General features: G+C 46.4%; 1 protein-coding gene and 1 non-coding gene across 2 annotated transcripts; both read right to left on the bottom strand.

The window, feature by feature from the left end:
* Positions 1-12,249: 12,249 nt before the first annotated feature.
* On the bottom strand, positions 12,250-13,504 carry GSX1 (GS homeobox 1). The gene is made up of 2 exons (XM_046028218.1): positions 13,093-13,504; positions 12,250-12,626 (listed from the first exon to the last, which is right to left on the bottom strand). Exons 1-2 carry the CDS (start codon positions 13,502-13,504, stop codon positions 12,250-12,252), a joined length of 789 nt encoding a protein of 262 aa, XP_045884174.1.
* A 26,723-nt stretch (positions 13,505-40,227) lies between these two features.
* Positions 40,228-40,436, bottom strand: LOC123925417. The gene has a single exon (XR_006815003.1). It is a non-coding gene; the product is annotated as a small nucleolar RNA U3 (small nucleolar RNA).
* Positions 40,437-71,527: the final 31,091 nt, after the last annotated feature.

Genomic DNA, 71,527 nt, shown 5'->3' with positions numbered 1-71,527 from the left:
TGCCCAGCAGGGTTAGCAGAGCTGGGCAGGCAGGACCTGCTCGCAGGATGAAGAGGGTAGATGGAACACGTGTTAAGAAAAACAATTTCAGGGGGCACCTGGGTGGCTCAGTGGGTTAAGCCTCTGCCTCAGCTCAGGTCATGATCCCAGGGTCCTGGGATCGAGCCCCGCATCGGGCTCTCATCTTGGTGGGGAACCTGCTTCCTACTCTCTCTCTCTCTCTGCCTGCCTCTCTGCCTGCTTGTGATCTCTGTCTGTCAAATAAATAAAAATTTTTTGAAAAAATCTTTAAAAAAAAGAAAAGCAATTTCAGGATTCTGTACTTTTATTTTGTTCACCTTCCTCTAGGCAAGGAGAAGGTGAATCTGTGCACACCCACCGTGCTCACTGAGCACCTGCCTCTGGGGGCACAGAATGGAGGTAAGGCCCAGTCTCTTGCCTGGGGGAGCATCTCCTAGCTGGGGAGAGGCCTGCGTACACGGAGTGCGACTCACTGTGGTCAGAGCCCAGCCTAGCACCCAGCATGGAATGATCCAGATAGCGCTGCAGGGAGGCAAGGACAGAGGGGCCCGCACCCCGTGAGATGGACAGGGCTGAGCCCACCTGCAGTGGTATGGAGGGCTTCTCGGAGGAGGCTGAGTTGGGGTTTGCTAGGTTGGGACCGGGAGGGACAGAACATTGCAGGCAAACAAAAGAGCACTGGCAAAGGCAGGCGGCTGGCAGTGGTGTGGGGTCTGGACCCACACGCTCTTAGAGTGTGGGGTCGTGGGCACATCTGCACTCTGGCCACTTTCCGATTCAGCCTTCTACTTGTGCTTCAGGCCTCCTGCATTCCAAACCTAATTGGGCATGCGTGCTTGTCCGGTCCTTTTATGGTGTGCACAACCCTGTCAGGCATCCAAAGATGGTGAGTGGGAACTTGGTATTAAGCTGTATTATTGAGTTCACAAACTCAACTTTCAGCAATCTAACCCAACAAGGGATTTGCAGAACAATTTCAAACAGAGCAGAGCCGACTACATTTCCCATGACAATCAGCTTGTTTACCCCTAGAAGGTACACTCTAATGGCTGTTGACATGCTCATTTGCATGCCAATACCCAGAATGCTTTTCTAGCCCCACTGAGCTTGGATTCTGCCAGGGAGCTGAAAGGTTTATTTACACGTACAATACATGACAACTTCATTTTCCGAAGCATCTTTCATACAAACCGTATCCCCAAAATGCCCTAAGTTGGTGAAAGCATTTCAAAACCCTTTTAGAGTTTAAACCCTTCTTTCTGGGCGGAAGTGGAGTTGAGATAACTGGTGCAGGCTCAGAATCACATTTTAATTAAGATACTGGGAGGAAATGGGATTTCAGTTATTCAGCAATGTGTCATAATGTGCTTGCTAGCTGCGGCCAAGGTTACGGAGAGAAATCATGGGGCCAAAGATAGATTAGTGGTTGTCAGAGCAGTACAGGAGAGCTCCTCTGCAGACCAAACTAGGGATCACAGAGGGGTTTTCAACTGACTCCCTTATGGCCGGAACCCCTTTGCACTGTGGCCTGCAAGATGGCATGAATACAGGGGCTTTGGCCATAATGGCGCAGGTAACAGAAACGTACATAGCTCCCTGCGATTGTCCTATTTCAAGAGTGTAACAGAAAAGAAAATGATGTGAATTAGTGAACTTGCAAACTTTCAGGAGCAGGTAGGCTGGGTTTTGATAGCTGTTCCCTAGTGAAAAAGGGAGACTTCCCTGCCTTTTTCTCCCCAGAGGAAGGCAGTAGAAGAGTCCTCTAGGGAAGCCACATTTGAAGGTACTGTGCAGGAAATTAGCAGATTTTGTGGCAAATACAACTTTTAAAACGGTCTGGTGTCTTATTTTTTGTATCACTTCTGTAAACAATAGGCTTGGATATTGAGTAGGGAAAGAGGAAATGATGAGAGAGATCTCCTGGTTATTTGAGATGGTTATGGGTACCCGGACGGTTGCCTTGGATGGACAGCAAATAACAGCTTCCAAAGCTAGCTCATAGAGCTCATAGAGCTTAACCTTTTTGAAAACGTAAAGAACAGGGACCCTGAAGTCAGACTCCCAGATCTGGATTCCAGCTTTTCTGCAGGCTAGCAGTATGATGTTGGGGAGCCACTGAATCTCTCTGTGCCTCAGTTTTTCCTACTATGGGATGCGGATCACCGTAATTCCTACCTTGTGGAGTTGGTGTGAAGAGAGCCAATGCATGTCTGTCAGTTGGTGAACATCAGTAAACTAACTTATCCAGTAAGTCCTGGCTGCTATTATTGTTTTTTTAAGATTTTATTTATTTATTTGACAGAGAGGGACACAGTGAGAGAAGGATCACAAGCAGGGGGCGTGGGAGAGGGAGAAGCAGGCTTCCCACCGCGCAGGGAGCCCGATGCGGGGCTCGATCTCAGGACCCTGGGACCATGACCCGAGCCAAAGGCAGAGGCTCAACTACTGAGCCACCAGGTGCTTGGGCTGCTATTATTTTTAATACCCTACAAGAGTCCTTCTTAAATGCTCTGGTCTTGGGACCCCTTAACATTTTCAAAAAGCATTGAGGACTCCAAAGAGCTTGGTTTATGTGGGATGTATCTCTTAAGATTTACTGTATTAGGGGGTGCCTGGGTGGCTCAGTGGGTTTAAGCCTCTGCCTTTGGCTCAGGTCATGATCCCAGGGTCCTGGGATCGAGCCCTGCATCAGGCTTTCTGCTCAGCAGGGAGCCTGTTTCCTCCTCTCTCTGCCTGCCTCTCTGCCTACTTGTGATCTGTGTCTGTCAAATAAATAAATAAAATATTAAAAAAAAAAGATTTACTGTATTGGATATTAAACCAGAAAATTTAAAAATATTTATTAATTTATTTTAAACAATAAACCCGTTCCTAAATGTTTTAATAAGACACAGTGCTGAAATGTTTTATGTAATATTTATGTGAAAATAACTATAATTTCCAAAACAAAATATTCAGTTGGAAGAAAAACATTGTCTTGTATCTTTGCAAATCTCTTTAATGTCTGGCTTCATAGGAGACAGATGAATTCTCATATCTCCTTCTGCATTCAGTATTTTGTGATACGTTGTTTTCCTTGGCATCGATCAGGAAAATCAGCCTCAGACAGATAATGTAGTTGAAAATGGAGGGGTATTTTGATAATCTTTTCATTTAATTACAGGCAGTTTTCTTGACACTGTACCAAAACACGAAAAGGGGTAATTTGTTGAATGCTAGTTACAATGTGGAGTCTGAAATTATATCAATAAAATTTATGTGCTGTTACATTTCAGTCTGCTGGTCTGCCTTATACTTTGAGTGGCTTTTATACTCATGCCTGATTTGTAGCCCCCACATACACATAGATCATCTGGAAAATGTTGGTTCACTGAGTTAATGCATCATGCAATGCTGATACATTTCATTATATAATATTTAAAAATTTGTTTGTCAATGTCATCATCTCATTAGAAAAATCCAAGTATTGAGAAGATGTTAAGTTGCAGTGATGGGTACATGTATGTATTCCAACATTCCAATTTTTTGTAAAACCTCAATTTTATCACCAGCAGCAAATATCGTCAGTTCTATTTCTTAAGATATTAGGGTTACTTTGTTTTCAAGAAATTGTCTACCAAATACCCCAGTCTGTAAAATGAGTTTGCCTGTCAATTCTTCTTTCGTGTAAAATGGTTTTCCATGAAACCACAACAAACCAGCTAGTTCAGCTTTCTACTCAACCAGTCACTTGAGTGTGGTTTTTCATACCTTTGTTTGCAGTAGGTAAAAATTTACCATTTCATCTCAGAGAATATTAAAAAAAACATATCTTCAGAGTTGAAAGTCACGTCTTCAAAGTTGAGCTTTAGTCAAATTATCATTTCAACCACTTTATCAAGAACTTTCTTAGGTGCAAATAGATACTGTTTGTCGTTGTCCTGGGAATGGAGGGGTTAAGAATACAGTGACTACTGCCCCGATTTGTCTAAGGTGCAGGCAGTTTTGCCCACCTATGTTTCCGTACCACCAATGCAGATGCCGCGCAGTGAAAAAGACAACTGAGATCTCAGTGTCATGATGGCCCCCCTGCCGGACTCTCAGAGAAGCCATACTCTGAGCGGGTCATACTCTGTGAACCACTGCCTATACCATGGGGTCGTAATTGATATCCGGTGGACATCTGGAGTTTTGTCTGCTCCATATTCCTTCTTTCCTTCCAGAAACCCTACCCCCGTTTATGGTGTTCAACTGGAGCCTCCAATCCCAGGACCCACCTGAGTGCCACCACTGCCTGCAGTCATGGGATTGGCATGTGCCCCAGGCAGAGGCGATCCATGGCTCGAATGGCCACCACCGTGGACAACCTCTGGCACCCTTCTAGGACTGCCACCACGCACCACTTTCCATCACTGCGGGGCTCTGGGCAAGAGAGAGATAGTCTTGCTCTTCTGTCAGGGCATTTAGCTGGGATGAAGTCAGCCAGAAGCTGAGGGTTGCCGTGTCCTCTTTTGCCCGCCTCCTAGCCCCACGCTACTCCCACCCTGCAAGGAGAAAGCCTGTCCACAGCAGAAAGAATAAGGCCAGCACACAGAGAGGAGGAAAGTCAAAGAATAGGGAGGGAGGGCGAAGCATCCCACCACATTGTCCCGTCCGTGGACCTCCTGAGGACAAGTCCATTGGGATCTTAATGGGTTCCTTGAGCTGGTGGACACCTTTTAGCTTGCAGCAGTTCGAATTCAGTGTCTAACCCTCAATAGAGAGCTGTGATTAGAAGAGTTAGCAAGCACCATGAGGGCTTTCTTAACTACTCGGAGAGTCTTCGGGGGTGAAGGAGGATTTCGGAGAATATTTCCTTCCTGGTGGGTCAGAGCAAAGTATTGCAGACTGCAGTTCTGTGAGTGTGTGTAGGACCACCTCAAAGAGGCATGGCGAGGCAGTCAGTGGGGACAGAGATGCTGTACCCTGAGTCTCCAAGCAGGCTTCCTAGCATGAGCATGGCTTCCCGGCAGGTGCGGAAGCACCATTCCTGCTGTCCCCGGGAGCCCAGGGCTGCACCAGGATGAGCTCATGCTCCAGTTGTGACTCGCGCTGTTGCAACGCGTGATGAATTAAGAAACATCCGCCCGTGTCTAAATGCTCCGATGTGGCCAAAGGGAATGCGTGGGCAACAACAGTGGTCCAGAAGAGCAGTGGTCCAGGGAATCTTATTTAAGTGGTGCAGGTCACCTGGTCAGAACTGATACTTGGTTTCAGTCATAACTGTCGCAGGTCTGTTCACAATCCCATGCAGGTTCTGAATGCTCCTGTATGGCATAGATTACTGCACCACTCCAGGTCCTTCGTCGCAGACAACCAAATGAATTCTAGCTATTCAAGCAGAATAGGCATTGAACGGAAGGTCGTCTGATCGTTCCCAGAATCAAGGGAAAGTCCTGGTGAAATGGATGGAAACCAGGCAGGAAAGAAGAGGAGATATAGCTAAGATTTCTTTATTTTATTTTATTTTTGAAAGATTTTTTTTTATTTATTTGACAGAGATCACAAGTGGGCAGAGAGGCAGGCAGAGAGAGAGGGGGAAGCAGGCTCCCCGCTGAGCAGAGAGCGGATGTGGGCCTCAATCCCGGGACCCTGAGATCATGTCCTGAGCTGAAGGCAGAGGCCTTAACCCACTGAGCCACCCAGGCACCCCTGTAGCTAAGATTTCACAGCAGTTTAGTTCGATGCCACCTATGGCTCCCATACTGACTGGCCCTCCCACCATTGTCACAGGTCATCTGCCATCATACAGGAGCTCTTAACTTTATGGACCTAGGCAATAATGTCTGGCATGCATCTCTGTGTTACTCCCCTCTAGAGTCAGACCTGTGAGGGAAGTGTGGGGCCCAGGTCCTGTGCACCTGCCTGATCTGTTGGGGAAGGGGGCAGAAGTAAGTATCTATTCCCTGCTAGATCTGCTAATAGAAAGTGGGACCCTGCCTGGGAGGGCTCCCACAATATTCAAGCATCTACCTCAGCAGAACCCTGCTTTCTTCCAGAGCTGACTTATATTTGACAAAATATGATATAGATGATGATCAGAAAGAGGGGGAATGCTGGTCAGAAAGAGAAAAAAAAAACCAAAAACCCAAACAAACACTGATGTCAGTTACATCCCCTGACTTTAGAGAAGAGGAAACCAAGATCCAGGAATATCATGATTTTGCAGAGTTATAGAATTAGTTAGGGGCATCATTGGGGCTGGATACCCAGTTCTTGACTCCTGCTCCAGGGCTCTGTCCTCTGCGATCTTATATTCTTACGTAAGCATGGTAGGGCCCAGAGAACTTTCATCCAGGTCAGAATTTGTATTCGTTTGCTAAGGTTGCCATACAAAATACCACTTACAGGGTGGTTCAAATAACAGAAATACATTTTCCCTGTCGTGAGGGCCAAAGGTCAGATCAATGTGTTGGCAGGCTTAGTTTCTTCTGAGACCTCTCTCCTTGGCTTGCAGATGGCCCTCTTCTCCCTGTGTCTTCACAAGGTTGTCCCTTTGTATGTGCATACATCTGAAGTCTCCCTTACAGACCAGTCATCCTGGATGGGGGCTCACCAACAGGACCTCATTCAATTCCCTCTTCAAAGACCCTATTTCCAAATACAGTTACAGTATAAGATACTAGGTGTTTGGGCTTCATCATGTAAATTTGGGGGCAGGGAGACACCATTCGGTCTGTAATAGAGCCACTCGAGAAATTCACAACATCATGGAATCAGGGAGACAGACAACTACTTCTTTTGGTGAGCAATGAGCCAATGGACAGGTAGCCTTTGCCTCCCAGGGTCGCAACAGCCTTAAGCTCGGTGGGACCAGCAAAGGAAGCTCCTCACTGCAGGACTGCCTGAATGACTCCTACTTGCCCAACTCATACGCAGTCTCATCAGTTGCCCCCTGAATGTGGTGGAACAGGACAAGACTCCTGAGTGAGCACCTTCCTTACCCACTGCTGCCTGAGTGAATGACAAACCAAATGGTTCCCTAACATGCTTCCGTGGGCGTTTCCCCCCTCGAGCTGGGAGGCCCCGCCCAAAGACAGCAGCTTGGACGCCAGTCCAAGAGGCATCAGGATTAACACCTTGGATTTCTTTGGTGATTTCAAAGAAGCCTCCTAGAACCAGGGCTTGGATTCATAGTGATGGGATAATCTAAAGCAGAGCATTCGACTTTAGGATAATCTGTCTCTTCTTCTAGAATCACCAACTTTTTTTTTTTAACTTTCCTTTTATTTCAGCATTTCCAACACACACACACACACATTTCTGTTAATATATTGGTATTAGAAACTCATCTATGGATTGCCATAAGGCTGGATTCACGAGGTTCTTGCCTCACTGGAATCAGCTTATTCCTTACTCGGTGGGTGAGCTCCTTTCTGAAGTAGTCTGGTAAGGTAGTTACTCACCCTCCTAGTTCTGAGTTAGGGACAGAGGGTCCATGCTGGTGGGACTTCCGGTACCCTGTACCCTCTGCCTTACTCATGCCCCTTTTCTTGCCCTTGTACCTCTTCCATATCCCTTACTTCTCAGGGGCCTTCCGCTCCTTTGCTCTTCCAGAGTCTTCTCTCAGAAAAAAATCAGTGATGTATTCAATGGCTACTACTCTCAGGGGTACTTGTGTTGAACCAAATATGAAGGGCTTTCACAAAGAAGAATTGATTTCTAGTATCAGACTTACAGGTCTTGTCAAAACAGACAAGGAGTATGCTTCAGGAAGAACCATAGTAGTGGTGAAGAGTGTGTGTGTGTGTGTGTGTGTGTGTGTGACTGGGGGGATGCCACCTCGGGCTCCCATTGGGCACCCATGGACATGACCCAAGAGAGATCCCAATTGTCTACAGGCCATGAGACAAATGGATAGAATATTCTTGCAAAGGTTTCAGTGGTTTTGTAAACTCTGCTCACCCAATAAGACTGTGACCGATTCACCCTTTCAATCCACATGCCCCATGCTGTATAGACTAGCTGCCATGTTCCCACTCTGCGGGCATTTTTAGTATCTCCCTTAGCAGCCTTCCCCCGCCCGCCCCATACACATGAAGGTGCACATGTTCAATGAAGGATGACTGAAAGAAAGGTAGAAAGGTGTGCTGAGAGCTAGGCTACCAAATCCTGGCCCCTGTGGACTGGCAGAGAAGATTCAGCAGAAAACACGTGGGTCTCCATCAGTGGTTCTTACTTCAGTGCTTTTGCCCCCAGAGGACATTTGACAATATCTGGAAGCATTGTTAGTTGTCACCCTAGGGGATCAGGGGCCCCTTGACCTCTAGTGTGTGAAGGCTAGGGGTGCTCCAGAACCTCCTGCAAGGCACAGGACAGGCTTCCACAAGGAAGACTTATTTGGCTCAAAAATGTCAATAGTGTAGAGGTCGAGGAACTGGTCTAAATGAAGGTGGAAAGAAGATTCCAGCTTGGACTTCCGTGACTCCCAGCACCGGGACAGTGCTTGCAGAGGGGAGCCGTTCCTTACCCTCTGAATGACTAACTCCTGGGAGTCCTGGAAATGTTGGCACTTGGGTGCACCCTCCAGCCCCTCCGTGAGGTTCAGGTCTGAGCCCATTTATAAGCGGTCACTTGCAACATGCAGGACCAGCTGTGTCCTAGGCACAGCTGTAGGCATGACAGTTAACAACACCTACAACAACATTAGTTACCATTTATTGACACTTGCAGACCTAGTGCTTAGCATTTTATGTGATTTCTGTCCTTTAATATTGCACAACAACCCTGTAAAGGAACTGTTAACGTAATCCCCGTTTACAGAAGAAATTGCGGCTGAGGAAGAACCAGGGACTTACCCAAGATTGTAAGGAAGTGGGGGAAACCCGCTGCTAAGTCATGCACTTGGATTCTAGGGTCCAAACTCCTAGCCACTCAACTGCACAGAGGAAAGAAAGAGGCTGCCCCTGAAATAGAATCAGGCGTCCGCATCTGGGTTAGCCACACTAAATGGTCATTTCCGGGAAATGGTCCAAGTTTGTTTTTAATTTCATAATTTGACTGGAAGCCCCAAATTCCAGCTCAAAACAGTGTGGGTTCAAAGACTGGATTCTCTGTCCGTAGATGAGATGCTCTGGTTTCCGGTAACTCCCGGACCATAGACGCACCCTGCCCTCTTTCCAGACCAAACAGTGGCGGAAGGACTTCAGTCCCAACGGAGGCCGGGTGAGAAGCGTCTGAACCGAAGATCGTCTCTCCAAAGCCTGTGGGCACTCCTCCAGGCCGCAGCGGGATGCTTCCACACTCCCAGGCACTGCGCTCTCCCACTGCCTTGGTAACCACTGCAGCCCCCCCACAAGGAGGCTGCATTTTCTCCAATGCTCTCCAGGACAGCCCATCAGAAAGCACCAAGGATGCTCTTCTGGGAGCGGGACAAGGAAATAAAGCCTTGGGTAGGGAAAGCTGAGAGGGAGAAAGGCATGCTCCTACTCCTACGAGAACTGGACCCACTTGGACCCGGCCAGCAGCAGCGGCTCTGCGAGCTTCTACGAGCAGCTGGGAACCGGAGGGACTTCGGCAGAGGGTGACAGATCAGAAGCATTCAGGCTGAGGAGCATGCTTGAGGCTGGGGAGAAGGGCAGTGTCCAGCCTCATCACATTCCTCCAAGCTCCATTCCCTTCTTCCTCTATGGCCACCACCCCGTCCCCAAGCCAGGATCCTAGCAGGCCCATCTCCAAAAATGCCTTCTGGTCGAGAGGTCCATCACTGAAAGCTGGAGAAAGCCTGTCCCGGGGCACCTGACTACTCCCTCCCGTATCCGGGGAAGGAGCTGGTTCAAAGCGTGCCCTCTGCACTTCCTATTTACCATGGACCTGTTTCCTGTGGGCAGTGCTACCCGGGGGCCCCAAACCTCAAAGACAGGCGGGTGGTTTGCCTGTAGCTAAAGGACACAAGACTTCACTCACCCAAGTGTTCTTAGAGCAGCAGTTCAGCCGAAAAACTGAGAAAGCATCAGAATCACTGATAATAAAACATTAGTTGGGATTCGATTCACGGTATGCCTCAAAGCACCCTAGCTTCCTTTATATTAGTACAATGCCCCTCTCCTGGGAGTTGGAGGTGAAACTGGGGAGCCAGCGAGGGTGCAGAGAGGCGGGTTAGACCTACTTTCCTCTGTTTCCCGCACAAGCCAGGAGTCTTGCTTCAGGAAGAACCAGTAACGGCCCATGGTGGGAAGTCAGATGTACCCGCCTTTCTTCTAGGAGAGCTGGAGAGAGCACTTACAGCTCAGCTTGACTGAAGGAAAAGACCATTTTAGAAATAAACCCCGTCAGTGCAGAGCAGCCCCACTGGAGCGCCTTTCATGAAGGAGGCATATGTTTGCTTCGCCTGGACATTGGAAGTCTGGGGCTACACTGGCTGTGTGTGTGTGGGGGGGGGGCGGTTGGCAGAGAGGTCTGGCAGGAAAAGAAGTGGCCCAGGTTCCCAGGAGCAGTAATGGGAGGTTTCTGGAGGTCGTGAGAACCCAGAACCTCTGTCTCTCGGATCCGATTTCCTGAGCAGCAGAAATACCCCCACTTTCCCGGCTGTGCGCTCTCCACCCAGACGGAGGCCCCATTACTCCCGTCTCCTCCTCTGTAGATCGAGTGAAAACCCCGCATGTCTCACCCAAGGAGAGCTGGGGTGTGCATTCTCAGTCGTAGTGGGCTGTGGGGGGTGTTACCAGAATGAGTGAGAACACAGGTCCCGGAGGCACGGGCGCCTGTTACACAGGGCCCCTGGCGGGGACCGCGGCGCCGGATGGCTCCGGGTCCTCAGAATCCCTGCCGCAGTCTGATAGAATTTGCCTCCGAGCAAGCCGAGGGGGCCGGTCCATAGAAGGCCTCACACTCTTGCTGGGAAGTTATCCCTAGCAAATACGGTAGATTTAAACAAACAAACACACGAAGTCAGAGCGCAACAAAGGCCTTAGTAGTCTGGCTCTCTCGAGGGAGTTAGCCGCTGCCCTTAGGGATGGCGGTGGGACAACCAAACCCGCCCGCCGGGCTGCTGCTGAGGCGAGATCCCGGGCGGGAAGGGGGCGCCGCAGGGGCCTGGACCAGGGCCGCCGCGTGAGGAGCTTTCCTTCCTTTCCTTCCGACTCGGCTCTCTGTACCTGGCCGGAGCTCGGCCGGAGACTAGGGAGCGCACGGGGCCAGTCGGGCACTGAAGGCAGAGTGCTCGCGGGGCGGAGGGTGCAGACAGGGGCTGGCGGAGCAGCAAGGTGGGGAGCGGAGTGTGGAGCTCAGACTTGCCATCCCATCCCCGCCCTGCCCCAGCAGGAAGCCGAAACCCAGGTGGGCGCCTGCCCAGTCCTGAACCGAGGCCTGGGGTCCAGAGCCACGTGGATTTCTAAGAAACAAAAAAAGTTTATTTAAAATTTTGTACATAAATAAATAAATAAATATCTTCTGGTATTACAGGGACCGTACACTGACAAGCTAGACCAGGGCGGGGTCGGGGTCTGGGGTCCGGGGAAGAGAGGGATCGCCAGGGGCGGAGAGCCGGGGTCTCATTTAGGGAAATGCAAAGCGTCTCCGAAACAAAGTGAGTCGGTTTCCCCGACACGGATATCGCAGGCGACGATTTCTCTCGTGGGAGAGGAGTTGCAGGGGCAGCAAGGCCTGACTGACGGACAAATGGGCTCAGTGGATCTCGAGGAGAGGACGGAAAGGAAAAGAAAATAACAAGACTTCGTAAATGTGTGTGTATGTGGTGGGGGGGGGCGATAAACGACCGCAGTGAAGAAGTAGGGACGGAGAGAAAGAAGTTAAAAAAAAAGGGGGGGTAGCGGTAGGGGTAGCGAGCGAGCGTCCGAGAGGTAAGAGTCCAGCTTCACCCATGGTGGAGGGGAGTAGAGGACGCGAGAAAGCCTGAGCCAGTCCAGAGAGGTCGGGCGAGGAGGCGCCAGCGGCCAGCAAGGCGCGGGGTTGGCGGGCGCGCCCTCCAGGGCCGCTGTGCTGCAGGGCTGAGAAGGACTCCAGCGCTTGCAGGATTCACAGCTTGGAGTTCGCGTTGGACGGCTGCGGGCCCCGGAGTGGGAATACCAGCGTCAGGTCTCTGCCAAGCCCTTGGCGCTGCCCAGGGCCGGGGACCTCCGCATACCCTTGCCAAACCCGTAAGTGGCCGCGGTTTGGGCAGCGGGTGCCTGGGAACCTGTGCTTCGTCCCGCGACCAGTCTTTGAGACGGCAGGGAGGGTCTGGGGTGGGCGACCTGGGGAGGCGTGCGCCTAGGGAGTGACCGTGAGATCCCGGTCGTCTTTCCCCGAAGAAGACGGAGACATGGGCAATTCGTCGTCATCCTCGGAGCACTTGGCTGAGGAGAGCGACGCGCATTTGCAGCTTTGCGGTGCGCCACTGCCGGCGCCCGCGCTCCCGCCGCCGCGGTGGTTGCTGCCTTTGCCCTCCTTCTTGTGCTTCACCCGGCGGTTCTGGAACCAGATCTTCACCTGCTTCTCGGACAGATTCAGGTAGGTGGCGATCTCAATGCGGCGTAGGCGGGACAGGTACATGTTAGAGGCGAACTCGCGCTCCAGCTCTAGCAGCTGCGTGCTGGTGAACGCGGTGCGCATCCTCTTGCTGCTGGGCAGTTGGTTGGAGCTGCTGTCTGGAGGGGGTGGGGTGCAGAGAGGGAAGCGATCAGACTCCTGCGCTGTGGGCCCTATCCTCTGGTACGTGGCCAGTAGAACCCCGGGACTTCGGTATTTCACGCACCTCTTTGCCCCAAACGAGACGCACAGCAGCTTTACCGCGGGCTCTTCCTTGCTCAGGCGCGGGACCCAGATACTCCCAGAGCCACGCAACCCTGGCACTACTTTATGGAGTGTCCTGAACCTCAGCCCTCGCTCGCGTCTGCGCGCCCCCTCCGAGACCTGGACACTCTCCCCTCACCCTCCCTTCGGCGTCCTGTCCCCAGCCCTCCCTGGCCACACCACCCTGACTGTTCCCCTCAGGGTCCCAGCATGACTTTCATCGTCCCCTAGACCGCCAAGGACCCTCACCCCCCACCCCCATCCCTGGCTCTCGAACTCTCATCTCATTACCCCGTCCCACTGCGCAGCGATTCGGCTTACCCACGGAGATGCAGTGGAACTGCCTGGGGTCGGGCAGAGGATAGGAAGTCTGGTAGAGCGCTGCGGCGGCAGCGGCGGCAGCGGGGCCGTGAGCAACCCCGGGCGACACGGCCGAGTGCTGGCGGCCTAGGGGCGCGTGGCAGTACTGCGAGCCGAAGGGCGGGAAGGATGCCTTGAGCAGAGGAAGCGCGGGCGGCCCGGGAGGCCCGTGCAGCTGCGAGGCGGTGACGCAAAGCGGGCACACGCACAGCAGCCCGGCCTTGCGCGCGTGGCAGGCGCCGGGCGAAAGGCCGTGCAGTGCGTGCGGCGGGGGCACGGCGTAGGGAAAGAGCGGCGGCGGGCTGCCCTCCGGGGCCTTCTTCTCGCCTGCCTCGCGCAGCACTAGTGAGTCCACCAGGAAGGAGCGCGGCATGGCCCCGGTGCGCGGTCGCCCCGCCGCCAGCCGTCTCCCTGCGCCCCGGGAACTTCGGGGCTCTCCACGCCCTTCACCCGGCCGCGGCCGCGCGCTGTTCCCTGTTCGCGGGAGGTTAAAGGCGCCGCGGAGGTTGAGGCTGCCGCTGCTGCCGCGGGAGCCGCGGGAGCCGCGGGAGGAGCTCGGGGTGCTGGCCAGCGCTAGTGGTGCTGAAAGGCGCCGGCGGCGCCGCTTAAATAGGACCATTGCCATGTGATGGGCTACGCCAGGAGCGGCCGGGGCCTCTCAATAGGGTTTTTGTGCCTTTTCTCTTGGCATTCACTCTGCACGCTTCCTCATTATTTCACTTGTTAACTAAATGAACTGCATAATGTACTCTATTCTTGTCAACCCCACCCACGCCGTAACAGGCGCCCTCGCCCCCTCCTCTTCCTTTTGCGGGTTTATTTTCTCATTCTCCTGCGATTTAATATTCTTTTCTTTCTCTTTATTCCTTACTCCCCTTTGGCTTTGCATTGGCGATCGGCTGGTTTATCTTATTGATTTTGTACCCCCGCTGCCTCCCTTCCACGGATTCCCATGGCCGCACACCTCTTCTCTGTGTGCGCACTCGGTCCCCGTCCCCTTCCTTCTCTCATCTACCCCTGCTCCCCAAGATCATGCTTCCTCCACTCAGTTTGCTCAATTCTGCGTTGTGCACCCCGTAGGTGTCCTTACAGCCGGTCTCGGATTTCCACCTGTGGAATCCCTTCCCCTCTTTCTGCATGGGAGGACCGGGCTCCTGCAGCGGGGAGGCGCTGCTAGGGAGAGGGGAAAAGAATTCAGTATTCCTTATCCACCACTAGCCCCAACGCGGTCTTTCTGTTGTAAGTTTCTCCAAAAGTCTTAACTTTGATGCTGCCCTGAGCGCCCAGTCTTTGTTCGGTACATGCTAGTCAGCCAGACTTTTCCTTTAAACGTCAGGGCTGCGCATGTAGAGCGGAGACCAGCCTCTGAGAGTCATGGACAGAGACAAGGAATGGGGAATGAAAGCCTACACCGCGACGAGAGCACCTCACTAGAAGAGGCGAGTGTAGGTGCTCAGCGCACAGATCTTTTCGGCGGGACTCGCCGCTGCGCTTGGAAACCATTGCCTTTCAAGAAGTCTGCCCCACGGGAGCAGGGCGAAGGGCAGTTCGATTCCCAGCTTCTGGTGCCTTCTCCCAACCCGGCTGACCTCCCCTGTCCCCAAGACCTTCTCCTGCCGCGTCGCTCTCTTCTTTCTGGTCACACAATGGTTAAACAACTTCAAACGCCTGGCTCTGTGTACACAGCTTCGGCCTTTTAAATAGTCCCCGGGCTCAAAGCTGCTTCGGCCAGGAACTTTTTCCATACAATGGGAAATTAGCATAAATATTTCGAATTTACAGCCCCGGACTTTTCACCGAAGACGTTTACTTTCGATTTTATTGGAACTGGATCGCTGCAGTCACCTGCTCTGAGCCCTGAATGGAATTGTGAGAAATGAAGAGGGAAGCTTTTCGGAGGGGGGGACTCTGAAACTCTTACTCCGGAGCTCCCGAGAAAGACTGCCCCAAATTGAAGCATTTACATGGTTTTTCATCATGGGTGACATCTTTACAATAACAATAGCAACAAATTATAACTGATTAAAAAGGAAGGAGAATTTGTTGGAGAGAAAACAACTGATTCCGTAAGGAGGGGCAATGGAGAAAATAACCTGGATGAAGGGCATGTCATTTAGCAGGAGGAGTAGGGCTTAATGCTTCCTTAATTGTTTGGCATGGGGGTGGGGGGTGGCGGCAGGAGAACGGTGCTGTCCCCAGGCCAGAGTCTCCTCTCCAAGGCTCCCCGCCTAAGGGTGATGCTTCCAAACTAGCCGAGTGAGGCAGTGCAGCCTAAAGACCGTTCTAATTGCTCTCTGGGTAATTTGGGCTGGCCAGGACCGCTGAGAGTGAGCCGAGACCAGGGCCGTAGAGTCACCACCCCTCCTCCGGAGGAGTGGCGGGTGGGGGAGGAGGGCGGGCGGGGCTCTGCGGGGTGAAACTGCACCCCGGAGCCTGGAGCCAGCGAAGGGTGGGTGCGGAACTCTCTTGGGAGCCGTAACCCGCACCCGGGGAGGAAGGAGTTAAGAGCCCCTTGGCGAGCAAGGCCAAAGCTACTGGGAAAGAATATCTAGGGGGAAAAAATAACCAGTTTTTTTTTCCCCCTCCAGCCTCTGGACCTTATTGAATGTCATTGAAGAAAGTTTTGAATGCCAGATAAAGAGAGGCGAATTAAAGTGTGTGACAGCGGAGGGTAAGCAAACACAAAGAGAACTCTGTCACACTTTGGGGCAAAATCCGTGGGCTTTTTACCAAGTCTCTTCGCTATGATTGAATTAAGTAATAGGAAAACATTTTCTTTCAGTTTAGAGCCATTAGACAAAAACTTCAAAGCGAATAACACTTTTTAATGTGCGGCCCACAATGGATCGGGTTTTGTGCTGAAATGTTTAAATGGTTTGTTGTGCAACTCGGCGCGGGAGAGACCCGGGCCCAAGCAAAATAGCATCCCTGAGAGGGTTTTCGGGAGGCCTGGAAAGGACGCACACTTAATCCGCCGTCGCTAAACCCGGAGGGCGGCGGGCGGAACGGGGCTCCTGCCTGGCGGTCCCGGGCAGCGCGGCGCGCCCCCGGGAGTTGGGGAATTTCGGGGAAGTCCTGTGCCCACGGAGAAGGCCGGGCCGCGGCGGAGGCGCACCGGGCGGCGGGGGAACGTGCGGCCCCGCGAGGGGAGCGAGCTCGTCCGGGCGCTCAGGGCCTCTCAGCTCCGCCGCCCAGCCCGGCGGCCTCGGCTGACCGCCTGGCTTCCGGCCTCTGCCCTCGCACCCCGGGGGACCCGTTCCCGGGGACGCCCTGGCTGCTGCTTTGCTTTCCCTGTCGAAGCCCCTTCCGGGCCTGGCTTCTGCTGGGTTTGAACTTCACTCACCAGAGCAAACGCCCCTCTTGGGCTGGCAGGGTGGGAGGAGGCGGCGGGATTAGCCTGACAGCCTGAGAGAGGGGCCCCGGGAAGCCCCTCGGCCTGGTGGGCCCTGCTCTGCCCCCGGAGCTGGTTTTCAAGTGTCCATCAGGGACAGTTCGACATGGAATGATTTCTGTTGTCCCGCTCTTTTCTTCTCTTTCACACCGCCTCCTTTCCTGTTGGCAGAGAGAGCACGCCATTTTTTCTCCTGGAAATGTATCTCTAAAATAGTTGCAGCGAATAGATCTCTGCAAAAACTGCAGAAATTGGGAGGGGGGTGGGGAATCCTTGTTCCTTTCCATCTTCAAATGTCACTGCTCTTTCTCAGGGAGGTCACACGCCCTATTAAAAATATCACTCCTTTCCCACCGCGCTCCCCACTCCGGTTCCTTGCTTTCCAAATACCTTCTTTCTGTGTCTTTTACTTGTTTTTCTGTCCCCGCCTCCCTCTCACCCCACTGAAACATATGCTTCATCGAGGATCCCCCTATTTGTCTGTCTTGTGCATGACTGTATCCACCTCAGAAAAGTTCCTGGCGCATAGTAGGTGCTCAGCGTATATTTTCTGGATAAATAAATGAATCCCATGCATGACCCGGGAGGTAGCATGGGTAAGAGGACTTTCTCGTTTGCCTGCTTAATACACCTAGGCACTTAAGGGCAAGGTGTGGAGCAACTTACCTGCAGGAATTGTCTGACTCTCTTGTAGCCTCCACACCTTCCCCAGTGCCTGAATCATCACAGGAGCTCAGTGTGTTGGAGTGAATGGCAGATCTGTAGGTACCCAGCCCTCCTCAGGAGTTTCTCACGTTTCTTCATAGGGTCTAGATGGTCCCATTCAAGGCAGTTGCAGTGTCCTGGTCTACAGGACTTGGATGAACCTCTTGGTAGCTCAAGGCTAGGGTTTATCATCCAGGGCTTTTCATGGTATACAGGAGATGGGATTGATTAGAAAAACAAACAATGTTGTACCTGCCCCGGAATTATCAATGACCACTTCTGCTTTTTCTGGGTCGAGCCAATGGAGTGGAAATTCTTATTTTAAGAGAGGGACTGCTCAAGTAACCAGGCCTGTAGTGGCTCAGACAACTCCCCCCAGGAGAGAGCAGCCTGTTCACTTGATCAGAGGAGAAGGAGAACACCTGGTCTGATCATGGTGAGGGCCCCTGGGAGCCAGAGTGGAGTGTGCCTGGTGGGTGTGGGGGATGGGAAGAAGTGCCTAAACATGGGTGTGAGTGGAAGTGGAGGCTAAGCCACAAAGGGCCATGCTAAAGGTTTATACTTCATCCTATCCAGAGATTTTTAAGCAAGGGGACTTAGGAAATATAACTGGGAGCAGTAGGAGGGCCTATAGATGGGGACAGAGAGAGACTAGAGCAGGATCCAGCAGAGGTGGTTTGCAAATGAACAATTCGTAAAATTCTTGAATGAACAACTAGGGAAACAAGCAAAGAAAAGACTAATTCAACTGATGGATAATGACCACCTGAGATCTGGAGAGGAGATAGGAGGATCAGAAAGTGGAAATATTTGAGAGAATTTGAAAGAGGCAATGAGTAAGACCAATTGGGGGAGGGGTGTGTGTGTGCCCAGGCATGCTGCAGGGGAAGGGCATGAAAGAGAGGGAGGACATCAAACACATGGATGCCTGCTTGGTTGCTTGTTTGAGGGAAGGAGTGGTAGTCATATCAAAGCAGAGTCAGGGAACTCAAAAGCAGGACCAACTTTTGCTTGCAGAGGTGCAGTTTATGTTATATTTGGATGTGTTGCGTTTTATTTTTCATTATTTATTTATTTATATTTTTTTAAGTAGTAAGTAATGTGGAGCTTCCACTCACGACCCAGAGACCAAGGCCTGATGTAGCCCCAAGAGTCAGACTCTTAGCTGACTAAGCTACCCAGGTCTCCCACATTTTCTTTTAAAGTAAACTCTACCCCCAATGTGGACTTGAACTCAGGACCCTGAGATCAAGGGTCATGTGCTCTACCAACGGAGCCAGCCAGACAACCTTGATGTACTGTATTTTAATCCTTAACTTCAAAGCATTCTGCTGATGTCCTGTGAGGAAAATGTGATTCTAAAGTTGAGTAGACAGATGAGTAGTGACAAGAGAGAACTTATGCATGCAACATGGTGACATTAGTCTTAGGATGGATAAGCTTGGGGCTGTGGAGTGTAAAGAAAAACCAGGATTATAGATATATCCCTGGAATCACATATAGTTAAAGTTGCAAGTGGAGGGAAAGCTCCTCAAGAAAGAGAAGCATTTTCAGCATCTTGGACCATTAGAGGATATTTAAGATAGAAGCTTCATGTTGGACATAGTGGAGCAGAAAGATGGGAGGAGGCAGAAGGTCAAGGAGCTCCCTACCTAATTTATGTGAGTAGAAGATAAATATTTATCATTTTTGTTATCAAAATTTTCTATCATGCAGCCATACGTCATTACGACTAGCATGGTCCCCAGTGCTAATCCATCCAGATAACAGGAATCAAGTCAAATGAAGGACTCAACGGTAATCATGTCATACATAGCCTCTGGGACATCCTCTTGTTCTTTCCCAACTATAAGCCCTGAAGGGCAAGGATAAAGGCTTCTTTATATTGGTGTCACCAACCTCTCTTGGAGCTTTGGGCACAATTGTGTATGTTTAATAAATGTTTAATGTTAGTACTAATGGTAACAAATGAGCTGTCTTCTTTGTATTGTAGCTGCCTTTTGATGAGTATCACAAGATTTCATAAGCTCTCAGCATTTTTGCTTTCTATAGTAAGAGTGGAATGATTACTCATCTCCCTTGAAAGGAGTAAAGATGCTGTTGTACATGTAATCTAAATGTTATGGTGTTCTGGTCAGTGGGTGCAGTGAAGGCAAGTAATATCAGTAACCTAGAGCTTCTATTTGAACCTTGCAGCACCTCTGACCTCACTTTTAAGATGCCCCCTGTCTCTCTCTGGTTTTCTGGAAGTGGTTTCTTGGCCAGTCTGTCAGTTGGTACCTACCTTGACACCCATTATGTGCTTCCTCTCCAGAGAGTTTTCTCCTTGCTCCGTAGGCTTTCAGTCTGGGATAGATCCACTGTCTCCTTCTACATCTTGTTCCAGGGACCACTGTTTATTGCTTATGTACTCGTAAAGCCCTAAGCATGTGTTTAAGGCAGAGCATGCCTTTAGTAAATGTGAGCTGTGTGTATTCGCTCCTGGGTGATGGGATGCAGGAATGTTGGTGAGACCTTCTTTTAGCACGGCTTGTCCAGCCTTAGTCATTTACCACAAACCTTTTCCTTTTTTCTTTGACCTTGGCATCCTTGGAAGCAAAGGTGATTTTTGCAGGCATGAAGGGATTCTCTTACTCAGGGACCATGAAGGTGAATATGAACATCTTACTGAGGATTCCGGTAGGAAGTGTTCATAGACCTAAAAGAGAAAACATGGTGGGTTTGAAACAGAACCAGTCTTATCTACAGTTTTCCACTGATGAGAGAACATCTGACCTTTAAGCCTGGCCTTCAGAATTAGTATCTGTTTCCCCCCTTATGGATGACAGCAACTCTTGAGACACGAGGCTGGACTGGATTGTCCGTGGCCTTGGGCAAGGTTCCTATCAGGAAATTTGGTTTCAAGACCTTCCAGTATAAATGTTCGGTCTTGTCTTTCTTTCTCTGCAGGAGGAGCCTGCCGCTCAATGATCAGCCAGGTGGCAGCATAAAGCAATAAAACCCAAAGACAGGGGAGCCCTCTGTGGCTGCTCAGTTCTCCCTGCACTCACTCCTCTTTCCCCATTGTTACCAGAACAAACCCAGGACACATCCCTGCTCCCAGCTTCCCATTCTCTGAAAGCCTTTGGCTCGAAAACCTACCCCCCCCCCCAAAAAAGCAAAAACAAGCCACTAGAAGAGAAATAGCAGAGGATTTGTTTAGGGCTGAAAATCTATGGTAGGTCATAGAGCTCAGAGCAGATTGGTTTAAAAAACCCTGTGGATTCCTGTGACCGTCACTGCCAGTTCCACCTCCCCTAACACGGCCCAGATGTACTCCGTATTTGGGGTAGCAATTTCACAGAGACACAGTGAGCAGGTGACCGATGATGGCTGTGTCCTCGTTATACTTGGAATGGTAGGAAGGAGCAAGAGGAAGGGAGGGGTTCTCAGAGAAAGGCTACCATCAAGACCCCTCAGTTCTTGCAGGAACTGCTCTGGGATTGTTTTAGTGGTGCCCTGAACCCTGGAGGGGGCTGAGTATTTCTACCTTGGCATTGAGAAGGGTAGAGGCACAGAGAAGCTAAGGGACCACCATGTCTTGAGGTCATGTATGATTCCAAAGGTTAGTGTCCTCACCATTTGGTTAGTGCTCCTCATCCTCAAGAACCCTGGCTCTTTTTCCCCCCTTTTTTTGAAGATTTTATTTATTTGACACAGAGAGAAGGAGCGAGCAAGAGAGAGACAGAGAACAAGCACAAGCAAGGGAAGCTGCAGGCAGGGGAGAAGCAAGCTCCTCAATGAGCAGGGAGCCTGAAGCGGGGCTTGATCCCAGGACCCTGAGATCATGACCTGAACTGAAGGCAGATGGTTAACCGACTGAACCACCCAGTCCCCCAAGAACCCTGGTTCTTAATTCCCACAAAGAACATTTGCATATGTCATCAATTACTTGAGTAATTATAACTGTACAGATCTCTGAGCAAAGTACCAGGTGAATGTCTCCAGTGTAGCAGGCCCTGTAAAAAGGAAAGAAAATTGAACAGTTAGAATCCACAGGAACTGTTTCCTTTTCAAATTTCTTAAAGGAAATTTTATTTATTTATTTGAGAGAGAGGAAGAGAGCACGAGCAGGGGGCAGAGGAGGGGCAGAGGGAGAAGCAGACTCCCCACTGAGCAGGGACCCTGATGCAGGGCTCGGATCTCAGGACCCTGGGATGGGATCACGACCTGAGCGGAAGGCAGTCGCTTAACCAACTGAGCCCCGCAGGTGTCCCCTCACAGGGAATTGTTTAATAGTGGATTTTCCCTGAGTAGACCTTATGTTTCAGAGAGAAATCCTATTTCCTTCTAACAATGCAGAATTAGTGAATAAACTGAATCCCTAAGAAAATTCACTTTCTTTTGCTTCTCCAGCTATTAAGTAAAGGCTAATACCATGCGGCAGTTCATATCAGCTAACGCCTTGGAGTGAATCTTAGCTGGCTCTAATCGAGGACAGCAAGAAGACACCACTTCTGCCTTGTCTAGTTTGTATCCCAGACACAAAACCTCCCTCTGCTTTCGTTACTGATTAAAGATCAAAGCACAAACTGGGAACACGCTGAGAATCTCTCCAACTTATCATCTTGTCTTTGGACCTCTTGATAAGCCTCCTGACCCTGCAGAAACTTCACTCCTCATGACTATCCTCTGGCAGGGCCTCCCATTCATTTGCAAGTGCCCCCCCCACCCCGTGCGGGGTGCTGACAGTGCCTTACTCATTCCCACCTCAACCTAAGACATCGTCAAAGGGGTAGGTTCTAAGATTATCCATCTCAACTTCCTGGTTTCTTTTTCTTTATTTCCTGATCCTGTGATGGGCGCAAAATATGTGTACTACCCTTAGCCCTGAGAGGGCTGAGTTGTGGAAACGTAGAAGGTTCATCAAGCTGGCCTGCTGATTGGTTCCTGCCGATTGCACTTTAGGAAGACAATGGTGGAAAGAGATATTTCCCCTATGAGGATACCTTTAGGGGTCAACTGCTTTATGAGAAGATAATTTCTTTTTTTTTTTTTTAAGATTTTATTTATTTATTTATTTGACTGAGAGAGAGAGACAGAGATCACAAGTAGGTAGAGAGGCAGGCAGAGGAAGAGGGGGAAGCCGGCTCCCTGCTGAGCAGAGAGCCTGATGCGGGGCTCCATCCCTAGACTTTGAGATCATGACCCAAGCTGAAGGCAGAAGCCTAACCCTCTAAGCCACCCAGGTACCCCGAGAAGATAATTTCTAAAATATTTTTATTTTTTAAATTTTTAAATTTTAAAAATTTATTTATTTGACAGAGATCATAAATAGGCAGAGAGAGGGAGGAAGCAGGCTCCCTGCTGAGCAGAGAGCCGGACTTGGGCCTTGATCTCAGACCCTGAGATCATGACCTGAGCCGAAGGTAGAGGCTTAACCCACTGAGCCACCCAGGCGCCCCTCTAAAATATTTTTAAATATTTTAATTAATTCTTTAATCAATATTTTAATATTTAAAAATATAAATATTTTAAAAACCAAGTCAAGTACATTACTAGTCAGAATTGTCTCAAACTACAATATGTGACTAAGAAAATACGGATTTTATATTCCTAACAAGTGGCTCATTTTATTGTTAAAATAGATTACAATTCTTTTTTATGACAGAGTCTAAAGGGTTGAAACTTTTCTGGAGTTCCTTAATTCTTTGTTGGGACAGACTCACCAAATAGTATTCAGTTTAATGAAATTGATGGATCAGAATTTAATACTAATATGCTAAGGACAGGTACTAACTTAAGTCTCACAGTCATTAAAATGAATTATAAGTTAGAAATTTAAAATATGTATTTTACTGGTCAGATATGATAGTTGGGGACAGTTTCTGGTTAGTAATCTTCATGACTGAGAGATCATATACTTGACATAGGTAACTATTATTATTTCTAATTCACAAATGTGGAAACTGAGGCACGGAGAAGTAACTGGCCAACTAGACAGGGGCTCAGCTAAAAGCTTGGATGGTAGTGGTGGTAATTTCTAAGCTAAAAGGAAGAGAGGGTAATGGGGGAAAATCAGCAATTTCTGCAATTCTTGTTCTAATCTATTGAACAAATGTTCCCTGAGTTCCTGCGTTCAGCAGGGTAACAGAGTTGTTAGGAGAGGGCCTCGGAAGACATCCGGCTATGATCTGGTGGTGCATGTTGCTTTATTTTCTTAGTTCTTAATTTTCTGAGTCCCAGTTGCCATATCTGTGAATTAGGGCTCATAACAGTGCCTGCTTTGTAGAACTGTAGAAGGTACTGAAATGAATTAACCCCTCCCCCCGATCAGGTGGTACTGTGCCTGTCACATAGTAAGTACCCGATAAATGTTAGCAGCTGTTAACATAAACGTGTATCATACAGGCAATTTCTGGAAATCCCAGAGCTCAGCCACCTGTATTGCGTAGGAAAGACAAATGCCTGTGCCAGACCCTGAGTAGAGCTCTGGGATGGCAGAGGGCAGCCCAGAGGGTGGACAAGTCAGAAGGCAGTTCAGAGAGATGCCCTTCCAGAAGTAACTTCACAGGACCAGGGAGGAGCATTCTGGGTCACAATTAGAAGGCAGAACACAGTGGAGGGCCCCAGACGCTGAACAAAACCTTGTTGTGTGTGTGTCATTCAGCCAGAACTCCCATTCCAGGGAGAATCCCTAGACCATGATTTAGGCCCCAAACACAGACTTTTCCTTCGTTTGCCATCCCCTGTGAGATGCTGGGGCAGGTATGAGAACAGCTTGGTGACTGAGGAACGTTCCGCTGAGATCTGGCTTCTCTCTGATACAACCGAGGTTATGAACGGCCCCTGTGAGAGCAGCTGAGAAAGTCCCCTGTGGCACAGAACAGTAAGAGGAAGATGTACATTTATTTTTTTATTTTATTTATTTTTTAACATTAAAAAAAGATTTTATTTATTTATTTGGCAGTGAGAGACACAGCGAGAGAGGGAACACAAGCAGGGGGAACAGCAAGCAGAGGGAGAGGGAGAAGCAGGCTCCCCGCTGAGCCAGGAGCCTGATGCAGCCTCGATCCCAAAACCCTGGGATGATGACCTGAGCCGAAGGCAGACACTTAACGACTGAGCCACCCAGGTGCCCTAAATTTATTTTTCTAAAGATTTTACTTACTTATTAAAGAGAGAGAGTGAGAGAGAACATGAGCAGGGGGCAGAGGGAGAAGCAGACTCCCCACTGAGCAGGGAGCCTGATGTGGGCCTTGATCCCGGGACCCCAAAACCATAACCTGAGCCAAAGGCAGACGCTTAACTGATTAACAGCCAGGGGGCCCAACGATGTACATTTAAAAAACCACACCAAACAAGAGCTCTAATTGGTGACACCAGGGTTGCAGTAATGAGTATGTATGCTTCTTTTAATATTTTTGGTAGATAGAGACTCAAAGAGCTAGCTTTCTCTTTGGACAATGTGTGTATTTTGGTGGGGAAAGAGGGAGAAAAATAATATAGATTATTCCCCCCTTCTTAATTCTCTTTTTTCCTGCTTTATTCCTCTTTTCCTCAACCTCCTCCTTCTCATTCCCTTCTAATTGTCATCATCATCCCATCAGCGTGATCATCACCATCTTCACCATCCTCAGAAGTTTCTAGTGGAAAGGCATTGACGTTTTGGAGAACAATGAGGTTTAGTCCAGGCCTATGTTAGTCAGTGCAGGAAGCAGAACCCACCCCAGCTCTTTCATGCAGTCAGGGAAGAATTTAACACATGTTTACAGGAGGGATGGGAAGTAAACTCCGGGCTAGGCCTTCAACAGATTCAGAATTGTCTAACCAGCCTGCCACAATCAAGAAGAGAGCCAGGATGCTGCCACAGGAACAGTGGGACGCTAAAGTATGTCACAGTCATAGCTATGGTCTGGTGTTAGGGACTTGCTGTTTCTATCATTTCCTTCTGATGCTACAAAGCTAGTGATCAGACACTGGAAAGCCAGTGTAGGGACCCCCCAAATCTCCATGACCATCCTTGCTCAGAGCAGCAGCTGGCAGCAGGAAGATAGGCTTGTGGAGAGACAATTTTCCATGGGTCTCTTGTGTCTGCACACCATGGAGATGTACTCGACTGTCTTTTCAAGGCTGCTTGCATAGAAAATAACTATGGGGATAGAGGTAGCATTCCCTTCCAGTCCCTGGGGGAGCTGGGGGCTTGAGGAACCAGCACGAGAAAATGCTGACATTCTGGCTACTGCTGTGCTGTTGGTAATAAGTCCTTGTCTCAGACCCAGGGGTCTCGTGTCTTCTCCCAGCATCTCCGTACTGTGGTGGACTAACTTGTTAGCTTGCACGTAGAGTAAAACCTCAGACCCTTCATAGTTCTTGGCCAGTCTCCCCTCACTTCTGGCTTCCAAATATTGAAAAAACTTATATATAACCTGAACCTTGGCTGCAAGGGAGTCTGAATTATGTGGGTTTAACTTTCCATACTCTGCAGTGCAGAAAAGCACCATGTGGACCACACTTCCCTCCAGGGGCTTGTCATCTAGTTGGGATTTATAGTAACAGCTCCCACTTAACTGGGCTGCCCCTTCAGCTGGGAACTGTGATAGGTGGGTTACATAAGTTGCAATGAATCTTCACAACAGCTCTCTAAGATAGCTAATATTTCACTCTTTTTCTTTATGGAGATACTTGCACAGGGATTCAGAGATGTGCAGGGCCATACAGCTCTTTGCCTGAGTCAGATTCAGACTCAGGTCTGCCTGACTCCCCTTCCCCGGCTAGCATCTTGGTGAAAGTTCTATTCCAGAAACATCCAGAGAAGAGCTCTCACTACCCTGGGGCAGGAAAAGGGAGGGGAGGCTCATGGGTCTTCCAGGAAGAGTAGGACTAGTTAACAGGGTGCAAATGGGTGGCTGAGATGGGGAAGAGAGAGAAGCTGGGAAGGGCGGCATGATAGGATGCACAAAAGTATGTTGTTGGGGAGATTCTGAATCTTGAGGGCATTAGAGGGATAGTGTAAAGGTCTGGTATAAAGGCTGGCGAATTTCAGAATAAGACTTGATCCTACAGATAGTGGTGGGAGTAGGAAATTGCCACTACCTATCTCCCATTACCTTCTTTTTGCCACCGTTTTGTCTGTCTTGTCTTTCGATCCAGATGATTCCCGGGAAAGAGAGTTCATCATTTCCCTAAACCAGGCAATTCCGGGAGGGGAAAATGGCTGCCGGTTCAGCCAGCACTGCAGCCTGTCTGTAAAGGCCAGGGAGGCAGCCTCTTCCCCAAATTCTCCAGTGCAGGACCGGCAGAAGGAAGGCGTTAGCATAAAATGGAGAGAGAGCATGGAATATAGCTCACATTAGCAGACAATATTGCTTTGATTGCAGACAACACACATGAATTGAATTGATAAAGGAATCTTCCCATCAAAGCCAGAAATGAGTGGAAATTAACTTTAACAAAGTAAGCAACCGTGCTCAAGAGACAGATAGAAGAAACCTACCGCAGACTTTGTACGTGTCAGAGACATAGAGGAACAAAGTGTTCAGGCCCATCAGCGAGCGCAAGAGTGATTAATAAACACTTACACGGACATTCATCTGACAGGCGACTGACAAAGCCCCACAATGATGGGGAGAAGGGGCATTTCTTCTTGATAGATGTATCTGAAATGCTCATTTACTCCTTTTTGATGGATTTAAATGTCCAGGTATTCTCTCTCCATAGAAATTGATTCTGAAATGGTGCTGGGTTAAAAATAAGGGCTAGAAATTTAACTACATCCGTGTGGCAGAAAATGTATTCGTCCTCGTCATCAATGCATAGATTGAAATGTGCTGTAGTTTAATGGAGGTTTGCGGGGGTGGGGTGGGGGGAGGGCTACTTCTCCTCGTTCTTTTTTAAAGTCTCAAGTGAGAGACAGGTATGAAATCACTTTGCCTGAAATTCTGTGAACGGCGTCAGAGAAGAAATACTAACCTTTTTCTCGCCGGTCTGAAACAGTTCAAAAGTCATCTATTGGAAATCAGTTCTCAAAGAATAGGCTTAAATTTGGACTTAACTAAGATTTGCATTGGGTCTACATTTTCCAATGGATGAGGCATGAATGTGACCACAGCGGACTGATTAACATGGTCCCCGGAAGGCAGAGAAGCTCGTGTATTCAGGCCCCCGTCCACTTTTCTCTTCCCAGATAACAAGGGAGGGCTGGCTCTGTCAGATTGCATCATTCACCATTGGTCCCCACGTCCCCTTTCTCTTGCCTGTGACACCCAACCCTAAGCAGCCTCCTGGCATTTCCCTTGGAATTCTCCTTTGCCTGCTCAGGCAGACCTTACGGAAGTGTGTGTCTGACAGAAGGAGTCCCGTTTGTGTAGAAATTATGCAGTTTCTGCCTATACCAATGGTGTGATGACTCCAAAGGTACTCTCAGGTACATACATGTCTCCCTGGAAGACAGTGTGTGTCTCCATCAGTCTCTCCAGACTCCCTAGGGTAAGAGAAGTCTGGCTTTGCGGCTCTATATAGGGCAACTGTAGTTGATTTCTTCATTCCCATTCCCAAAGACTCAGACACCATAAGTGGTCTCATGAATCTTAAAGTAAAATAGAGGAAGCATCCTTAAAGTTCCCAAGACTCTTTTTTGGGGGGGAATAATTATCTGGACACCAAAGCACAATTCATGGTCCACTGGCCATGGCCAGCCCCACTCTGTCCCTGGAGGGGTTAAACAGACCGTAGTGAGCAAGACTGTCTTCCTTTGGGCTTTCATCCCTGAAAGACTCAAAAGAATTTGATAAATTAAGGAATGTCGTCCAGTGCTCTAGGGGGTGGCACTCTATCTGTTAGAAATGCTTCTAGCTGCAAATGACAGAAAATTTGACTAACATTCTTTCAACACACAGCACATGATTTTTTGCCCCCCAAAATACCAAAAAAAAACCAACAAAACAAACAAAAAACCCAGCTACGCTTCTCTTATCTTTCCTCTCTGACATCCCTGGTCTGTTGTCTTTTGTCTTTGTCTTTATGTTTGTCCCTGCATGGTAGGCAGAAGGCTGCTAAATTTCCCATGTTCCAGGCAGAGAGTGGTAGAAGAGAGATGGACAAAGGGTGGGCCACTGCCTTTTCTTCAGGAACCACAGCTTCCTGGGAGCAACAACCCGATCAGTTTCGGCTACATGCTACCCTTACTGGAAGGGAACCAGGGGAAAAGGGAGTGGGGTGAGGATTAGGTCAGCCAACCAACGGGATCAATGGTGTCTACAAGTACCAATAGCCATGACCACACAAAAGAGAACGAGGGGGCACCTCTGGGATGAAACTGTGATCAGGGATGTCTTGATCAGCTTGGGCTGCTGTAACAAACACCATAGGCTGGGGGGCTTAAACAACACAAATTTATTTTCTCATTGTCCTGGAGGCTAGAAGCCCAAGATCGGGGTGCCAGCATGGTTGGGTTCTTAGTAAGTGTTCCCTTCCTGGACATCTCAGGTCCTCACACGGTGTGTCTCTCCCTTGAACAGAGAGAGAGAAAGCAAGTGCTCTCCAGTCTTTTCTTATAAGGACACTAATCTGACCATGAGGATTCCACCCTCTTGACTTAATGACCTCTCAAAGCCCCACCTTCTATTACCATCACCTTAGAGGTTAGGATTCCAACATATGAATTTGGGACGTGGTGACAAAAACATCCAGTCCAGAGAGGGACCATGGGAATTGCAGGGTAGGTTTTTGTTGTTGTTGTTGTTGTTGTTGTTTTTAAAGATTTATTTGTTTGTTTTGGGGGGTCAGGGAAGTGGGAAAGAGAGAGAGAGAATCTCAAGCAGACTCCCTCCTGAGCAGGGAGCCCGACACAGGACTCAATCTCACAATCCTGAGAGCGTGACCTTAGCTGAAATCAAGAGTCGGCCACTTAACGGAGTAAGCCACCCAGGTGCCCCATGTACGTAGGATTTTAAGTGAGGTTGACTCAAGATTTGCCACCTCAGAGTCCTGACACTATACAGCCTGCCAGGCTTACATTTTCTTTCTATGTTTAATTGTAATAGCTTATCTGCCTGCTCCATCCCAGGAACCATGGGAAGTCCAGTACCTCCCAAAGTCTCTGGGGACCCCGGCATCCTGCTTCCACTGAAGCCCTCCCCTCCTCCCTGCAGAATGACCTTTCATGCTGACTCCATCCTTCCTCCGTTATTCTCCGATGGCACCGTTAACACAGGGGTCTGGCATGCTGATGATGTTCTGTTTTCAACTCATCAGAAACCAGGGGTATGTGAATATCTCTCATTCATTTCAGTCGGCTGGTGTTTACTTTATTCAACTTCTTGCCTAAAGAATTAAACAAAATTAAAATTTTGTCCTAAATACAAAATTCTTTCTCAGAATGGTGAGTCTACATTTTAGAAGAATGTTTTCAGAAGGATTATTTACCTTTTTTTTTTCATTTTTAATCTGATTTTCAAGGTCTTTTCAGAACAGTATTCTTTTCCACCTTGTGATAAATTTTTCTTTTCTTTTTTTTCTTTCCTTTCCTTTTCTCTTCTTTTCTTTTTCAAAGAAGGGGGTTTTGCAGAGGGAGAGAAAGAATCTTAAGTCAGCTCGACACCTAGCATGAAGTCCCACAGGAGGCTTGATCTCATGACCGTGAGAATATGACCTTGAGCCGAAATGAAGAGTTGGACACTTAGCCACTGACCGAGCCACCCAGGTGCCCCCAAATTTCCTTTTTTTCCTCAAGTTTTTTTTGGGCTGCTTTAAAAAAATTTTTTTTTAAATTAACATATGATGTATTATTAGCCCCAGGGGGGCTGTTGTTTTTTTATTGTGAACTAAATACATAACTGAGCACTAGTCTCACCTATGTTAATGGACATTATGGTCATTCATTTCCTAAGACCCCACAGTCATATTTTTTTTAAAGAGAGTGAGGGGGGAAAAAAGCTGAAGGTGTTTTTTGTGTGTTTTTTAAAGTTTTTGCTACCCATCACAAATTTGAAAGTGAACCTTTTCTATTTTCTTTGGTAATAGCGAAGGGCAAAGACCACAGATTAACCTCTCTCCATTAGGCACAATCAATAGAGATTGAGTTTTTTCCCCCTAGTCTAGACTCCTGTTTGAGAATGAATGTTAGAATGAGGCACATTTCCTGCAAAGGCCTAAGGACGAAAGTACCTGCTGATCATCATCCATGAGACTCCGGGAAGTGCCAGTCCTGGAGCTCAGGTTTGAGGAGGCAGTGACGGATGGAGTTCTAGTTTGAAGGTCTGAGCTGCTGTGAATGAGCCACTCCTGCTGTGCCTGCTGGGGGCCGAGTTTTCTCAACAATCACAGTTGGCTGTCAAACCCTGTGCTATTTCTGTGACAGGCCGAACCTGTGCTTTTGACACAGTGTGTTGGGGGAGCACGGGCCCCCACATCTGAGCACGCTGAATTGGGGGAGAGCCAGGCAGTTGCAAGACATTCAGAATCAGGCCATCAGGGATTTAGTAGAGCTTTGGAATGAATGAAGAGGGACATAAAGCTGCTTCTTTTTGGGGGCTTTCCCCAAGACAGCTGGGAGCTCATCTAGGGCAGTAGAAAGTACAACCCCGAATGTTGCTTCCATGTCCTGCAGGACAGCCCCTGCTTCAGCTGAGCCCTTCCAAAGAGGGAACTTGAAGTTGAAAGCACGAGGCTGCCCTTGGAAGAGGACTCACCTCTTGAAGAGGTGAGACTAATTACTTTAGTCGTGGATGATGTGGGTATAGGTGAGGCTAAATCACCTATACCCACATCATCCACGACTAAAGTAATTTGGAGAGGAGCCAAGGGGGAGACGCCCTTCAGCCCCAGGAGCCATAACGAGGCAGGGGCCTCTTCCAAAGGATGTGGGTGCAGGTGCTTGAGAACCATTGGAAGGAGGGGGAACTCTGGAGTTTGGGGAACCGGGATGGCAGCTGGGGCTGGAGGCTGAGATCCATACGCCTTTGTGTTGGTCATTCATTCACCCACTTAAGAGCCAGTCACTGGCACCCTGCTAGAAGCTGAGGTCCCATAGCCATGTTTCAGACACCGTCTGGGCTGCCGTGGACACTTTACACTTGTAAGAAAAAAGGGTGGGACATCCCCACATAGAACAGCAGGGGCCAGGGGAGGAATGGGGCGTTTGTCAGGGTGGGTGATTCTTGAGATGAGGTTTGAGCAATGGGAAGGTATTGTTCGGGTAGACTGTAGGGAAAGGTGTCTCGGGCAGAGAAATCACGTGAGCGAAGGCATGGAGTGGAAATAGCCTGGCCTCTGGGGGAGATGCAGGCAGTTCTATAGGACTGGAGGACGGGGCTGAGGCTGGAGGAAAGGCGAGGCCAGAGAGGTAAATGGAGTTTAGAAGAGTTCTGCTCAATTAAAACAGTATGTGGGCCACATATGTGATTTTAAGTTTCATAGTAGCCGTATTTAAAACATAAAGAAAAAATAAGTGAAAATCATTTTAATAATATACATTTGACAATCTAAAATATTATCATTTCAACATATGATCAGTATAAAATTATCAGTGAAATGTTTTATATTATTTTTTTAAGTCATCAGAATCTGCTGGGTATTTTGCACTCACCTGCATCGGAAGGGTTTCGTAGCCACGCGGGGGTGGTACCGGGTGTCTGGATGAAGGGACTGTTGGGCGGGCTGGGGAGTCGATGTTGTCCTGGGAACGAAGAGGGTCCCTTTGGGATTCTAAGAAAAATCTCGGGCTAGAGTGGGAAGAAGAACCGATTGGGGCAGAATGGCACTAGACCGGGCGAAAGGAAATGCCCAGAAATAGAACACGGCGCAGAAGTATGTGTATGCGAGTGTGTGTGTGTGAGAGAGAGAGAGAGAGGAGAAGATGCATATTCCCTGGGAAATGCACCTCATAGCAGAATCTGCAAAATTTCTCATAACAAATGTGGCTGATTTAGCCACGTGTGTTTTTTGGTGTTCCATGCAGACAACCTTCTAGCGTTGTGGTAGCAGGGCCCCCCTCTCCCCCAGTCCAGGCAGAGGCTCTCTGGGATCTAGTCCCTGGGGCTGCTGGGAGGGGGGTGCTCTGAGATGGGAGTCAGTGGGCAGGCAGGAGGTTGGCATGCACCCCCGCCTCTCCTGAGGACACGGGAAGATCCCAGACCCTCGGGACAGGTGGAACTGTGTCTTCCCAGCCACTTAGGCTTTGCTCTGTGCACCTTCTCTGAGCCTTGGCTTCCTTATCTCCAAGATGGACATCATTGCTCACCTGACAGGGCTATTTAGAGAAACACATGGGACCATATAGGAAAATGGCCTGGAGCAGAACCACCGACGGCTGGCACCCAGGGAGCGCTCGGGGCTGTCTAGGTCTCATTCTGTCACAAGCTCCGATGCTGTGTCCAGCAATGTTGCTGCCCCTTCTCCTTTTAGTTAGTGAATAGTGAATAGTTAGTTAGTTAGTGAATAGTGGCTGGACGTACTAAAGCGACCAGGGACAGCCATCCCGCACTTATTTGCAGGAACTCCAGAAGTGGGAGTACCCCCTCCTCCCTTCTCTTCCCCTCCCCTTCCTTTTCCTTCCCTCCAGTCCTCCCCTCCTTTCCCCTTCACTCCCCTCTCCTCCCCTCCCCTTTCCTTCCCTTCCTTTCCCAGGAGTCTGACTCTCTGCCCTACCTCCCTGTTTCCAGAATCCAGATTCTCCTGCTTCTCAGCATATGCTGGCCTCAGTCTCCTCTGCAGGTGAGCATAATTATAGCCACCTCCTCTAGGGCTATTATGACACAAAATCAGCCTGTGAAAGCTCTTCGTTGAGCTGTCACAGACCGGACAGATCACCAGAGAAAACTACTCCGGCCTGTCCTGTCCTGCAGGGACATCCAGGGGATGATGTCTTGTCTCAGGAGGGCTGAGAGTGCTGCAGGGTGGGGGAGATTCAGAAGAGGGTAGAGAGGCTGCAGGTCTCAGGGAGAGAGCAAGGCGTTGGAATGGTAAGTGCGCTTGCGTATTTGTGGGCGTTGGTATGTTCTGGATGATCAGAAAGCTGCTCTGGTGCGTGCGTGGCCAAACTTCCTCTGTTCTCTCCTTGGGGTGGGTGGAGCCAGTGATCATTACAGTGCTTGCCGGAAGCATTGTTCTAATCAGGTCTTGGTGCCAACGGGTGCCCCAGACACTCAAGGTAAATAAGAGCCCAAGGATGCCCTGTCTGAATACAAAATTCTGCCCAGAGAAGTCTTGGAGGTGGTCTGTTTACATATGTGCCTGTGAGTGTAGGCAGGAAGCAAGTTGTAAATCTTCTGCATCAGCTGGGACCGCAACAGGGAGCCCTTGGCCGAGCTGGGTCCTATTGCATCCCCCGCGGGCACGTGCCTCTGCGGTCGTTCTCAGGGTTGGCGCACGACCCAGGCTGACCTACTGATACGCAGACACAGTCCCGAGAGCCCGTCTGGCTGAGCAGCAGTTCTCTGTGTGGGGAAGCCTGGGGCTTGCTGTCCTTTGGGTCAGGGTCAGGTGCAGATTTCAGCACTATGAACAAGGTGACCTTGAGCAAGTCATTGACTTTCCCTAAACCCAAGTGTTCTCACCTGCAAAGCAAAGCTAAAGATACTTACTCATTTTTCTACACAGGAGAGGTAAAAAACACAAATGAAAGGATGTGTAAAATGCTTAGTACACAAAATCTCTAGGCCAGTGTGTGGTACTATTATTATTCTCTCTCCCAAGAGGGACTGTTCAAAATGCACTGCAGGACCCCTGAGGAAGAAGTCTGAGATGATTGTGAGAGTGTCACATGAGGGCTGTGCCCTGGCAGGGACTCCCCATGGTGCACCGGGGCCCAGAGCACCACTTCTTTTTTTTTTTTTTTAAGATTTTATTTATTTATTTGTCAGACAGAGATCACAAGTAGGCAGAGAGGCAGGCAGAGAGAGAGAGAGAGAGAGAGGAGGAAGCAGGCTGTCCGCAGAGCAGAGAGCCGATGCCAGGCTCGATCCCAGAACCCTGGGATCATGACCTGAGCCGAAGGCAGAGGCTTTAACCCACTGAGCCACCCAGGCGCCCCTCTTCTTTTTTTTTTTTTAAAGATTTTATTTATTTCTTTGACAGAGGTCACAAGCAGACAGAGAAGCAGGCAGAGAGAGAGGAGAAAGCAGGCTCCCTGCTGAGTAGAAAGTCTGATGCGGGGCTCGATCCCAGGACCCTGAGATCATGACCTGAGCCCAAGGCAGAGGTTTAACCCACTGAGCCACCCAGGCGCCCTGCATCACACTGGCACACCTGGCCCTAGCTGATGGCCCATACATCAATTTCAAGCCTCTTGAGACCCCAGGCAAATCCAGATCCCTAAGGCCAAGGAGTCTGGACTACTTGGACTTCCTCCAGCTGCCAGTGGTCTCCAGAGGGATCCACGCTGGTGAGTGCAAGTGGTTTGAGATCAAAATGGGAAAGATCACTGATTCTCACGAGGTGAACATCACCCAGGGCAAGCCTACCAATGACCAGGGGCTGGTTCTCTGCCCTGCAGGACTTATATTTTCCTTCAAATTTAATTACACTTGGGAGTTCTGATGCACCTTCCCAAGCTCACAATAGGCTAATGCATGAGGCTAGAATAACCGCTTACGGATTTTCAGTGAAAAACCTAATGGTCCAACTCACCAGGTCAACACATGGTTTCCTATTATTAGATGCGCTATGCAAAAAGCAGAATTGTCAGAATTAATAGTATTAGTACCAAAAGGTTATTTAGTGAGCTTAGAGTTGGAGCAAAGAGAGTTGTTTAGATGAATTCAATAATAATGTTAGGACAGATAGACTCTTTTCCCTAGAAGATAACCCAGCCAAGGGAATAAGGCAGGGTCAGGTTCTTTCCTGGTCAAACTGCCCTATTTCCAGAGATCAGATTGGCAATGCCAACACTGGTCTTGGGAGCATACCTATTCCTAACCTTCCATTATTGACCCATCAGTCTTCTCATTGGCATTTTGTTTTTTTTAGCTCTGGATCACACCCAGTCAGAGTGGGATCCCACAGACCCAGCATCCGTTGATTTTCCAGGTCTCCATCTGCCTCCATGTTGTGTTGATTGCACAGCTTACCTCCACAGAGGTAAACTTTATTCCTTATTTCCAAATGCTTTGGAAAGAGAGGCAGGTGGAGACTAGGCTGGGCATTGGGGGGTAGAGTGTAATGATTCCAGGAGGTCTGTCTGACTTGGAGTGAGATGCCCACCACCAGGAGCTGGGGAACACTGGGCTTAGGCCTTAGCCCCTGACCAGAGCTGAGTGATGGTGGGAGTGGTGGTCAGACAGATAGATGGGTCAGGTCTGCAGGACAGCAGAGCCACATGACTCACCCAGGAAAGCAAGGCAGAAAACTGGCCCTGAAGCCTGAGCAGACCAGGCAGGTGGTGAAAGGAGAAGGCAGAGAACAGGGTCTTGGCTCGCCCGTCAGCCCACAGGGCTCACTAGTTAGAGAGAGAGCCACAAAGCCAACACCAGGTGCCCTGTGCTACTGGGGACTGGGTCGGGTTGTTCAGGGACTGCGAAAGGTGGACCCTGACTGCGGGTGGGCCTATGGCCTACAAGTCCCTGGTATGCTCAGCTACATGGTACCAAGGCTGGTAGAAAAGGTTTGGAGAGAGGGTGATGTTGGCAAATGTAGGGAGAACCAATGTGAATCTCGTGGGCCAAGTAAATATTCTGAGTGTTTTGGACAGCTATTTGCCAGGTCAAAGTGAGTTGGAGTCCTCCTGGGGATCTTCTCCTCCCTGCCCTAGGCTCCCCTCAGCAGCTTGCTTTAGGGACAGGCCTGTGGCATCTTTCTCAGACTATGAACCACCACTTGCCACTATTATCCACAGCATTGTGTCTGAGATTCTGCGCCAGGGCAAGTGGTTACAAGCATTGGCTTTAGAGAGGGATGTGGCTTGAATCCCAGCTCTGCCACCTGCTGGCTATGGAACATTGTGCAAATCAGTTAGCCTCTACACCTCCTGGTCCTCCTGGGTAAAATAGGAGTATTCATTTTTTACCTTATAAGGGTCAGTTCCTGGCCAGAGTCAACTCTCAACCAATCTCTGTTGACTGATAAGTTGAGGTGATGCTTGTAAGTTTCTTAGACAGTGACTGACAGAGAGTGAATGTTCCACACTAGGAAGTGGTATTAACATTGTCACGTGTAGGACTGCAGAACTCAGGGTCCAGCCACAGGGGTCATGGGTGACCCAAGCCCCCAGACACAACGATTGAGAGGACAGTGCACATCTCCCAGTTCCGGGCCATGTGGCCATGGTGTCAGACCTCAGTCTGCACAAACAGAAGGCAATGTAAAGTTGTGATGGTTTGTTTAAAGTAATTCTGCTCAGTAAACCACACCCACCTGGGACAGTGCCTTCTTTCACACCACCCCTTGGATGAGCATGAGCATCCGTGGAAGGGCATGTGCCTTGACTCATTTTTCCCATGCAGCTGTGAATTTGCTCCTGCACTGAAGAGGCCAGAAAGGGAGTCCATGTGGTTCTTTTCCCTTGTGGCTTTTCCAAGTTGTGGCTAATAGGATAGAAGCATCTGTTCTTCTTTTAATGCAGCACAGACAGCCTTAGGAGCATCTGTGACCAGCCATTTCTTGTCCTCATAAGGCTTCATCTCTTCTCGGTATGGACATGCATGGAATCCACACAGAACAGTTCCCAAGATGAAATAAATGGCTACTGCTTGCCTCTTAAAAGATTTTATTTATTTATCTGACAGAGAGAGACACAGCGAGAGAGGGAACACAAGCAGGGGGAGTAGGAGGGGGCAAGCAGGCTTCCCGCTGAGCAGGGAGCCCGATGCAGGGCTTGATCCCAGAACCCTGAGATCATGACCTGATCCAAAGACAGACACTTAATGACTGGGCCACCCAGGTGCCCCTAAAAATAAGTTTATTTATTTAAATAATATTTACATCCAATGTGGGGTTCAAATTCACAACCCCAAGTTCAAGAGATGCATACTCCACTGACAGAGCCAACCCGGTGCCCCCAAGCTTTCAGTATTCCTACTGATCTTGTGTCTACTCAGTCTACCAATGATCAACACAAACATAATTTTAGATTTTTCTATTTCTCCTTGCATTTTTTTTTTTTTTTTTTTTTTTTTTTTTTTTTTTTTTGCTCTGTGTAGTTTCAAAGTCTACTATCAGGTTCATACATTTTTAGGTTTGTTATATCCTAACAATGAATCAATTCCTATATCATTACATGGTTACTCTATCCTAGTAATATTCTTTGTTATGAAATATACTTTGATATTAACATAACTACTCCAGCTTTCTTTTGATGGGTATTAGCATGGTATATCTTTTCTCATTATTTTACTTTTAATCTAGTTGGATTTTTATATCTAAAATGGGCTTTCTGTATGTAAAAATTGACAATTAGATAAAAATCTCTGCCTTTCATTCAGGGTGTTGGGCCATTTACATTTAACGTGCATTGAAATATATTACATTTAATGTGTAGTAATCTGATTTTGCTATTATTTGTTTTCTATTTTTCCTACCTGTTCTTTTTTCTTTTTTTCCATTTTTCTACTTCATACATATATATAATATTTTCAAAGATTTAATTTACTTTTTTTGACAAAGACACACTGAGAGAGGGAACACAAGCTGGGGGAGTGGGAGAAGGAGAACAGGATTCCTGCAGAGCAGGGAGCCCAGTGTGGGGATCAATCCCAGGACCCTGGGATCATGACCTGAGCTGAAGGCAGACACTTAAGACTGAGCCATACAGGTGCCCCCTTACTTAACTTTTTGAATTATGGAATACAATTATAATAATTGTCTTAATATTCTTTTTGGCTAATATTAGTGTTTGTGTCAATTCTGGGTGGGTTTTGATTAATTGATTTTTTCTTCTCACTGTTGATCATATTTTTCTGCTTTGCTGCATGCCTGGTAATCTCTGACCAGATGTCAGACATTGTAAATTTTTCCTTGTTGTGTGCTGGATATGTTTGTGTTACTGTAAGTATTCTCAAGCATTGTTTTGGAATGTAGTTAAGTTACTGGTAAATAGTTTGGTCCTTTTGAGTCTTGCTTTTAAGATCCATTAGGCAGGGCCATAGTCATGCTTAGTCAAAAGGCAACCATTTTCTACTACTGAACGAGACCCTTCAGAATAGTTCACCTAACACCCTGAGAATTGTGGGGTCTTCCAGCTCTGCTGGTGGGAGCAAGTACTATTCCCAGCCTTGTGTAGGTACTGAAAACTATAGTGTGATGAGATTAGTGTTATTCTATCTCATCCTTTTGGATAGTTCTTTCCCCAACTTCATGTAGTTTCCTTAGATGTCTATGTTGATCAATATTCTGAATAGTCAAGGGAATCCACTGCAGATTTCTAGGTCTTTTCTCTAGGCTATTTTCTTCTCTATGAACTCCTGCAATCTTGGTTTCCCCAGACTTTTAGGTCTGTCTGCTCAACTCAGGAATCCACAGGGCTCCACTTGGCTTCCTTTCCCTGGGCTATGGCCTCAATACCCTCTTATGGTAGTAATCTGGGGCAGTCATAGAGTTCACCTTATTGGGTTTTTTTTTTCTGTCTTTCGAGGGCTACTGTTCTTTATTGCCCAATGTCCAATATCTTGAAAATCACTGTTTGAAACATTTTATCTTTTAATTTGGGGTAGTGGAAGCAGACGAGTGGTTTTAGTTGAGAGGGTAGATCTGGTTCTATTCTTCCATCTCGGCTGGAAGCAGCAGTCCCAAGTCTATATTTTGATAAAATAAGTCCAACAAATAGAGATGCACAATAATGCAAATGGTTTTTTTATATAGCCATTTTTTTTTTTTTTAAGATTTCACCTACTCATTTGACAGAGATCACAAGTAGGCGGAGAAGCAGGCAGAAAGAGAGGAGGAAGCAGGCTCTCCGCGGAGCAGAGAGTCCAACACAGGGCTCGATCCTAGGACCCTGAGATCATGACCTGAGCCGAACGCAGAGGCTTTAACCCACTGAGCCACCCAGGTGCCCTTCATATAGCCATTTTAATAGTCCTTCACCAATTACAAGTTTATTCAGATTTTATACTTCTCATAAAGTCAAAACTGAGTTTATTTCTGTGCTATCTATTGAAGAAGGATTAACTAAATATAGTAATTCACACAAGAATTTATAATATAAGTTATATCAGTCTTGGTTCATTTACTTTTTTTCATTCACGTATTTAACGAATATTGAAACACTTACAGGTAACTATTGTGTGCCAGGTGCTGTGTAAGTCAAAGGAGATAACAAAACAGACATGCTCATGGAAGTTCACTGCTTTGAGGAAGACAGTCCTGAGAGAAAAATATGTATGATACAGTGGGATTGGTGCTGTGGTGGGCAGGTGAGGAGTGGTTTTGAAGCACATAGAAGGGGTACAACACTCAGACTGAGTGAGTGTGTGTGTGTGTGTGTGTGTGTGTGTGTGCACGTGCGCCCCTGCATGTGTCTGTGGGGGTGGGTGGAAAGGAGCTGGTCCTAAAGGCTACCCGGAGCAAGGGGTGCTTGAACTGAGACCAGATCGAATAATCTATAATCAGAAAGATGATGCCCCAACCAGAATTAGGGGTGTGTGTGAAAATCAGGTGATGAGAAAGAATATATAGATTTTCTGGAGACTGCAGCACAACAGTTTGGCTGGAACACAGGGGTCCGAGGGGCTGGGGAGATGGTGGGGAGATGTGAGGCACTTCATATCACTTACAAAGGATTAACCTTCATGGTGTTTCCTCAGAGAGCAAAAATGGGCCGTGAGAGCTATTGGGCTCATCTGTTTTTTAACCTCAGTGTGTCAAATCAGGGAATTTTTAGAAAAATAAAACAAGGGCGCCTGGGTGGCTCAGTGGGTTAAGCCTCTGCCTTCGGCTCAGGTCCTGGGATCAAGCCCTGCATTGGGCTCTCTGCTCGGCAGGGAGACTGCTCCCCGCCCCCCTCTGCCTGCCTCTCTGCCTACTTGTGATCTCTCTCTCTTTGTCAAATAAATAAATAAAATCTTAAAATACAAAACAAAACAACAGAAACCACTCAGAGTATGTCCTCTCCCTTTTACTGTCCTAAGGGAGAAGAACCATTATGATGGCAGAAGGCAGTGCCAAAAACAACACCTAGAGCCAGCTTCATGCTCAGAAGAGAACTGCACTTCTGCCTTATGGTTTTTGGGTTCTTGACATGATTAGAGAACCTTCTCTAGTAGCAAATTATAGAAACAATCCCTAATAGTATAGTCTTAAATCAGGGAATATTTTAACTGAGTCGTTGCTAATTTCTTTCTGGTCTAGCAGTATCCAGTTGTCTTCTTAGCAAACCCTTGATCATGCTTCGGTGTCCATCCTAATACTAGAAGAAAACCTACGGGTGAATATTCTGTGATCTTGCTGATTGAGAAAGTCTGTGGAACAACAAAGGTAAAAATATTCAATGACAGGAGTGGCAGCCGATTTCACAAATATTCAATACTTCTGTATATGAAAAGTGCTTAAACTAAAATGAAAAGGTAAAAAAAACTGATAACTTTTTGGAAGAAATCTTTGTGTTTTCTTTTCTTTTCCTTTTTTTAAAAGATTTTATTTATTATTTTTTTGAGAGAAAGAGAGAGAGAGAGAGCATGCAACCTGGAGGAGGGGCAGAGGAAGAGGGAATCCCAAGCAGACCCTGCACTGAGCACAGAGTTTAAAGAAGGGCTTGATCCCATGACCTTGAGATCATGACCAGGAGATCACCACCCATGCTGAAACCAAGAGAAGAACACTTAACTGACTAAGCCACTCGGGTGCCCCAATCTTGGTGTTTTCTATTATAATTTAAAATGTGTGACTCAGCAGTTGAACTTGTATTAAATTATTCTTCAGAAATACACAAACCAGTGCACCCAGATACATGTATGAAGATATTAGCAATAGGACTGTTTGTGGTAGTGGTAGTCGTGGTGGTAGAGAAAACTGAAAACAACCTAAAAATTCCTCTGGAGAGAACTAGCTGAATAAGGTATGTTCCACTTAGATAATAGGATACCACACTGTTTATTTTTAAAAAGTAAATTTATATGCACAGACATAGATGTCAAAGATATAGACACACAACTATAGATATATAAACTTACACATAAATAGACTATACCCAAGATACACACATAGACATACTCATATTTAGTAAGATACATAGAAGGCAAAAAAAAAAAAAAAGTCTGCTGGAATAAATGTCAACCATTATTATGGCAATTTTTTAAAGGAACAATTTGAAGAGACACATCACCCAAGAGGACATCAGGTCAAATAAACGCATGAAAAGAAGCTCAATTTTATTGAGCCAGGAGGGAAACACAAATTAAAACCACAATTAGGTACCACTATGCACTTATTAAGAGGGTTAAAATTTAAAAATACAGAATGTCAGATTTGGAAGGGCCTTTGGGGTCCTGGAACTGTATGTGGCAGATCCTTGTGATGTATTTTCTCATGGACCCTCATAGCAAAAAGAAGGGGCTATTAATATTCTTATTTGCAGATGCCAAAATCTCAGCACAGAGCAAGTGTCAATGGCGTTTCCAAGCTACGTACCATCATGTCTTCACATTTCTGCTCTCCTACTCTGAGAACCTCATGCCCATAAAACTAGACTGTTCTACAGGTGTCCCCACCTTGACATTTTAAACGATTTTACTTGTTTCAGCCTTGTTCCCACATGCCCTAGTTCTTTAAATTTTTATTTTCCATCTTGCAGATCTTCTGTATTTCCCCACCATTTATTTGAACAAAGATAATCACTGCTCTTATAAAGGCCTGCTGCGATTTAGAAGGCGACACCTTTGTTTACACATCTGAGTGGCTTGTATTACAGTTTGAGTTACCACTCAGATGCTCTGGAAAAGAAGACTGATCCAACAACAGATTCCAGTCTCGGCCAAAAATCCCTCTAAAAAGACAACAAAGAAAAAAGCAAAAGTACGACAAGGATTTGTTGATGTATAGAGATGTAAGGATAGGGAGTGTAGAAGGGGGAGGTGAAGCGATCACATTTTAAGAACCAGAAAGCACAAGAAAGAATGGTAAGTGATTTAGCAAGTGGAAGACATTTAAACCTGTTGCAGTTAATTGGGGGAGACAAGCAACAGCCCACTTTACATTGGTGAGTCCCCAAATCTCAGGAACCAGTGGCACCTGCAAATGGGGGTGAAGAGGGAACCAAACCAATAAGGATTTGTTGAAAGCTGTTTGCAGAGCACTTGTGGGGTCTGTCACGTGATGAGCCAGAGGACTTCCCTGCCCCAGTCCTGGTGGAGACAGGAGGCTTATTATCTGACACATGTGTAGATTGGAGGCAACGGGTCAGCCCATAGTCGTGAGACGAGATGCCAGAGTACCTGTAGCCAAGATGTGATCCTCTAGTAGACTATGTGAGACTCCAACACACACACAGACATAAAACTATTGATATTAGCGGCCTCACAAGCAGAACAGCCCAATGTAGAAGACTTAGACTGTACAACCTTCAGCCTTATGTTGAAAGGTTCTAATTGCTTTTCATCCTCTACTCATAAATATAAGCAAATTTTAATGCACAACTCTGGGTAGATCTTTCAAGTTATAATAATTTTTTTTTAAGCTTCTTAGATGGGTGGATTCATGTTTTTCTTCAGTTAGGAAATTTTTAGCCATCCTTTCTTCAAGAGCATTTCCCCATTTCCTTCTGGAATTCTATTAATTAATTAATTAATTAATTACTTGAGAGTGAGAATGAGCAGGGGGAAGGGCAAAGGGAGAGGGCAAGAGAATTCCAAGGAGACTCATGACCCGAGCCAAAATTAAGAGTTGGATGCTTAACCGACTGAGCCACCCAGATGCCCCTCCTTCTGGAATTCTATGCAAGTGTTGTGATGCTTGATGGTTTCCCACAGGTCTCTGAGACTCTGATCATTTTTCTTTATTCTTTCTGTTTTCCAGATTGGATAATTTCTGTTATCTTATCTTCAAGTTTACTGATTCCTTCTTTTGCCCCTCATATTTTCTCTTGAGGCTTTCATCTTCCAGTTTCAGTTATTTCAATTCTCAAGTCCAGATTTTCCACTTGTTTCTTTCTTTCTTTTTTTTTTTTTTTAATGAGTTTTGGCTCTTACGTTGGTATTCTATCTTTGATGAATCATTGTAATTATACTTTACTCAATTCTTTAAATATGATTTTCTTTATTTGTTTGAATGTATTTATAGTAACTACTTTGAGGTCTTTGTGAAGTTCAACATCTGAACCCCCTCAGAGAAAGTGTCTATGGACTGCTTTCCTCCCACCGACCCAAATCTTGTAACTGGCTTACCAAATTCCTTACTCTGCCATTCTGCCTTGTCATAACAATGCAAACACTAAGTTTTATAGCCAAAGTATTTAAAACATTATATTGGGAGGGTAGAAGAAAAGAGGTTGAAATCTGTATTCTCAAGGGGGAGTTCAGGTGATAATACCTAAGACTGCAAAATTCAAAAGGAGCTACATGAATATGTTTTTTAGTGATACAAATATACATATAATTCAGCTAAAAGAATTTAAAATTGTTACAGGGAAGGGGAAGTGGAGCAGGGGGGCATAGGGTATGTCTTCAGCCTCGATGAAATATATTGATTCAATGAATGGTGTCTCTATCAACTTTGATAAAAATTTTAAAACGTTTTAAAACTAATATGAAAAAAATTAAACACAATTGAGCCTTTAAGGTCAGTCATATCTGAGTTTGAATTTGGCTCCGCAACTTGCTAGCTGTGTGACTTTTGTCAAAAACTCAATATTATTCAGCCTCGATGTCATCTTCTGTCACATGTAGATGAGAGTTGCTTCAAAGAGTTATGATAATGGCACATAGTGTGAGACCAAGAATCAAGTAGTACAAAGGAGAGAACAGCCTCTGTTTTCCTGCCTACAGGTTGGGCTGTATGTCCATCACCCTTCTCGCTGCCATCCCAGAGCCTTGGAGAATGGATTTTTGTTATCTGTCTAACTAATAGTTAATGTAGCCCAAGTGTGTGAGGCACTGTCTGTCTCAATGACCAGCCTGACTCCATCTGCTTCTGTCCCTCTCTAGAATGTAATCTCCCAAAGGGCAGGGACGAGTCTGTCTTCTTCGAGTGCCTGACAATTTGTAGGTAACCAATAAAAGTTGTTGAATGGATCAATGAATCAGGCGATCTGACAGGGTATTCTATTTTCCAAATAGCAATTTTTTAAAAAAAGTTTTATTTATTTATTTGACAGAGAGAGATGCAGCAAGAGAAGGAACACAAGCAGGGGGAGTGGGAGAGGGAGAAGCAGGCTTCCCACTGAGGAGGGATCCCAATGTGAGGCTCGATCCCAGGACCTGGATCCCAGAACCCCGATCCCAGGACCCTGGGATCATGACCTGAGCCAAAGGCAGCCTGCTTAATGACTGAGCCACCCAGGAGCTCCATCTAAATAACAATGTTTTTGTCACCACAGCACAGGTTGCTCTCACCTGAATCTGTGCCACATATGAACAAACAACTTAAGGACAAGATAGCTTCTAGGGAATATTCCAGAAGTCTGTCCAAGTACAGGATGCTAGCTTTGGCTTTTTTTTTTTTTCTTTGTTACTTAATAGAATTGTATTACCTTCTCCTCAAAGGTTTCAGTTTCTATCCCTGAGACAGTTTTTTTGTTTTGTTTTGGTTTTTGTTTTCATTTTCATGAACCTCATCCTAGTATTTTATTTGGTGTTGGGTTAGAGTCCAGCACTGAACTCAAGAAACTAACAAATAGCTTGTGTTCAATTTAAAGAAAACTTAATATACTAAAATACAGGTTCATAAAAAACGTAAAAATTGGGGGTCATAAGGTTATGAGCCCCTTAAAAAGGTCCTGAACTTGCAATAGGAATCATCTCTGAATTCTGGTAAAAAGCCATCCCACTGGTATATTTAACCTATCATTCAACTTGTAAAATCTTGACCTGATCACGTGAGGCTCTCTAAAGTGAGGTTCATGGAAAGTAGGGTGTATTCACATAAATAGTTTATGGGAGAATTATTGTTAGTGAACCAGTTGTGGTCACATCACCCTGATTTCTGCAGCTCTTATTATACACCACTGGAAACTGCCGTTGTAACTTGGAACAGTGTCCTTTAGGTTAAAGAAAGAGAGAAAGGAATACAGGACGAATGGTTTGGGCTCAAGTTGGCTTTTTCCAGGCCAGAGTTTATTGTTTGTTTGCATGAAAATCCCTTCTTGTTGGCCAAGAGTTCTCAGTGGCAACTGCCAGGCTGCTGGAACCATCAAAGGATTTTTCCCCCTGGAAGAAAGCCAAAGCATGTGGAATTCCTAAAGGGACCCCTCTCTGGTTGGGTGCCAGGGGGCGAGCCGATGAGAATCTGGCTTAGGTGACCAATCATCACCTGCCCCAGCATCTTCAAGGGGCAGGAAACACTTCTGACCTACGACTGGTTCAGATCTGCTGGCAAAGAGTCTACTCGTCCCATTGTCTATATATAACTTGATGGTGAGAACCCCCGGTCCCGGGGAATCATGGAACAGGGCAAAACCTATTGGCCTGGGGTGGGTGGGTGAGGAAGGGGTGCAAAGTTCTGGTCTTCTTCCAGTCTCCACCCAAGAGGGATCCTGTGTAGGCCAATCTGATAGCCCTAAAGCTAACTTGCTCCAGTCATCTGCTGGGTCACCGTCTGCCACATCAGCCAAGCTGCCTCCTCCAACCTCAGGACTTGGAGAGAATTACTTGGGTTCTCTGCTCTTCTGCTCCTCTTTGACACTAGAGATAACAATGCCATCCTTTTCTGAGGCTTTGTGGCCAGCGATCTGGGCAGCGGAACAGCAGAAACTGCTGGCGAGGTAACCTCTGAGCAGGGCTATCTTTGACTTCCATGGGCCCTGGGCGCTTTTGCTTTTGTGGGCAAAAAAAATTTGGGATAAAGGTGAATATATTAACACATAGTAAAACATTTTTTTTTCAAACTAGAAGTTCATTTTTTCTTCTGATGTTAAAAACAATGAAAACATTTTCGTGAGTTCCTAGAAGTACTGTGGCTTCCGGATACTGGACCTGCTGTGCTTAATGGAGAAGTCGGCCCTGCCTAGGAAGGGACTCTAAGACACTATATCCCTTTTAGTATATACACTGGAGGTAGCAGCTAAGACCTGGGACTTGGGAGTCGGATGTAGATTTGCAATACAGCTCTGTGCTGTACTGGCTGTAGGGGCTTGGCTAAGATGCTTGACCTGTCCGAGTCTCACTTCTGCCGTCTTAAAATGGAGGAAATGATACTTTCTCTGTAGTTTTGATGTAAGGATTAAACACTTGACACAGTGCTTGTCAACTGGGAACTGCTCTGAAAATGGATGAAAGCAACGATAAAACAAATGAGCATTGTTCTTCAACGTGTAACTCATCAGGGATTCCTTCTATTCCCTAAAAAAGTGGAAGTGGAACTGAGTCCACAGTTCAGAGGGTTATGGGGCCTTAGCAGAATATACGAGGAGCAGGAGGGCAGGGAGCAGGAAGACTATTAGAAAAGTCAAGAGTTCATCTCATTCCCCATCTTGCTAAATGCCGCCAAAGAAGTGGCCTCGGGGGGCGCCTGGGTGGCTCAGTGCGTCAAAGCCTCTGCCTTTCGCTCAGGTCATGATCCCAGGGTCCTGGGATCGAGCCCCGCGTCGGGCTCTCTGCTTGGCAGGGAGCCTGCTTCCTCCTCTCTCCCTCTCTGCCCGCCTCTCTCCCTACTTATGATCTCTATCTGTCAAATAATAAAATCTTTAAAAAAAAAAAAAAAAAAAAAGAAGTGGCCTCGGGTAGCCCCACTGGTTATTTGGGGGACTTTCTCTCTGATTCAGGCAAGGATGGAGCAAGGCAGGATGGACCTTGAACTCCCCGTCTAGTTCTAGATTTTCCAGGGTCTCAACAGGTTGCTCTGCCCAAAGCAGGGCTCAGCATAGCATTAGGGATCTGACTGTGAGAATAATACTGCAGGCCCTTTGGATTAACTAATCCAATGAAGCGATTATTATAAATAAGACCTAACATTTTATAGGACAGGTTCCAAGTTGATCCCATGGTAAAGCAAAACAAAGCAAACAAAATCTCTTCTTCCCTAGCTTGAAATTCACATAAATATTCAGTTGGGTGCTTACGATCCTTTAAAATGCAAATAACTATAGGAGGTTTAGGGGCTATCAATCTTTCACACCTTAGAGGGAATTAATTTAGTGAGCCTAATTTTTCTTCAGCACTTAACTGAGAAATTTGCATTGATACTGAACAGGAGTTTAGATGGGATGAGGAGAAAGAGGGAGAGCATATTTTGTTCCCTTAGCTACTTAGTGGAAGGAAGACTGGAGGTTTTCTGGATTGGGATCTTCCCGAGACCAGGAAATACCAGGTAGTACTGGGAACTGGGGAGGTTGTTGGGGTAAATAGTAGGACACAGGGAGAAAAAAAATAGAGAGAGAGATGGGGAAACTTTCTAACTTGTAATTTAAGCAAAATGGTGGAATCAGGGTCCTTAAGTGTTTTATGAAAGAATAAATTGTCATTTCCTTGGATGTAATGTACATTGCAGCCTGGATATTCTTTTTATACGCCCTGGCAAATGTCAGGAAGCAACCTTTTCTCATCTCTCCATCAAATTATATTTTAATAAGTTAGTTTGAAAATACTATACTTCTTAATTGCTTGGTAGAATTTCCGTGCGACAGTGTTAAGGGTAGAAAGACACAGATGACTTGGAATGTTTTTATGTAGCCTTAAAACATTTTCTTTCCAGATAAAAGCATAGTTACATATATGATTTGGACCCATTTTAAGTTTACTTTGCTGTGCTTGGCAGCTGAGTCAGCCTCATACAGAGTGGGGACTACATACATAGTCCATACAAAGTGTGGACTTTGATGTCAGGGAGATAGGAGTTTGAGTCTCAGATCTGCTACTATTAGTGAGTGCCTCTGAGTCTAGTTTTTTCTTCTCAATACTAGGTTTTTGGGGTTTTTTTGAACTTGTAACAGAGAAATGGCAACAAAAATACCCATGTCATAGGACTGTTGTGGAGATGACTTGAGATAAATCCTAGTGCACATTTGAAGTCACTCAAAAAACATTAGCTTCCCACTTTTGCTCAGATGTAGTTGGGTAAAAGCTTTGTTGTACTCATCAAGGCCTGAAAGGGATAAAGAACTTTAAAGAGTTTTGGAAAACCTTTCTACCAGGCACAAAGGAAACATAAATTCAAGAAGCTCCAAGTTTGGGGCATCTAGGTGGCTCAATCAACTAAGGGTCCAACTCTTGATTTCAGCTCAGATCATGATCTCAGGGTCCTGGGATTGAGCCCTGGGCTAGGCTCCCCGCTCAGCGGGGAGTCTGCTTGAGAGTCTCTCTCTTCCTTTCCCTCCACTCCCCACCCCTGCCCTGCTCCTACTTACGTGGGTGCTTTCTCTCTCTCTCAAATAAAAATAAATAAATCTTTAAAAAAAGAGGGGGCACCTGGGTGGCTCAGCGGGTTAAGCCTCTGCCTTTGGCTCAGGTCATGATCTCAGGGTCCTGGGATCGAGCCCCGCATCGGGCTCTCTGCTCGGCAGGGAGCCTGCTTCCCTCTCTCTCTCTCTGCCTGCCTCTCTGCCTACTTTTGATCTCTCTCTCTCTCGCTGTCAAATAAATAAATAAAATCTTTAAAAAAAAAAAAAAAGAAGAAGCTCCAAGTTTGCTCAGAACTCATATGTGTATAGTATCACTTGAGTTAAAACTCTTGAGGAAAAATTCTTCCTTTATCCTCTTATCTCGGCACTTCTTAAACTTTAAGGTGTATAGGAATCGCTTGGGAAATACAGATTGAGATTTAGTAGGACTGGGGTTCTAGAAAAGATTCTACTTTTCTAGCAAGCTTCTCGATGATCAGACCAGCTGTTTCTAGACCCAGTACCTATATCCTCTATTTTTTGGTTCCACAAGACTGTTCTACAGTGTTGAGGAGAGTGCCTGGCATGTGGTCAATCTGTCGTTATTAGATAAATGAGAAAATGTATCCTCTATATAGTATCGCTTCCTATCATCCAAAATGGGACAACCACCAATTCTTACCGTTGAGGACATGATGAGTGATGGCTCTCACAGATCCATGATGGGGAGACAGGTCTCCTCAGAGTCAGCCGTGGTCATCCTCCACAGGCTTGCTGGTCATGCTCCACAGAGGCGGTCAGGTATGTGAGAGTAACAGAGCTGTGGCCTGGCCAGCTGGGTTCCTGGCATGGCCTGGCTTGCAGAGAAGAGCAGAGAAGCTGATCTATGGTTCTGAAGTCTTGGACCAAGCTACGTGTCCCTACTGGGGGCACAGCAATCCTCGGCATCAAGGGGCCTTTATTCTTTTTTCTAGTGAACTACCGTCTGCTCTCTGCCTGGTTGGACGTCAAGTTAGGCAGCACAGCCCGGGGCAGACCGCATCAAAGAGATATGCCCACGAGTTTGCTAAACGTGCAGCTCCCACCATCCATGGTCTTACCTCTCTGAGGGTACAGAATTGACCCACATTTCCACATTTGAACCAGAAAGGGGAAAGGTGTGGTATCTGTGTTATGGAGAAGACAGGAAAGTGCATCAGAAAGACGATGGACTCTGGGGTCCGTGAGAAGCTGCTTCCAGCCTCAGCTTTGTGGCCGTAGGCAGCACAGGGGCTAGCTGGGCATCAGTCTTCTGCTCTGTGAAATGGGGCAGCCCGCGCATGACTAGCAGGGTTGTTGTGAGGAACAGAGGAGAGGGTGTGTTGTCAGATGGCACCTTAATAAAATGGAACCTTTAAACTGTTTTTTAAAAGATATATTTATCTGAGAGAGAGAGAGCACACAGGGGATGAAGGGAGGGAGAGAGAGTCTTAAGCAGACTCTGCATTGAGCACAGAGCCCTACAGGGGCTCGATCTCACGACCCTGAGACCATGACCTGAGCTGAAACTAAATCAGACGCTTAACAACTGAGCTGCCCAGGCGCCCCTGAAATGGCACATTTAATGTTATGGGTTCTGGCTAGTTTCTGGAAGGCAGCATGCACTCAGTCAGGCAAGCCCGCTTGGGTTTTCCAGCCCATTTATAATCTGCAATTGCCCATCAGACACTGCCTTGACTCTCCCACCTAACAGTCCTACACTGCGGCCTCAGGAAGGTGACCCGGGCTGGGCCAGCCCTTTCCTTCTGTTGAACCTGCTGCTCTCTTTGCTTCTGGACAGTTAGAAGCCTCACAGGATGCGTGAACATCTGTAGCTTAGCAAGCTGAGCCAATCTGACAGCACTTCTCCATGGTCCTTACCGATGGTCCCTCAACCCTTGCTCCGCCCACACCCTCCTGCTGGCCCCCAAGAAAAGGAAACAACATGTTTTCCTTCACAATGGGGGAAATCTGAGCCAACCTACCAAGTGACCAACATGCTGAGTTATTCAACTAGCCCTACAAGAGAGCAGTGTAGGAAAAGATTTTAATGGAAATTGTTGACTATGCTAACACTTAGCATAGAGCTTATGAGCATAAGATTAAGACAGTTTCGTAGACTGTAAATCATTGCGGCAAGTCCAGTAGTGTTTACTGGTTTAGAAGATTTTTTCTGGATCGCTGGTAGTCTCAGGCACGTGCTGAAGGGCACCAACCCATTTAGCCCACAGAAATCCATGCACACCCAGGGCACTGGTTAAATGCTAACCAGAATCTGGAAAAAAAGAAAAAAAAAGCTTCAGACTTTACCTTCATATAAAAAAAAGTCACGCATCACCCAGGTTATCCATTATGTTCGATTTCAAAGCCCTCTCCCTGGCTACAATCCCAACAGGGTCAGAGACGTAGGGTTTTGACCGTAATTTTTCATGCGGTGGGAACAACCAGAGAATCACAAATTAAAATGACTTCTTCCCGCTCTCTTGAATTTCATCTCCTCTGCTTTCATTCTCAGTTTCCAAAGATAAATGTCCCTTATCTCCAGTGAAGCAGGGTGGATCTTCTACAGACATTCAAATGCAAACGGGAGGAGGGTCAGTCCATCCTCGTCCTCGGTTCTCCCAGCATGAGGACCCCCACAGGACACGTAGGCTACTGTCATGATATGTTTTCATATATGCTTAACAGACACAGGTAGTGGAAGGACCCAGACCTTCAAATGCTTTGAAAAAGAAGGAGATGTGATTGGGAAACCGGGCGCCTGGCCAGCGGTCTCTGCGAAGCCAGTGCGCGGAGAAGCGAGCTTTGCAAGGACCTTGTGAGCAGTGGCAGGCTCAGGCTACAAGGTACCTCCAGATCTGGGAATCTTCCAGACCTCTAGCCTTCTCACACACCCTCACTGCCCAGCAGCCACAGAACTTGACTTTAGGAATTCCTCCCACGCTCACCCCTACCTCCAAATGCCCCTGAGCATTTGGAGGCTGGGGGAGGAGGACGGAGGGATACACACTTGTGAAATAAACAATTTTGGGAAACCTCCAAATTGTTTCAAAATCAGCAGGACACATGAGCCAGCCACAATAGGTTCACTTTCATGTGGATGCTGGAGCAGGCAAGACTTCCAAGTAAAAACTCTGAATGTGAATTTAGCTAGTTTTGGATAAAGACGCCTTTCAGCGTCAATAAACACCGTGAATGCAGCCGTGGTGCAGTTACAACTTAATGAGATGAGGGGAAGTGCACCGGGTCAGGCCTCATCTCCCAGCTTCTGTCATGCTAATCAGCTGGGCAGCCGGCAGCTGAAAAACTGCTGGAATTTTTATTTGCATTTCATTTACTTGGAAGGAAATTGACCCAGATGGTCCACAAAGGCCCTAGAAGGCTGGCAAGCAGTGTAGGGCTGCACACTTCTCAGAGGGCCTGCACTTGTCTGCCCATCCTTCTTTGAGTCTAGGGCATAAAAGATTAAAACAGCGTAAGGGAATTGATTTCATGATTTTTAGATAATTTCCCCAAGATTTCAGAAAGGACCTCAAAAACTAATTTAATCAGCCAGGAGCTCAATAGTAATTAAGAGGAAGAAAAGCCAAGATAATGAAAGAGGTGGTGAGGATTTTTGCTGTTGCTGGTGGGAACCTTTCTTAATTAGGGAAAGTCTAAAATCTAAATGTTGTTAAATGGAGACAAGCCTAGGCACAGGGAGCCAGTGGCCGGCGCCATGGTCTGCCCATGATGGATGAACCACGCAGTTCATCTTCTGCAAAGAGAGCAAACAATCGGCCTTCGAGGGGTCCAGCTTGGCATTTCAGTGGGTATTTGCCTGAATCGTGAAGGTTGGGACCTCTGGCGGGGTCCAGGGTTTCTCTCCACCTAGTTCCTTCTGAAGGGGGCCTCACTCTATCCGGTGAGACTCCTGCCTTACCATGGCTCTGCGATAATGTGGGGTTTGGGAGGCTGTTGGGTCGGGCTGTCTGTGTCCAAATCTGGGTTTTGTTTGCAGCTAGCTGTGTGACCTTGAGGGAGTTAGCCTTTCTTTCTGAACCTCGGTGATCTCGGATATAAGGTGGAGACAGCAGTGGCCTCTCTGTAGGGTCCCTATGCACTGAAACGAAGTCAGGCACTGAAAGTGCTTAGCCCGGGGCCAGGAACAGAAGTACAGCTCTTATGATTGTTCCATGGACATTCTCTTTGGGTCTTGCCTCCTGGATCAATGCAGAATGGGTTGATATAAAAAGATGGTGCCCTCTCCGTCTGATTTTGGTGCCTGTAGATAGCTGGTACATAGCCGACAGCCAGTAAGTGTTGGTTGGACAAATGCATGAAACATCCAGGGTCAAGGACTAAGTCCATGCTCTGGATGGCACAACAGAGAAGGGGGAAGGAACCAAGGATTTGTTCCATGGAGCCGTGCCCTCAGAACCCACCTCCAAGTTCTCACCCCTCCTTGATCCAGTCTGTCTCAGAACTCCCCACAAATCACAGGAATTCTCTCCCGACAACCGCTAGTCCTTCTCTCCAGTGAATCAGCTCAGGCTTACCCATGTTCTGGTTTGATTTTCTGACCTGACAGTAAGTAGAGAAAGGATACATGAAGAAGTGAGTCATGTCTTTGCGGATGTTGAGCGCATGAACTGAAGTAGAGCGTCTGTCTGAGGGCCAGTGCTGACGCTTGCTTCCCTGACTGTATTTTGTTTTTTGTTTTTTTTTAAGATTTTATTTATTCATTTGACAGACAGAGATCACAGGTAGGCAGAGAGGCAGGCAGAGAGAGAGGGGGAAGCAGGCTCCCCGCCGAGCAGAGAGCCCGATGTGGGGCTCGATCCCAGGACCCTGGGATCACGACCTGAGCTGAAGGCAGAGGCTTTAACCCACGGAGCCACGCAGGCGCCCTCCCTGACTGTATTTTGGACGTTGTCTGTTCTAGACAGTTACAGCCATGTGCTTAAGTAGCTTTCAAGTTCGCCACTTCCCTCGGATTCTCACCTCTCTATGACCTTCATGGTCATATGCTTTTCACCTCTACCCTACCCCCTCCTGCAGGCCCCTGGGCAAGACCCCAGTCTTGGTCTCCCGGAGAGCTTAAGCCTGGTTTGCTTGTCAACTTTATCCCAGAGGTTTTTTTTGCTTCTAGCTTCTCATTTGCTTCTACTGAAAAGGGCAAGAAAGAGTCCAGGCGTCAGCTCTCATGGAACGCGTCCTAACTTCTGTCTAAATCTTTATGTTACGTGTAAATATAAGGGTCTCTTTACAGTGGCAATGAGAAACATTTATTCTACATGAGTGCCAATAAATGGCTCTCCTGGCTAGAAAGAAAGTCTGTAGATTGGCTTTCAGTAGCAAACATTATCTTACTGTCTTTCAAACATAAACCAACTTAAACGATCCTATGCAAATCATGGGGGTTTGCTGTGAAGATCTGGGAATGGGCCAGTCATCCCCAGGCTTGGATGCATCTTGCCCTTGGGGATGTGCTGGCAGTTGGAGTTTGAACCTGAGGCCTCTCTCTGCCTCTCACCTCTGCTTTTCTCCATTCTTCTTTTGCTCTCTGCACGCTGGCTTTTTCTGTTGTTTTGATGTACAGGGTGGAAAATTGCCTCCAGTGGCTGCCAAGTTGATATGTTACAGGTCTGGGCACCCAGAAAGAACTGGAATCTCTTGATTCTAATTCCAAATTCAAGGGAAGGGAGTCTTGCATGGCTCATTTGGGACAAGCACTCACCTCATCCTCTAGGGAAGGGGTGAGGTCAAAGTGGCTGCCAGAGTTAATGAGTTAATGTTTGTAAGTCACCCTTTAATTAGCACACAAGGAGCATTATAACTAATTGAAAATAAAGGTTCAATTGATTTTATTATTTTGTCAGAATTTTATTTATTTATTTATTTATTTGAGAGAGAGCAGAAGGGGGTGTTGAGCGGGGAGGGGGGCGGGGGGGGCGGGAGGGGAAGGAGGGAAGGGTAGAGGGTGAGGGAAAGCAGACTCCCCACTGAGCAGGGAGCTGGAAGTCACAGGAGCTCAATTTCAGGACCCTAAAATCATGACCTGAGCCCAAGACAGATGTTTAACCGACTAAGCCATGCAGGCGCCCTGGAGATACGTTCTTTTCCTTGGTGGCCTGCAAGACAAGAAACAGGAGGGTGGTAAGAGGACTTAGTCACTGCCCCCAAAGGGCTCAAGGGTTCCAGCTGGGTTGGACATCAAGGCTGGTCAGTGAAGGCATCCTTGTGAGATAGGGACTCATTCAGGTATCAGCCCAGGAGTAAGAAGGGACCGTTGGTAGCCCTTTAAAATCTCCTCTGTATCTGCCTTCTCCCAGGAAAGTTTGAGGTACATTTGTGGAGCTCCCCTGAAGTTTGCCTTGGGATAGAGCCCACACTGGGCTCTTTGGTCAGTGGGGAGCCTGCTTCTCCCTCTGCCTGCCTGTTCCCCTGCTTGTGCTCTCTCTTTGTCAAATAAATAAAAGTAAAATCTTAAAGAAGAAGAAGGAGGAGGAGGGGAGGAGAAGGTCTACTCAGGCTGATAATGGTTGTTGACAGGCCCAGCCAGGCCCTGCAGCTCTGGCAGAGGCCTTTGGAACAAGGGAGCAAAAGGCCAACAACTCAGCAGAGGTCCCCAGCTCTAGCGGAAGCCACAAAGGATCAAGATGTAAGGTCTTTTTCCAGAAGTACAAGGACAGCTCCCAGAGAGGAGGATTGGAACTGTGGCTAAAACACACCTCTGCATTGGTGAACTTTACAAAGTCCCAAGTCATCTGTGCTTTCAAAGTTGCCAGTGATCAGCTGCTCCAAAAAGGTCTTGGCCAATGCGGAGAGCTGCAGAGACTTTCATGTCATAGTTATGAAAGTGCATCTGAACGTGGGTATGCATGTTGGGGTTAAGAAGCTGCTGGGGTCAGTGGAGGAAGATGTGTAAGGCAGTGAGTCTGGCAAATAGAACAGACGTAGCAAATGACGGCAGTGTCTTTTACCGTGAAAGGCTCTGGGTGGGGGTTGGACCACAGGAGAAAGCCAGGAGACCTCTTGGACTCTTTCTGTTAATAAAGCCAGTTCTGGGGGAAGAGGGCACAAAGGAGGAGGAAAAAAAGGAGATAGATTTCTTGTAGAAAGCTTGTCGAAAATCTTGTAGAAAAATGCAAGACTTAGCCATTAGATCCCCACCTCCGGCTTTGGTGGCAGAGGCTACCGCACCGACGCAACATCTGCCGGCCTTGAGATTGGGAGGGGCCAGGTCCGAACTGCCAAACACTGTGTCTCTCAGCCAGTGCTGAAGGGACCAGCAGAGCCTGCCTGTCTTGTATCTTGCTCTGTCCCAGAAGATGGGCTGGGTCTCCAAGGGAGCACAAATTCCCCCAAACCAAGAGTTCGCATAAGGAAAGATGGGGATGACGTTGGGTTTCAGGATGAGCCACCCATTTCCTTGTAGAAATTGACTCCACTTAGATGGGCACTGACTGTCTTCACTGGGAGCAGTCAGGGCCCCGGACCAATGTGGTGATTGATGTAGAAGGATGACATGCTTTGTGGTCATGAAAGATGAGAACTAGGTCACTAAAGCGCAGTCGGGTTTTTCTGTTGTCACCACTGGTTCTGCTAGTAAATTCAAGACCTGGGAAGGCCAGCTGCCGAGAGCGCAGAGGTCTCACATGGTTCTGCGGTCAGCAGTGTGTGTGCTGTTACCAGTAGAATTCCTTGGGAAGACTGCATGAGTGATGAATGAGGTATATCCTGATCTACCAGAAACGAGGGTAATGGGGGCCCTTGCAAGGACTGACCCCAGCTTCTTCCAAGTTCTGTCCCTTTAGTGCTGGTGGTCTGCAACTGGGAAGAGAGCTTTCGCCAGATTCCTACCTTGCCGGCACCCTGGTCTTAGACTTCAAGCCTCTAAGGCTGGCTAGAGCTAGGTAGTTCACTGGGATCCCCAGGTGATTGGCCTAGAGACAGAGAAGCAAAAAAACTTCAGCCTACTCCTCTTTTCCAGTACTTTATTCTAGGGAACGCCATTGCCTGAGCCCTAATTTTATTTACAGGAGTCTCAGTGACCTGAGAAGCAGAAGAGAGTTTTAGGAGAATCCAATTACTATGGCAACAGTGTTTTCTTTGCACGACTGGGATGTCCTATTTGTTGATGGCATCATCCTTGAGTCTCTTTGTCCCCCACGCTTTTCTAGTTATAGTAGAGAAAAAAACCAGCAAGATCCAAATGTGCAGAGATTCCCACACCTAGCTGGAGGAAGACTGAATAGGGTACAGTGTTATCAGAGCCGTTCGTCCTGGATTACTTACAAGGGTCTAATGTTTCAGTGTGTTAAATCCACTAAGTGTCGCCTGGTCACAATATTTGATATGGATAAAGGGGAAAAAAACCAAGTTTTGCCTGCTTGTTTTATCAGCTAGGAAGGATACCCCAGTTATCCCAGGAAGTGGGTGTGTTTCGGTATCATGGAGATGGTATTCAGAGACCAGATTGCACTATGGGTTCTTGGGTACCTTTGCCCCAAGATACTAGATGAGCAGCAGATGTGGTTAAATTGGGGACTTCCTATGGATCGAATGTTTATGTCCTCCTCCAAATTCATATGTTGAAGCCTTACGCCCCCTCCCCCCTCCCCCCACCAAAGTGGGTTGGTATTAGGAGGTGAGGTCTTTGGGACATAATTAGAGTAGGTGGGGTCATAAGGGTGGAGACCCCATGAGTGGGAGTCACTAGAGATCTTGCTTCCTCTCTGTTCTCTGCCATGTGAGAATATAATGAGACATTGGTGGTCTGCAACTGGGAAGAGAGCTTTCACCAGATTTCTACCTTGCCGGCACCCTGGTCTTAGACTTCAAGCCTCTAGAACGAGGAGTAATAAATTTCTATTGTTTATAAGTCACCTGCTCTGTTAGCATTGTTTTTTTTTTAGCAGCTTGAATGGACTAAGACAGGCCTCTCAAAGGGGTTTGCAGTAGGGGCTATTGGTCTTCTTAATTTATACTGATCAGCTGAAGGCTTAGGCATACCTGTACCCATGGCACCCATCCTAAATATATCTCTCCTTAACTCTTTGGTCCAGGCCTTCATTTTCTCATGTATAAAATAAGGTTGCATGACTTTATGGAGATATTGTTTTGAAGCTTTTACAAAAAAGATAGGGTAAAAAAAAAAAAAGTAGAAAGCACTGGTTTCAGAATCAGACCTGACCCTCAATACATATTAGTTTTCTTCATTCAGTTCCTTTTTCTGCCTGTCTGCTTTATAGCCATCTTTCTTGCCTTCCTTCCTCTCTTTTCCCCTCTCTTCCTTCCATAAATATTGAGTTTCATAATATGAACTCTACTTCCTTCCTCTTCAAATCACTGCTGATTTTCTGCCCTTTCTCCCTTAACTTATTTTATTTTGTCTTGTAGCCAGAAGCCTTTGAAGTTCTCAACATAAAACATAATGGCTCTAATATTCCGGGACCGATTCAGGACAAAGAATACTGAGCCCATGCCAGCTTGGAGAACCTTGTGTGGATTATCTGCAGGACTTTCTGCTTTTTATTGACTGGTGGCAGACTAGAACAAGGACGGGAGACAATAGGGATTCTGTGCCTGGAACGGTCACTATTTATTTATTTATTTCACTTTTCATTAAAAAAGAAGCCACTCTTGCCCAACTGTGCTTATGTTTTAGAAGAAACCCAAGAATCATACGGGATGTGACCATTTTGAAAATAGGGGTGATGTAAATAAATACCTGGGCTTTTTCAATATCAATATTTTGAAATATTTATTTTTCTATAAGTATCTGGGCCTGTTCAATGTCTCATCTGATGTGGTGATCAGACCTCTTCTTGTTTCTTAACCAGCCCCATCAGATCACCCTTCCTGGGGTGTGTGCCTTTAGAAGCTCTTCTTCTTTTTTTTTTTTTAAGATTTGTTTATTTTAGAGAGAGAAAGAGGATGTGCGTGGGCTGGGGGATGGGCAGAAGGAGAGGGAGAGAGAATCCTCAAGCAGACTCCACTTGAGCACAGAATATGAAATCAAGAGCAGAAATAGAGCATCAGGGGCACCGGAGTGGCTCAGTGGGTTAAGCCTCTGGCTTCGGCTCAGGTCATGATCTCAGGGTCCTGGGATCAAGCCCTGCATCTGGCTCTCTGCTCAGCGGAGAGCCTGCATCCCACCCCCAGCACCAGCCTGCCTCTCTGCCAACTTGTGATCTGTCTCTCTCTGTCAAATAAATAAATAAAATCTTTAAATTAAAAAAAAAGAAAAGAAATCAAGTGTCAGCCACTTAGCTTAAAGCACCCACGCTCCCCTTAGTGGTTCCTTTTTATGCACAAGGTTCAAGGTACTGCCCTTATATATTCCACTGTGGGTAGTGAACCTTGTCAACTGTCAACAGGAGAGGAGCCCTGCATTCTCAGTGGCTGACCACCCTCACTTTGTGGGACTAGTATCATTTCCTCTTAGGTATGACTTTTAAGCTGACCACACGAGGATGGCTCTGATGCAAGGTATGTAGGTTTCAGCAAAGGTGCTTGTGATGTTCTTAAAGGCAAGATGACTGTTAATAATTGCACTGTCAGGCAAATTCACAGCTGCATGACCAACTGTACCCAAAGAGCATTAATTACTGGATCCATTCATTCATAATTATTTGTGGAGAATATTGTATTGTTTAGGATTCTGTGCTTGCAAACTAGAGAAACTTACTATGGCTAGCTTAGCAAAAGAGGAGTTTATTGGATGGCTAGTGAATTAAAGAAAGAATTGGAAAGTTAAACCTCAGGTAAGAAAGGAATAAAAAAGTGCCAAGGATCTTGCAGCAGGAACTAAAGGGCACTATCTTCAGGACTCAGTCCAGGAAATGACTCTGCTTTAACCATTTTCCATTCTCTGTCCCTGCTCAGGATTCAGAATCCCCAGAAAGAAAGTCTCAGTTGCCAAGCTTAGACTAGAAAGGGGGCAGGGACAAGGTGATTAATACAAAGGACCACAGAGAATGAGGGAGGATAGTTCTCCTAAGAAAATGTGATGCTATTACCAAAACAACAGAGTGTAGAAAGAAGGCTTTCTAGGTAGGTAAAAACAAAGTCTGCATGGAAGGAAGTTTCCACTGACAAGCCATAAGGTTCTGTCCTTGACCATGACCTGTTCAACCCTATTAATCAGGACCTTGGATGGAAACAGTAATGGTAGACCTAAAAAAGTAGGACATGAACCAAAGGGAGAGCTAATGATATGCATGACTGTGTTGAATAGTGGAAGATATTGGCAAAGTCCTAGATGAATGTCAAACAACTATTCCATGCTGTCTCAAATGCCCATCAACAGTATCTTTATAGTCCCATCAAGACCAGGAATAGTAAGCAAAGGTCTATTATTATTCAACACTGTTTTGAAATTTCTGGCCAACACTGTTGGAAAATTGGATACCGCCAACACACTACATTGTACAACTCCGAGGAATATGATTTGTATCAGTCTATGTGAATGGTGCTCTTGGAAATGTGTAATTGTGTCTATGTGTCTGTTCATGGCTGCCCTGGAAACAAAAACACAACTATTGGAATGGAGAAGGAACATTATCATTATATTAGATAGTGTAATTTCCACTTAGAAAATGCAAGAGTTGAAAAAAAACTATCAAAATTAATAAAATAATGCACCCAGGTGGCGTTATAGGTTATATATAAAAAATGAAGTGGGTGGGCGGAAGGGGTGAAATAGAGGAAGAGGATTAAAAGCACACTTTCCATGAGAAGTGCTAAGTAATATATAGAATTGTTGGATCACTATTGTACAGCCAAGGCTTATTTAATTAATTATACTAGACTTAAAAAAATAGACAAGTGAGCTGCTGATAGCTAAGGCACAGTATAGTGACTTTAGTCAGCAATTCTCTATTATATATTTCAGTGTTGCTAACAGACTGGATCTTGAATATTCTCACCACACACACACACACAAAGAGAGATAATTATGCGGTATTATAGAAGTATTAGCTAATACTACGGTGGGACTCATATTGCAATATATGAATGTATTCAATTGACAACCTGTTATATATCTTAATGTTACAGAGTGTTATATGCCCATCATATTTCAGTAAAAAATAATAAAAGGATTAAAATTGTTTTAATGGGGGCGCCTGGGTGGCTCAGTGGGTTAAGCCGCTGCCTTCGTCTCGGGTCATGATCTCAGGGTCCTGGGATCGAGTCCCGCATCGGTCTCTCTGCTCAGCAGCGAGCCTGCTTCCCTCTCTCTCTCTCTGCCTGCCTCTCTGTCTACTTGTGATCTCTCTCTGTCAAATAAATAAATAAAATTAAAAAATTAAAAAATAAAAAAAAATAAAATTGTTTTAATGAAGAGTATTTTTGTACCAAAAATAATAAGAGCATACAATGAGAACAAATCTATTTGTGTTAGAAACAACTTCCTCCCCAACATATATGCACGCACACCTGTAGGTATAATCTTAACAAGAAACATGTAGGATTAATCTGGCAAATGATTAACTACAAATCTTTCCTGGGAGATATAAAGGAGAACATGAGAAATGATGAGAGGCGGTAGACAATATTTGTCTCCGCCCCCCATTCATTTGTTGGAACTTGCCCCTCCAGTGTGATGGTTTTTGGAAGTGGGGACTTCAGACTAATTAACAAAATTAATCACTTTAAAGTGAACAATTCAGTGACAACTTGGTACATTTTGTGCAACCATCACTCATAATTCCAAAATGTTTTTCTCACCCCCAAAGGAAGCCCGGTGTCCCTTAAACAATTGCTCCTCATTCCTCCTTCCCTCTAGCCCCCAGAAATCACCAGTCCACTTGCTATCTCTATGGATTTACTTTTTCTTGATATTTCATACGAATGGAGTCATACAGTAGATAGCCTCTCATGGCCGAATCACATCCTGTTGTCTGTGTGTGCCACAATTTGTTGATTGATCATCTGCTGGTGGACATCTAGATGGTTTCTCCCTTTGAGCTAGTGTGAATAGCGCTGCTGTGAACTTGTGTGTACATGCATTTGTTTTGAGTACCTGTTTTCTGTCCTTTGAGGTATATACCTAGGAATAGAACTGCTGGGTTATATGTTAATTATATACTTAACTTTTTGAGAAACCACCAAACTATCTTCCATAGCAGCTGAACCATTTTTTACATTTTCACCAGCAGTGTACAAGGATTCTAATATCTCCACATTCTCCCCAACACTTTTGTTATTTTCCACTGTTGTTGTTTTAATTGTAGGCGTCCCGGTGGGTGTGAAGTGGTATACCACTGTGAGTTTGATTTGTAGTTTCCTAATTACCAACGATGTTGAGCATTTTTTCAAATGCTGGTTGGCCATTCGTGTATCTTTTTTGAAAAATTGTCTATTCAGAGGCTTTGCTCATATTTCAATCAGGTTGTTTATCTCTTTATTGTTGGATTGTAAGTGTTCTTTATATGTTCTGGATACAAGTCCCTTATCAGATATGTAATTTGTAAGTATTTTCTCCCATTATGTAGCTTGTCTTTTTATTTTCTTGATAACGTCCTTTGATGTACAAAGTTTTTTTCATTTTGATGAGTTCAATTCATTTTTTCTTTTGTTGCATGGACTTTCGTGTCATATCTAAGAATCCATTCCCAAATCCAAGGCCATGAAGACTTACCCCTCTATTTTCTTCTAAGAGTGTTGGTTGTCTTTGACTACAGGACTCCATGACAGCTTTTTCAAACCTTCCTTAGGCTCCAAGGCAGTCTAGGATGCTTCCATCCTGCACTTTCCTCCTCTCTCCTTCACTCAGGATCAGATTTGCCTCATGGTCTGATAGCCCTTCCAGCCTTCTCTAACTCCTCAGTGTCTCTCACTTCTTTTAACAATATTCTTGCACATTTAATCCTGTTTTAGTACTGGCTTCTCAGAGGAAGATTGAAAGATTTGCTCACTGAAATACTGGGAAATATTGGAAAGTTTGTCAAAATTTACCAAGAGTATTATTCATTTAATTTCTAGGAGTCTGTCTTCAGCAAAACTGGTAAGCAGAGATGCCAGCAAAATTTAAGCTAGTGTAGAAGACTGATCCAAATAATCCTAAATTGTTGTTTCGAGTCTGGCATTCCACTGAACATCTAGCAGTGGCTGGTGTCCTAATCTCCCCCGCATATATTTTGTACACGTTGATGTGGTGGGGAGGAGTAGTAACTCCTGATGGATTGAGTGCTTTGGTATCTGGGCCAAAGGCTGATGACAGGGAATATGGAAAAAGACATACTCTCCCTCTCTGCATGAAAGGTAGATGCATTTCACAGTGAAGGCTGGACTGGACCATTGCTACCTCCCACGATGGACTCGATAAGAGCAGGGGTCACCAGCAGCCTGTTGCAGGGGACACCAATGGTGGTGATCATGTGATGACCCTCTCTTAAAGGATTTATGAGTAAACAGACATCCTTCAGAAGGATGAAAAAGGAAAGAATTGGCCCAAGCATGTGTACATCACACCTGGAGCCCCCGGAAGACTTTAAGATTTTTTTGAGTAATCTTTATACCCAACATGGTTTTCAAATGAAGAATCCTGGAATTAAGAGTTGCACGCTCCAGCAACTGAACCAGCCAGGTGTCCCTCCCAGACTTAAGAGGGGTGCGTGGTTGAGGACCAGTTGATAGGGGCTGTGGAGACTCCAGAATGAAGTGATGCTATTAGTTAGGATACTTCTGGCTGCAAATAACAGAAAGTCTGTTCTAGCTGGCTTTGACATCAAGGACACCCCAAACCCCGAACCTCACCCTGACCCCGACCCTGGCTTTTTCCTCTCACTTTCTCCCCCTTGAAAATGGGTTAACTTGTCCCTGACTATCCGAAAGCTCCCAGCAACTTACCCAGTGCACCCACATAAATAAAGTGAGGAATGGATCACAGAACTGGATCCTGCATATGGTATCTCATTGATAAACTATAGGAAAATAAGCAAGTGGCTGCTCCTTGGCCCATCCAGATTAATAATATCTGCCTTTTCTTTTTTTAAAAAATATTTTATTTATTCACTTGAGAGAGAGAGAGAGAGAGAACACAAGCAGGGGGTGAAGCAAAGAGAGAAGCAGACTCGCCACAGAGATGGGAGCCTGATATGGGGCTTGATCCCAGGACCTGGAGATCATGACCCGAGCCGAAGACAGAAGCTTAACCATCTGAGATACCCAGCTGCCCCTAATATCTGCTTTTTCTTAGAATGATTTGAGATTATGTGAATATCCAGAAAGATTGTTGATAAGCTAACTAATACTATGGATACTACTGTTACACCTAATCTCTAAGTATAAAATGCAGAATTGTAACTATTGTAGGACAAGTCATGAAAGGGAATAGGGCAGAGATATTTGGAAAACAATCTGCCTTTGGCCAACAGGCAAAGAATATGCTAAGAATCACTACTGTCTGATCCTTATTAAAGTTACTACACAGCTGTACCCATATACTCATCGGTAGTCGAGAGGAGTGGATTGCCCCATGAGGGATGATTACAACCTTCAGTAGTTTGTGCTGGGAAAAGACACATACAAGTAAGGGATTCCTTGAGGGTGAAGACCTTCATGGGTCTTCATGGTACAACTGAGGGGAAATCACTGCCTGGTCCCTTTTAGGTTTGGGGGAGGAGATGCATTTGAAGGACCTCTCTTCTTTTGCCCAGAGAAGGCCAGGGGTGACACAGCGCCCAGTGTGGTGCTTACGGTCTTCAACTTGGCTTCTCCACCATTCTTCTGGCTCTGCCTCCCTCTCTGGGCTATCTCCCCGCTGGCTTGAGGCTACAGGCCAGAAAGAGATGGGCCTCCCTTTTCTGGATATTGTCATGCTTCAGATAAAAAAAAGAAGGACACTTTTTTCCCTAAGAGTGAAAAATCTCAGTCCAGAAGCCCCAGCTGATGTTCCCCTATATTCTGTTGGCCAGAACTGTATCTCAAGGTGTAGTCCTACCCATTGGCTTGCTGAGGGTGGAATTTACTTCCACTTCATCATGTAGGAAAGGGAAGAATTATTGAATAAAAGCAGAGATATTTTAGGTAAAGTAAAAAATGGGTTTAGAATAGGCTATCAATAGAGTTTGATAAATGGCCATTTTTAATGCTACTTCATTTGGGAATTGGAAATATGGGTTCCATTCATGACAATCAGACACCCGAAATAACCTAGATGTATTCTGGGATGATCACAAGCTTCTTTAAAATGGTCTGTTTACGGGGCGCCTGGGTGGCTCAGTGGGTTAAAGCCTCTGCCTTCAGCTCAGGTCATGATCCCAGGGTCCTGGGATCAAGCCCTAAATCAGGCTCTCTGCTCAGCAGGGAGACTGCTTCCTCCTCTCTCTCTGCCTGCCTCTCTGCCTACTTGTGATATATGTCTGTCAAATAAATGAAATCTTAAAAAAAAAATAAAATGGCCTGTTTATCCGCTACAATGTAACCAGAGTCACCCTTGCAAAATGTAAATGAGCTTTCATCTCTCCATCGCTCGAAACCTTCTGCTAGCGCTCCATCCATTAGGAATGACACCAATATTAAACATAGTACTGATGACAATTGCTAACACATTTTGCCCACTGGACCTGCACCATCTGGCTCTAGCCTCCCGTCTGAGCTACGCGGTCCTCCCTCGCTGGTCTTTTTGCTGTTCCCTGAGAATATCAATCATTCCCACCTCAAGATGCGCGCAATGTCTGTTCCTGCTGCCGGGAATGCTACTCCTCGCCAAGTTACTTTGCATCGCTTGATCCTTCATGTTGTTCTGGACCGTGTCCAGCTGTCCCTCCCTCAGAGGAGGCTTTCCTGACTACCTTCTCTCAAGCAGCCCTTCTCCATCACTCCTCAAACCCCGAGCCCTACCTCACTATTTTTTTTTAATTCCTAAATATTTTATTATTTTTGGTGAAGTTGTAAGTGCGATTGTTTTCCCTTTAGGTGTTTTTAATTGAGAACCATGTCACATATAGAGAAGTGGATGAATGTATGTCTACAATGAAAACAATGGTAATGGTGCCCCTGTGCCTGTGCCCTTCGCGGAGATTAAGGAGTAGAAAATTGCCCAGTACCTCTCATGTTCCTTCTCAGTCACATGCTCCTCTTTCCTTCCCAGAGTTATCCCTATCCTGATTTTCACACTAACCCTTCCCTTGCTTTTCTGATGTTTTAATGCCTGTATGTATGCATCCCTAGTTGTACATTGGATAAGTTTTTAAAAAACCAAGTAACAGGTACAAAATTATTTCTTTAAGGAAAAGGCAATATTGTTGTTGGATGAAAGGCCCCAAGGAGAAGAAAGTGGCCTCAGATTCCCCGACTTTTCAAGAGTCCAAGCCTTTCTAGAGGGCATCTGGCGGGACTGTAGTATGGACCAGGTATTGGGTATCCACGAGGAAAAGGGTCACAAGGACTGGACTGCTCTGTATTTTCTGCTTCTATGCTCACCGTGGCCTACCTCCATCTCACTAGGGTAGATCAAAGCAGAATCCTTCCATCTGATGAAACGAATATCCTCAGTGATCCAGACAGCAGAGCACGAACAGACATAGAAGAAATGATGACTCCCCAGTTTTTTTCTCTGGCCTGGACTTCTCCCTGACACTCTAGACATACATATCCACTCACCTAATGGCATTTCTGCCTGAATGTGTGATGGGCATGTCAAATTCTATCAGTCCTTGTGTTCCAGTCTTTCTTCTCTTGGAGTCATTCATAACTCACCATTAATTCCTCTCTTTTATATACTATATCTAATTTTTCAACCAACCCTCTCAGCACTCCCCTAAACTTATAGCCAGAATCCGACCTCCTTTTACCACGTTTCCCACCTCCTCACCACCCAACCTGCCACTAAATCCCTCCTGGATTTTCTCAAAGGGATTTTAACGTGTACGTTCCATGAAGGCAAGAGTTGGTCAGCTTTGTTTATTGTTTTATCCTCAGATAAATTTGCAGAATTCTTCTCACTTCTTGGTCTCTGTTTTATTGCAAACGACTTTCCTGACCTGGGCGGCTGTCTGGTGTCTGTTAACCCTTGATGTTCTGCTGGTGACTGAAGTTAGGTCCATGAATGTGGGAGCTCGGGCTGTGTGCGTGGGCTAGTTGACTTTGAGTCTTGCTCTGCAGAGTACTTGGTGGGTCTGTTGTTGAGGACCCTCCATGGTCAGTATCTTTTTTTTTTTTTTTTTAAGATTTTATTTATTTATTTATTTGACAGACAGAGATCACAAGTAGGCAGAGAGAGAGGAGAGAGGAGGAAGCAGGCTCCCCGCTGAGCAGAGAGCCCAACGTGGGTCTCAATCCCAGGACCCTGGATCATAACCTGAGCTGAAGGCAGAGGTTTTAACCCACTGAGCCACCCAGGCGCCCCATGGTCAGTATCTTGAATTTTTCCCCTTGGGCTGAAAGATTTCCCAACTTCTGCCTGGAGGGTAAGAGTCTGGCTGTTCATGTTCTGAGAGTGAGATGGCAGAGAATAATTGGCAAGGGAGAGGTGGGGAGTGGAGCAGGGCAGTCTCAGCATTCAGCAGGCACCGAGCACATGGTTACCCTCCTGTTCTTCTGAAGGCACTGTCTCACGTCCTCTTGTGCCAGGTACACTCTTTGGGTACAACCCCCACTCACCCCCGTCTTCTTTTTATGATCGGGAAGGGAAAATGCCCAGTGGAGTGGGATGATGTGGGGGTCTTGGGACAGCACCGCTTCACACATGGTTTCACCTGGCCTCTTTCTTTTGATTCCTCTCCTTCACTCCCAGTCCCAGAGATCCCTGGTGCTTCCAGTCCCTGTGCCTTTTGAGAGTTTCATGATATAAAATGAGTAGGTTTGGGGACGTAGCTGGCTTCGTTTTTCAACATTTGCTTCTTATCTGTCTGTCCAGTTTACAACTTCTGAATTTTGTTTTTGTTCATTTCCTGTTCCAGATTCTCCAGGGTTATGCTTTAGAAACATCACTTTACGTGGTTTTAGTGGTGCTTCCAGATTCAGCTGGAGGCATGTGCTTACTCCATTATGTTAAACCTAGAACTCCCTGCTTCATCTTCTCCATACAGCTGTCAAAACTTGCCATACTATTGTATATTTAAGTGCTCATTTTAAAGTTTTCTCCCATTGGAGTGGTTACTCTCAAAGACTTGGGCAAAGACTTGGTCCATCATGTTTATTACTATATTGCTAATAACCAATACGTATCAGGGGCTCACTGAATATATTTGAATGCTCAAAAGGGCAATTATTCATAGATATTATAGTACATATATGGGGTAGAAAATTATGCGGTTGTGAAAGATGCTTCTGCTGAATTTTTTTTTTAAGATTTTATTTATTTATTTGACAGACAGAGATCACAAGTAGACAGAGAGACAGGCAGAGAGAGAGAAGGGAGGAAGCAGGCTCCCTGCTGAGCAGAGAGCCCGATGCGGGGCTCGATTCGAGGACCTTGGGATCATGACCTGAGCTGAAGGCAGAGGCTTTAACCCCCTGAGCCCCCTCTACTGAATTTTTAACAATGTGGAAAAACATTATAAGAAAATGTTGAGTGATGATCACACTTTACAAATCCAAGTTATGGTATAACTCCAATTTGTTAGGTAGGTAGACGGATAGATGACAGGACTCAAATAGAGTGAATTTTAACAGTGGTTCCGTCTTCCAGGACTATAGCTAATTTTTATTTTCTCTGAAATATTTTCCCATATTAAAAATATTTTCTACAAAAGATATGTATAACTTTATGATCAGAGGAAAGTAAACAAGCAATATTTTTAAAAAATTAATTGCATAAATACTGGTTGGGGATATCTTGCCTTTCAGATTGTAGTACTGCAATCTAATTCTGATATTAATCACCCAGAAGACTCAAGCGTTCATCAACAAGACTGCCCTTATTTTAGATGCCAGTTGCAAGTTTGAGGTCCCCAGGCCACCCACGTTTCTGACCACAACTGGCTGTCAATTTGGGAGTTCCCACAATCCCCTCAAGTTTATTTGATATTTCTCTAGAATAACTCTCAGAACTTGGGAAAGCCGTATGCTTACAATTACAGTTTTATTAGAAAGGATACAAATCAGGACCAGTCAAAGGATAGGTGAGGCCTTAGAGAGTCCTGAACACAGAGCTTCCATGCCCTCTCCCTGTGGAATCATGATACCTCACCTTCCTGGTGCACTGATGTTCACAACCCAAGAAGTGGTGTTCACCAACCAAGAAACTCACCCAGGCTTCAGTGCACAGAGATTTTATAATGTTCAAAGTATTCACTGGGATTTCATTACATGAGGCATGATTGATGGAGACATTGGCTACAAGATTGAATTGAGTCTCAGGCTCCTCCCCTCAGAGGTCCAGGTGGCTCAAGGTCTCAGTCCTCTAGTCATCTGATTGGTCTTTCTGGCAGGAACAGTCCCATCCTGACTTACCTCATTAGCATCAACTCACGTGTGGTTGAGGGCCCACCATGAACGACAAGACACTTCTGTCACTGAAGAAATTCTAAGATTTAGAGGCTATCCCTAGGAACCAGGGTCAACGGCCAAGTCCTTTATTCTACAGCATGAAGGCATTATGTAAAATTTCTTAGGGTTTTCAGGTCCTTGGTAGGAATCTGCAATGTGTTATGGCCACCCAAACCAATAAAAATAACAAAGACAAACTCATTTTGGCCGGCAACATTGGATCCGTCATGTGTTAGTTTATCAGGGCCGCCATGACAAAGTGCCACAAACGTGGACGCTTGAACAACACACATTTATTTTCTCACAGTTGTGGAGGCTGGAAGCCTGAGATCAAAGTTTTGGCAGAGTTGCTGTCTTCTGAGGCCTCTTCCTGACTTGTAGATGGCCATCTTCTCTCTTGTGTCTCCACGTGGATTTCTCGTGTCTGTGTCCAAACCTCCCCTTCTTAAAGGGACACGTATAACATTGGATTAAGGCCCACCCTAGTGGCCTCATTTTAACTAAATCATCTTTTAAAAGCTCTTGTATCTGAAATACATGCGCATTCAGAGGTACTGGGGGTTAAGACTTCAACGCATGGACTGGAGGGGAGGGACGCAGTTCAGCCCATAACACTCCACCTTCTAACACCTCAAAACTCCTGTCTTCCTCACATGTAAAATACATTCACCCCATCCCAACAATTCCCCAAAGTCAGCCCATTCCAGCATTTACTTGAAGCCCAAAATCTCCCCCAAATATCATCTAAATCAGGTGTCGGTGAGACTCAAGAGATGATTCACCCTGAGCTAAAATTCCTCTCTATCTGTGAACCTGTGAAACCAGACAATAAGTTACCTGCTTCCAAAATGCAATGGGGGGGCAGGCATAAGATAGACATTTCTGTTCCAAATGGGAAAAGTCGGAAAAAGAATGGGGTCATGGTTCCCAAGTAAGTCCAAAACCTAGCAGAGCAAAAACTCCATTAGATTCTAAGGCTCAAGGACTACCCTCTCTGGCACCATGGTCTGTCCTCTAGGACAGCTTTTGGGTGGATAAGAGAAGGACAGTGGCCTGGCTCCTCTGGAACTAAATGGATAGTCCTTGCCCTGAGTTTTTTGAATTAATGCTTAATAAAAAAGGATGCCAACAAATCCAAAGATTCCCTCTGTGTTTTACTTTAGCTGCAAGAAGAGAAGAAATTGCCTTTTTATTACAAGGTCATATGACTACCTTGGAGAACAATAAACAATAAACAATAAACTCAGAGTCCCAGGTCTCTGAGCTCCAGTTGCCCCATCTATGAAAAACTCATAGGGAAGGCAGTAACTTTCCAGAGATATCAATACAGGTTTTGTCCCAAGAGGGGGTAAAGAGACCACAGTTCTCAGGGAAGCAGAGCTTTTAAATACGGGCATGGGGTTGGAGGCCATGGTCATGCCCCTCCTGGCTCATACTGACACCCTTCATCCGGTCATGGGGACTTGAGGACAGCACGACGAAGGGGCACGAAGCATGGGTATGATTTCTGCAAGGGAGAGCATAGGGTTAACAGTTCACTTTCTTGGGCTACCTTCCTGACTTCTACTATTTACAGCTTTCCCCAGAGATGTATTTTTATTCTATTTTAAAAGCTAGCCTCAGGAAAATAGCTCTGCTCTCACAACAATAACCTGTAATGAGTGCTCACCAATAGTTAATTGAATGTGTTCTTCGGGACCGCATTCTCCGCCACACGCACAGAATCACAAGACTGGTGATTGGAAAGAGTTTCCACAAAGTTCCCGTCAGAGTGTGGGCTCTATGATCACACAGATCTCATTCCATTCCGCTGTGTGCTGTGTGACCTTAGAAAGCAACTTGACCTTTGAATTTCAACTTCCCCACTACATAAATTGAGGCTAACAGTTCAACAAAGATGCTGTATTATTACACTGTCATAGTACCTAGCAACAGTTAGAAATGAGCTTTCCAGGCACTGAGATACTGTTCTCTGACTTTGAGAACTCTGTTCTGGAAGTTTTGACATTTCTACAAAGTCAAGTGTAGAACCTCCAAGTGTTCCCTCAGTTCTGCCTTTCTGGGGTGGGGGGCACTTCATTTCCGCTAACTTCAGACTCCTCAAGCACATCTCACTGGTATGTCTAGAATCTTCTGTCCTGGCGCCGTTGTGTTGACAGAATTAGCTGGGGGGAAAAATCATCAGAACTGCGTTATTTACGAAGTGGTTCTGACAGTCTGAGTCGGGCTGTCTTCCTATAAAGAAATGGATGGACGGTTTTCCTACTCTTTTTAATTGGAGGCTAGAGGAGAATAACAAGGCTAAAGATGAGAGAAAGAGCAGGCTAAGGTAGATGTAGCTGGAGGCCACTTTTCTGGCTTTTCATTGACAATTCCTCTTCCTCCCTTGCCTCCCCTGCCCTTTAAATGAACACCGTTTTGTCCATCTTTGCCATAATAGCACTTACAAGAGGAAGATAGGGCTTTCAAAACCTGACATT

This window comes from Meles meles, chromosome 14 (assembly GCF_922984935.1).
Source record: "Meles meles chromosome 14, mMelMel3.1 paternal haplotype, whole genome shotgun sequence".
Taxonomy (NCBI): Eukaryota; Metazoa; Chordata; class Mammalia; order Carnivora; family Mustelidae; genus Meles; species Meles meles.
Note: the sequence above shows the minus strand (reverse complement) of the source record. Positions and strands in the feature narration are given on the sequence as shown.

Excerpts from the sequence above, each read along its gene's own strand:
- GSX1 (XM_046028218.1), bottom strand. The coding sequence starts at position 13,504 with ATGCCGCGCTCCTTCCTGGTGGACTCACTAGTGCTGCGCGAGGCAGGC. Across the intron at positions 12,627-13,092 it reads GTTCCACTGCATCTCCGTGG|ACAGCAGCTCCAACCAACTG; the intron begins GTAAGCCGAATC and ends CACCCCCTCCAG.